The sequence below is a fragment of the Lactuca serriola genome, chromosome 2, assembly GCF_051521515.1.
Source record: "Lactuca serriola cultivar US96UC23 chromosome 2, Lser_US96UC23_V15, whole genome shotgun sequence".
In the NCBI taxonomy this organism is placed as follows: Eukaryota; Viridiplantae; Streptophyta; class Magnoliopsida; order Asterales; family Asteraceae; genus Lactuca; species Lactuca serriola.
The window spans coordinates 162,807,362-162,879,450 of NC_136409.1; positions in this window are offsets into that span (position 1 = coordinate 162,807,362).

The window sequence follows — 72,089 nt, forward strand, 5'->3', positions numbered from 1 at the left end:
AAATGTCCTGGTGACACTAAAATCATATATATATATATATATATATATATATATATATATATATATATATATATATATATATATATATAAGGTTTTTTTTGTTGGAAAATTGATTTTAACCAATCTATAAAAATGGATTTTTCCATTTTTTAAACAAGAAATTCGAACCCTAAACCATTATTAAAATAAAGAAATGGTAATATGTTTGTGTTTTTTTTCCTATGATACCTTCGTTTTTCCTTCGTTTTGGTATATCTCTCATCCTAAACAGATTTAATATGAATGAGAAATTAATCATTAAAGTGAGAGTGATGAAAAACTAATAAATGAGTTTAATGAGTTTTGGTTCATCCCACATGGGTGGGAGAACGGAAAAAAAAGTGAGTATATAAATATAAAGACTTCTAAGCTTTGTAAGACTTGACCTTGGTGCTAGAGTGTGTTAACCACCCATTTAGTTAATAGTCATGTTTAAACTTATATTGATGATACTATTAAAACACCATTTTTGTTACAATTTGAGTGTTTAATTCTGCAATTAAAGTGGTGGTTATGGTTTGTTATATAAATACAACTATCCCATCACAATTAAAGATAACTGAAAATATCTTCTTCTTCTCTTTTGTTATTGTCATTTTCTTGCTGTTGGTTTGTTGTTGTTAAAATACTATTAAAACACCATTTTAGTAACAATTTGAGTGTTTAATTCTGCCATTAAAGTGGTGGTTATGGTTTGCTATATAAATACAACTATCCCATCACAATTAAAGATAATTGAAAATATTTTTTTCCTCTCTTTTGTTATTTTCATTTTCTTGCTGTTGTGAAGATATCATCCAGACCTAATATAAGTTCGAGTGGTCTTGAAGAACCACTTCTAGCGTGGTAAACACAATGAAGATATCATCCGGACCTAATATAGGTTCGAGTGGTCTTGAAGAACCACTTCTAGCGTGGTAAACATAGGCATCAACGTTTTCTATTTTATGTATGATTTCGTACATTTTCGTAATATTATTCCTACATTTTTTTTAGATTAAACCTCAACTATTTTCTTTCTAAAAAAACCCTTACATGTTTCCATTTCTTTGATTTGGCCCTTACATTTCCATTGTTTTTTGGATTAAACATCATTTTTTATGAAAAACCTACATCTTTGTGTAAAACCGAAAGATTACTAATAAATCAATTAAAATAGCCAAATCAGAAAAACAAAAATATACAAATGTTTTTTAAGAAAAAAAGTTAAAATTTAAAGAATTACATATAGGAATCTTATTTCCATAATTAATTATGTAATTCATAATAACGGCTCACACCTTTGTGAGTCACACCTTTGTGAGTTCACTTTTGCTCCATTTTATAGTGTTATGACGTTGTATTTGTAAAATTATAATTTTTTTTGATATTTTCCAATTATTCTTGCATCAATGTAAAGTGTAAACCCACCATGCATCTTAACATGTTTTTTCTTTCATTCTTAGCAACAATGTGTAAGTTATGTCGTAGATAAGTAAATGAAGAAATAACAACAAAATCAGAATGCAAACATTCTTTTTATATCATATTTTAACAAATATTTATTATTATTAAACAAAGATTGAGTAAATATTCAATGTTTATCTCCAAAATAATGTGGTGAGAATTTATGATTTAAAGGTTGGAAATGTCCTTTTTGCAAGTATACTCTTCTAATTCCTTCTCTTTGGTTTACATAATAAAATTATATACGTGGTCATTCAAACGAATCAATGGGTAGTAAGTTTAAATCCACATTCGTATACTTATGTTTTTGTTCGCTATCTTCGTTTTTTTTTTATAAAACTTAAGCGAAGACTTTCTTGATTCTTGATTCTGAAATTGAATTATGAAATTAAATGTTACAAAAGTATCAAACTAATAACCATTATCAATACTTTGTTATCAAGACAATAACAACTTAACAATGTTCTCTAATTTCAAATCTGAATAAATTCTGAAATTGAATTGATATTAAACAAATGTTAAGAATGTTAATCAACTAATCAAGAATAGAATTCCGATTGATTACACCGATAAGTGGGCCATTTAATTACACCTTAATCAAATTAAATAATACAAATCAACGAATAATAAAATCATAATTCATACAAAGTTACAATTTACAAACATGTTGATCACTTGGCTGTTGTTACCGGAGTCTACTTGGCTCATTGGTTGTTGTCGCTGGAGTTTGGACGACTGGAGGGCGACGGTGACCGACGGTGGGTGGACAGGCGGCAGCCTGGCCGGACGACAAACGGAGCAGGGAAACAGTGGTGTCGCCTGCCGTCTGCGATGATTGATTTGGATTTTAGAATAGGAATTCAGGAAGATAAAAGTCTGACGTTACGTGCGAGTCCGACGTTACGTTTCTATTTCCTTTTTTTTTCACAAATAATTGGATTGGGTTGTTGATTAATGAAAGTGGATCAAGGTTTTGGGCTGTTAAATATAAAATATATGGATTGATTATAAATTTTCTTTTGTCAAAAGATAAAAGTAATTAGGTAGGTCCTTTGACCAAAATTAAGTGGTTTCTTATTTTTATTTGCTATTTTTTTTTCATATATCCTTGTTCTATAAACAAAAAGATAGGTTCTAAGACCCACCGTGTCATATATACCTATGCCCCCTCTCTTTCTATCTCTCAACAATTTATGAAAATCACTTATATAGATAAAATTCAAGTATACTTAACATCTTTACATAACAACTAATGTAAATATAAAAAAATGCCAAAATATTAGGTTTTTGTAAAACAAAATAATAAAGGATGAGGTTGCATGCCACACAGGAAATGTCGACAAGTAGTTAACTTGAAGACATGCTAAATTAAACAAACCAAAAATGTATAACACTTCGATTTTCTTGAAGAAAAACAAAGCTTTAAGTTTATAACAAAAAAGGATGTGATTTGTACATAACAAAATTTTTCCATACACAATCAGTTGTGCTTTAAAATATTGTATTGTACAACTCAATCAAGCATATAATATTGTGTGCGGATAAAAACTGTTGTATACAAATTAATTCAGATATTTCTTGTAATTAATCCTAATTATATATATATATATATATATATATATATATATATATATATATATATATATATATATATATATATATATTTGAAAAGAGGACCACCCAATGTTGAAGCTATTGGGATTCGAACATGACGTCATCTTATTTGTATAGTGTTTAAATCTCTGGTTATCCTCACTAAATCACCTTGATAGTGGTTTATTCTATTAGGAAAATACATGATATAAACATTATTTGGGGTTGAATTTCAAATATAGACACAAAAAATTGAATTTTCGGATATAGACATGGATTCCGCGGAGGTAGCTCCGCAAAATCCACTGTAGCTCCACGGAATGGCAAAATCGTAAATAAATGAGGAAATTAAAAAAAAACTCAAGATCCATTCCGCGGAGCTACAGTGGATTCCGCGGAATTACAGTGGATTCCGCGGAGCTCCGCGGAGGTAGCTCCGAGGAATGGATCTTCAGAAAAAAAAATCTCCTCGAATGATTCTTTTATGTAATGATCTCTAATAAAAGACCAATTTTTTTTTTTCCACCTGACACTAATTCTAAACATTGTCAAGAAAAATTGATACTATCATAATCTTTTCTTGAAAATAATTAGTTGGGGGAATGAATATAAACCCCGAATAATCGATTTGAAAAAAAAAAACTGAAGATCCATTCCTTGGAGCTACCTCTACGGAGCTCCGCGGAATCCACTGTAGCTCCACGGAATGGATCTTGAGTTTTTTTTTTTCTTTAATACACTATTTTATTTACGATTTTGTCATTCCACAGAGCTACAGTAGATTCCACGAAGCTCCGCAGAGCTACTCCGGAGAATGCATGTCTATACCCGGAAATGTCCATTTTCATGTCTAAATTTTTAAAACACATCCAATTTTTTTTTTACTATTGCCGATATTTTCCCTATTCTATTTGTTTTTAGACAAAAGAAAAGTTTGTTAATTTAGGGTTAAAACTTTAAAAGGAGGATAAAATACGATTGTTATTTTTTTATTTTTATTTTTGTCTTTTTAAAGGTTACTTTAGTTATAGTTATTCGTAAACTTTATTATTAAAGTTGATTATTTAACCCTATGTATAAAAGATAGATTTTAGCAGTAAAATCAATTGTTGGTGTAAACTAGCATAAAGGATATAAGTAATGGCTCAACACTTTGCTTAATAACATTCAAATGAACTAAAACTATGGTCACAACTAACAAGTAATTCCAATTGGAGAAAACTATTCAATTCGTTATTTTTTAAGAAGTTATAAATATCAAACTTCAAATTCAACAAATGGTTACAATTATCAATATATTAGGTTAATATCCGTGGAAATCACAACTAAGAAAGAAAAACATTATTTATAATTTCAATTGTAATGACTAAAAACATTTGAAAAAAATTATTAATTTAAAAAGAAAGAAGTTTTCTGTAAGTATATAATGATTAGTGAAAATTAATATATACATTGTTATGAATATCCGATCTACGTTCTATGTATATAGATATTTTATAAAATCATTATTTTGTACAACGCAAAATAAATTTAAATAGAATGAAAAGATAAAATAAGTTATATGATAAAAAAACATAATCTTTAATTATAAATTTATAAATCATCATGGTATATAATAATAGATGTATGTTGGCAAGTGTATGATTGTTAAGATTAATTTATATTTGAAATAGTTTGAAACAATCAATAAAATTTTTGGTGGTTAGTTGTTCTCCCATTTACAAAATTATTGTTTTAGTAGAAAATCACAAATACATTTATATTATGGTAAATAGTAAAATATAAGGCCCATAACAATAAAAATAACAAAATAGGTTTGTTATACTTGTTTGATCAATCAAGTAATACTTTCATTTAATAATTGAAAATGTATAATTCACCACATGATTTAAAACATTGCTTTCAAAAATAAAACTTGAAACTTATTATTTCAAAGTATCCAAAAAAAAGGCATAAAAATATTTTATTTGTATGATTAGCTATCTAAAAGCATCTTCGGTACAAGCTTTTTTTATAGCTTATTATGATAGATTTTCTTAATTGACCACTTAATACCATTAAACTATATATCTTTTTGTTTGTTTTTCTTAATATGAGTATTTTTTATAGCTTATTATGACAAAAAAAAAAATTAATTGACCGGTCAATATAATTTATATACATAAAGAATAGATATATTTATATTTATACGTTCGTATTTAGCATGATTTGTGTTTAACAATTGACTAATTAAACGAGGAGATTTTTTTAAAACATTTTAGATAGATGAGAATATTAGTTAAATTTATAAAAAAAAATATATTTAAATATGCTAAAACATTAGATGGTTATTTATTTGGAGGTCAATATTAACCAAATGATGAATTATCATTATTTTAAGTCACAATATATATATATATATATATATATATATATATATATATATATATATATATATATATATATATATATATATATATATATATATATATATATATAGACAACTATATATATTGAGTGGTCAAAATAAAAGAGCAAAAATAACTATGTATTCAAATAGTATTAAGTGCTTGTTAAATAAAAAATCGATAATAATAAGTTATAAAAAACTTCTAACAATTTTTTTTTCTAAGATTAATATATGATCATATTAATTTTATAGATATGAATATATAGTTTATATAAAAAATAATATGTAAAATAAAGATCATACGTATAATATTATCTATATTAAATAATATAAATGAATAAATAACAATAATATATAAAATAAAGGACCATATGTGTAAAATTTGTTAATATATAAATTATTGTTTATATTCAAACTAGATTATGACCCGCAACGTGGAGAATATAAATTAAGTAGACATCACATTAATAGATGGTCTTGTTTTAGGTGAAATTTTAATAAAAAATGTTAGTTAGATTCATTTTGAGTTTTTGAATCAAACTTATTAAATAAAAATATTGAATATTTATATTAGAGCAATTTGGTATTTTAATATAGTAAATTGATAACATAATTGTTGAATATAAAGATTCTATAATTAAATGTAATGGTGTTTGATTTTTATTTGGGGAAGATGATGTCAACAATTTGATCTAAGGGTAGAAAACATATGATTGAAATACAATCAAAGGTCCTGAATGCTTCATTGGTAAATTAAGGGTTCTCTTCTAATAATATTTAGATATGAATGAAACTCATATGCTTAAAATAGATTGATTAATTTTTTTAATGACCTCTCAACATAAATACTATAATAACATGTAATTAGAAGAAAGAGTAAATGCAAGAAATTTAGAGAATGAGAAGGAGAACAAAGTAAAGAAAGAACCTAGAAAAAAGAATTGAAGAAGAAAATTGTTAAACAAGAACACTGTAAATTGTAGGACTCAATCCAAAATCGTAAAAATAAAAACTTCAATGTAATCGTACATATAAGGTGTTTTTAAATAATCAAATCATTATCTTCTAATAAAATGTGTTTCTAAGATATCATCTTAGAGATTTCCGACTATTAATCTAGAAAAAAAAATCAGTTATATTAATTCAAATTTACAAATTAATTGACTTGCTTATTTTATGAGTTTTAAAATTCAAATCGTTATCTAAAATCGATTCATTTTATATGGGATATTCTGTGAAATAAATTATGAATGATAATGACTTTAATTTTGACTCTCAAATATTTTGAATATTTAATTGGATTAGATTAGATTTTATAGGTTAATACCCAAATTAATGATTTGCTTATTTAAAGAGTTATTAAAAAAAAGTGAATTTAAATTTTGAAGCAAATAGTTATAAATAAGGGAGTTAAATTAGAAACAATATTAATTATAGAAATTGATATCTTCTATATAAATAAAATGATATGTTTCAATTGATAACATAATTATTGATTTAAAGATTATATAATTAAATGTAACTGTGTTTGAATTCTATTTGAAAAAGATGATGTCATCAATTTGATCTAATGGTGGAAAATATATGATTGAAATACAATCAAGGGTCATGATTGTTTCATTAATGAATTAAAGGTTCTCCTTTAATAATATTTAGAGATACAAAAGAAAATCAAAACAAAAATAGCATATAACATGAGGGGATATAATTATAAAATATGTGATGATATTTTAAATGAACGGAAATAATGGCATGTGAAATGGATTTAAATTCAATGAATTAAGGTAAGTTGGTAATTTCATTTTAAGATAAGAAGCAATTTGGAGAAGCCATGCGACAAAATTGGTTAATTTATTAGAATATATATATATATATATATATATATATATATATATATATATATATATATATATATATATATATATATATATATATATATTTTCATAATATCTAATAATTTCCTATTTCTAAAAAGCAAAATATAACTTCCAAAAGTTCAAATAAATCATAATCACCGGTAGGGTGAGTGCAGGTCGTTCATCATGGGTTTGGTTTAAAATCTTGGGTTGGTATAAAGTTCTAATTAAACGAATTGGTTTTCAATAAGCAAATATGCTTTCGCAATATCTAAAATCCTAACTCATTCTATATTAACTTAGGTTAATTTTATATTTATGTTTTTTTATATAAAATATGATGAAAATAATGGTACCTTGTTAACATAAAGTTCTGATTAGTTACCTTCTTATGGTACTTAGAAAAATAATTTTATTGAAAAAACCCGTTACTTATTTATGATATTAACTAGTTTATAAATCGTGGGAACCACAGTTATAAAATTAATTAAACTTTTATAGTAAAAACTCAAAATTATTAATTAGTTATTTTAAATAAATTATTAATTTAAAAAGATATTTTTATTAGTTATGTGAAATTATAATCGTTGATTCAAATAAATATGCAAAATTAATTTTTAATATATATTAGACATTTTTTATTTGTGAATTAATGAAAATAATAATATAAAATTCAAATTTAAAATTTAAAATAGAGAATAAATACATTGACAAATAGCATCACATTAATGAGAAGGTCTAATAAATTTAAAATGGAGAACTAATAAATTGACAAGTGGCAAAACATTAATTAAGAGGTCTAATATGGTGACACATGACAAAAGACTACTCTTTTATTAATATAGGGAAATTAATCAATATATCTAAACAACATAGTTTCATAACAAAAGTTTTATTTTTTTTAATTTATTTTTTTTATTGGTTTTTCTGTTTTTTGCTTACCCTAATGAGTGGAGTCTCATATTGATATTTTTAGGCTAAAAGCCTAGCAAGTGGGTAAAAAGGATGATAATAAAAATGGACCTTTTTGTAGGCATGTTGCATGTTAAGGGGCTTTGTTTACTTATACGTGGAGCATCTTTAAATATCTATTGAGTATTGAGCCAACCTTTTTGGCTCTATTTTCTCCTTTTTAAAGTTCCAAATTTTATCTTCCAAATATTTATCTAAACATTGGTAACATACTTTCTTTTTACAACTTTTAATGCAACTATGCAAGATAAGCCTTAGCCCCTCACCCCAACCACAAGTGGGATCCTACCATAAGTACCCATCAAAGCATGTGCCATGGTGTTTGTCTTATCAAATATTATGGTGAGTATCCAAATTTCTTTAAGTAATTATCATGGTTGTCAATTTTAAATAACTATCGCCCACTTGCTTATGAATGTACGATCAAGTGGGACCAAAACAATTAATGTCTAAGTTAAAAGAATTAAACACTATGTCAGTTCATATTATGAGGAGAAAATGTGCACTTAAACACCATTGTTAGAGATCTAAAGACATACGAAAAGAAATCAATGGATGTTAAAGAATAAATAGTAAATCATTACAATATTTAGGATATACAATAATCCGAAAACATACCATGAGTTTCGAATTTGACATTCACGAGTTGGATGAGTCATTCTCTTGGTTTTATATATGATTTAAGGTGCTGTTTGTTTTTCTATAAAAACCTCTTCAAACCACTTATTGCTGCGCGGCGCAGCACACGCGCAACACTTTTCCTCTCGCAGTAGTTTGTTTTTTGGAAGACTTCAGACTACAAAACCTCTGCGCGTGTGTTGCGTGGCGCAGCACTTGACTTGCCTCTTCTAACCTCTTCAGCTTTCATTTTTTCTAAGTGTTTTTTTAAGAATTTTTGTATAACTTTTTTTTTTAAACTTTGATTTTCTTAAATTTTTATTTACGGATGTGACACATATTATTTTTATAATTTCCATGATTTTTTTAACATGATTTTTTTAATTTTTTTTACCGTTTTATTAATTTTTCAATTTTAGTTGCACTTTTTTAACGTGTGTAATTTTTTACGAACTTTGTAGACAATGTTTGCAATACTTTCTTAATTTTTTTATTATTTTCTTTTTTAATGTTTTTTAAAATTAGTTTTTTTTTCTAGAATAAAACTATTAGATTCTTTTACATTTTTTAAAGTTTTTTTAAGAAAAAAGTTTTATATTTTTGTTTTTTTACATGTTCTTTTTATTATTATTTCAATGTTTTAAAACTAGAATTATTAAATTTCGGTGTTGACAACTATTTTCAGTTTATAAAATTAGTTTATTTAAATTTCAGTTTACTGCAGCAGACTGTAGATGTTAAAAAACAAACATGCTTCTTATTATAGGCTGCAGCCGTTTGTTCCACCTCTTCTGCTACAGAGGATTGCAGAGGTGGTCCGCAGACTTAATGAATTTTCGCTTCGAAAAAACAAACAGTACCTTAGTAACGTTAATATTTTAAACTGAAACATGTTCATATGTTATAGTTTACTGTTTTAAACGGCAGATTCATTCATTTGTTCTAAAAATACTAATATCATATATTATGAAAACAATGTTAGATTATTGTTTTCATTATGTAATCATTTAGAAAATACATGTGGTTTAACGAGAATTTTACTTCAGTAAGGTATTATCATTAACAAACGAGTTTTTAATCAAATAGCACTTAACACAAAACAGTTCCAAAACGAAACATCGCATGACACTTTATTAACAATAATTGAGGTAAATTAGTCCATAAATCATTACGTAAAAGTTATCCATATGGGCCAGTGTTCACTTCTGGGTAAACATCTCATTTCACCAAATACTTTTGGCTTCTAGAATGGAAGGGTCAAACCATACCTACCAATTTGGTTCATACCTAGTTAGGCTACTATCAACTCTTACAAAAAAAAAATAATAATAAATAAAAATTAAGGGGATGATTTGATAATCATTCAATTCTTCCATTTAATTCTACTCTATACCATCACTCACACTCCATTCAACTCTTATTTCAATCCTAGTTATTATCTTCTTCAACTCTTATACTGCTTGCATTGTGAATGTTCTTCGTCCGATCACAACTATTAGATCAAATGGAAAGTCAAATTTCACAAATCACCAATTGTTAAGGAAAAAAACATAAATAGATAATTTTTTTTGAAAGAATAAATAGATAAATTCTTAGATGGCTTGATACATTAAACAATTTTTCCTTTTTGGTTTTCATACATTCAACCTGAATTAACTCTAATAAAAAACAACCTTATACATATACTCAAATTAAATGTTTAACTCATTAAGCTTGTTAAATAAAAAAACATTAATATTTTAATTTTTTATTATTATTTTTATTAACTAAATACTTAAAAACCATTATAATTTACAAGAATTAACAGTTCTAAACAAAATTTTCAACATATATGCACAGTAAAAAAGCATATTACTTTTATTTTTTTTTGAATAAAGCATCCGGTTATTATCAAAATATATAATTATCTTAATATTCCCAAAGATAAAAATATTCTTTTCAACAAAAAATGGAATACGATGTTTAAAGAATCATTAAAACAAACAAAAATACAAGCGAAATAGACTAGTTTAAGGAAATAAGAGAATCTTGTGTTGAAGCTTAAAGAAGAATGCCTAATTTTAAAAGCTTCCAGTATGCATTATACTTAAAAATACTTCACTTTTCACTTTTTCTAAAGTGTGTCCATAGCTTTGTCATTTATTGGAAATAAAATCTTATGAAAATGAATAACGAGATTGTGCACATGAAGTTAAAGTCGGTACTTGGATTGTGACCTTTTCAAATCATGACAATCTTTTAACCTACGTTCCATTCGAACTTGGCCTTATTTCGCTTTGCAATGAGATATTTATATGATACCTCTTCAACGTAAAACGTATCAAGTGATGATATAAAATAAAATATTATGAATATCTTCCATTTTAAACCTCAAATTTGATAGATGAAACCAATTGAAACTCGTTTCATGACTAACATTTACATTAATCTATACAACATGCTCTATAATTAAAATTGTTTTGATTTTGACACGACAAGAAAATAAATTGCCATGATTTGGTAATTTTATCAAAAGTATAGGACTTGTTTGGTTTACGAAGAAATGGACTTTTGTATGCTACAACTATATTTGATAATTTGATTACGACATACACCGGAAACAACGAGGGATTGTATTGTTTGATAATTTTATACATAAATTGTTGCATGTGTACATTGGAGAGGCGTAAAGTGTACACTTGACGATCTCACGTTACAGTTTTCCAAAGCTCATTATGTCAGAGGTAAAACACTTAAGACCAGTGATTAGGGAAACCCTTTTTTTATAATTTTTTTAATATATTTTTTATTTTTTTATTTTATTTTATTTATAAATTAACTGAGGCCTTGCCTTACTTATATGAATCCACTTCCCAAAATGGGTTCCTATTTTTCTATAACTACAAATATAATTTAGAGGTGAGAATAACACGGTTAGGTGCGGTTTTGGCTAAAACCGAACCGGAAAATGCAATTTTTGGTTTTTGAAGTTTAGAAACTGTGTCTTTTTTCTTACTTTGCGGTCAGGTTAAATAAAAACAAAGTGTAATTCATTGGCTTTCTTTTGACAATAATTGACTTTGAACAACAACTTTACTTTATTAATATAAATACTCACCGAACAAAATCTTTGGCCTATTTATATAAGGGATAATGACTTGAAAAGGTAACGCATTTTACCTTTTGGTCACTAAATTCATTTTTGTGTTTTAGTAACCTTTGAACCTGTTGAAATGTGTACACATACCGGTATGATTGATAATTGTGGGTTTTGCCGGTTTTCGGCAGTGTTTCCGGCCAAACATGAGCTTTTTTTGGTCATCTTCTTCGGTCAAACTCGATTTTCCGACGTTTCCAACGACATCTTTGTGAATACCTAAAATGGGTTTTGCTCAAAGACAAAGGTCTTTCATAACCTCCATTCATGACTACACCATCTCCCCCTCCTATCAGTATGCTTCCTTCCGATTTCTACAGGGATTGATTCGACGAAGTTGTTCTGGCCGGAGTTCTGAATAGTCGCCAAGATCCGATGGGAGCTCACCGTGAGGTTTTTGCATCTTGTCTGGGATTTCTACGGCGAGGTTGTCGGTGATGGTTTTCTTAGATTACAACAAAGATGCTCAAGCGGAAAATCACTTAACAGTTAAGACTGGACACATGCAACCTAATAGGATCTATGTCTTCACATTAAGGAAACATACTCCGAATAACAAAATCTATGATGAATCCTAGTAATTTCTAAAATTACAAAGTACAGTTACATACGTTAAATGTGTTGTGGCAAACAAGTTACTTGAATCCTTCCTTGTAGATTTGAGAAGCTATCACCAAAAGTTTAGTGCCTCTAATGGTTTGTACTCAAACCCTAGCAACAAGAACACAAGAGAAGAGAGTGGGATCAAATTTTCGGCTATCCTTTTGGTGTGTGGCATTGACGGAACTTAGGCACCCAATGAGTTCTATCTATACCTAATAGGATAACCCTTGAAATCCTAATCCCGAATAAAATAATACTATTTTAAATCTGGGTGGTTATCCAGATTCCTTATCTTTGAAAGGAATATTCCAGATTCCCTTTTTGCATCCTTAAAACCGTCCACCTTAGTGGAAGGTTCTTGAATTCCTTCTTGTTCAACTATCGGATAATTACAATCCAGTTTGTGCAGCTTTAATTAAATCTAATTAACCCATAATGTTATACTATTTAGCTACTGGTTTTATGGGCAACCCAAAAAGATTTTGCTTCTAATTACAAGTCATACCGATTTAGTTATGAACTTAGACACCTTAATCTAACAGTCACCCAATTGGATAAGTCTATAACTACAATTACAAGTATAACCTTGAACTGAATAGAAAAATGTGATTCCCAAGCCACTACCGAACGCTGATTCAAATCAACCGTTGGCCCTAAGATAAGTGATCAGCTATCCCTTCATTCTTCAAGATATCGTATGGACACTGTAACACCCGTAGATTCGGGCTAGTCAATTAACGTATAATAAGCGTTATAAATGAATTTTGTATAGAATATTATTTAGGATAAATAATCTTAACCAATGTTATATTATATGTGAAAAGGATTATGTACATATAAAGAACGCCTAAATTTGACTTCGTGAGAGAAAGTTATGATTTTTATAAGTTTCAGTGTAGTAGTATACAACTCAAAAGCCGAAGTTGAAAATGGTTGATTGTTAGGAAAAACAATCTAAACGAGAGTTGAAGACCTCATCAATAATTATCCGTCAATATAAAGATAGTCGAGAACAAATACCATATGAGAAAGTTATGAAATTTTAACGGACTTTAACAATCTAAGTCTGTTAAAAATATAACTTTAAAAATAAAGTCAAAATTAGCCGACATAATCTAAATGAAAGTTATAGATCTCGTCGATTGCTACATATGGATATAAACCTGTCGAAAATAGGTCTCGTATGAAGAATATATGATTTTTTGAAGAAACATAAATTCCTCATGTGCGCCCGCACGTACAGATAGCAAGTCCGACGCACACTGACACACCACTAGATGCTCGACATGTGTCACTACCCAGAAGCTGTCATGTCACCCGGTTCGACCAATTATGTGGCGTGCACTGACCATTTGCACGACGTGCACTGCTTTTCAACCCTATATATTTGTTTGATTCTCAGTTCATTTCTTCACACTTCCACCCCAATTCTCTTTGAAAACTCTTTCATATCTCCAGTCCTTTTACTCCTGAAGTTCCCAACTCTGTTAGTGAGGCCATATAGTATCAGATAGCTAATGAATAGAAGCTCCCGGATCAGAGTTATACCCGCATAATTCTTAGTTTTCATTAGAATACTTGGTAAGTTAAGCTAAACTAATTTTATTAAAGTGTAACTTTTAATTATAGTAATAGTCATTATTATTGTGACAACCGTCAACTTCTGGTCAAGTCAAAGTCAACAAGTCAAACCGGTTAACCTAACTAGTACTTGAATGTTAGGTCTTGCTCTATGTTTACTAATGTACAACTATTTATCTTGGTACAAAGTATCACTCGGAAGTTTCCAATGTTCAGAAAATCTAAACCCTAATTAGGGTGAGTAGCGTAACTACTCGATAAAACTCAATTTTGTATCCTTCGGGGACGTATAACACTCATAACATGGCGTAGTAGGGCCTACAAAACTAGCACTACGAGGCAAAACACTAACAAAGGCTGCAAACAAAGTCCATCTCAATCTCTCTCACACTATCTCTCTCTCTCTCTCTCTCTCTCTCTCTCTCTTTCTCTCTCCTAAATCTCTCACAACTTTTTCATAAACATCCGTGCCATCCCGACCCTTCAATTATTTGAAAATCACTCGAAACAGGAAGATAATACGAAAAACAGCACAATGGGTGCGAAACCCTCTCAAGAAATGAAACCCTCTCATGCGAAACCCTCCTGATACGAAACCCTCCTGGTGAGAACCTCCCTCTCACAAAGAACCCCACGCTCACATCAGAAGCCCTCGTTGTGAACCCTCCCTTTGCGTCCAACCCTCTCACCTTCACAGATTTGCTTCTCAAGTCTGATTTTTGACCAGTTTCGCATTTTGAGTCCGTTTTTGATGATTTTGATGTGGGATTTTCACCCAATTCACAATTTTGACATTTTAGAACCTCTAAACTCATATATTATCCACATCATGAAAATTTACTAATTATAAATCTTATTTTTGTTTAGGATAATATTAAGAGGACATAAAGGCACTCTTTGACTTTTCCCATAAAGTTAGGACACAAGCCACCTTTATATCTACTTTATGTCACTATTCACACTCTACCTAGTCAAATCATTGTCTTTTTTATGCTTCTCCCAACACTCCATCAGATTTCTTTAAACAAATTCATCCAAGAAACCTTCATTCATCTTCTCGAAGATTTCACTTTCTCTCACCAAAACAAACTTCCTCTCTCTCTCTCTCTCTCTCTCTCTCTCTCTCTCTCTCTTTCTCTCTTTCTCAGTCACGATTTTTGCAAGGGTTGTTCTTGAGTATTTCCTCCATTTTTGGTAAGTATCTTCTTTCAAATTCTACACAATCCTCACATCTTGATACAAATCGTAAATCATTTACACGAATATCTACATATTTGTTCATAGGATCTTCAAATCTTCAATCATCTTTCAAGTGTTCTTGGCTTGAAATCCTTCATCCTCAACCCTCCAATCTACAAGAAATTACTCAAAGTGATTTCATACCCCTACATTTTCATGTTTTCTTCAAGTTTTAGAGGGGGGGGGGGGAATACAAGTTAAAACACCATAACATAACCTAAATTCATACATCACTTTTCTCAGAAAAGTTGGGTTCTATTCACGGACTGTTTTGACCATCTTTAACTCAAATTTTTTCAAAACTGTACAAGAGGCAAGTAGTTCAGGTTTATACCTTTCTAAGGACTACTCGCATGCATTCATAAAATTTTTCTACAATTTATGGAAAATTTTACAAAACTGCCTATCATTTCAGAAATGATTTCGGACCAGTCTGTGAAGATGAACGTTTTCACAATAGTTAGAGACTACTAAAAATAACAATAAAAATTATGAACAAAGTAGACTCATTTTGTAAACTCTCAAAATTTACGGATTCAGATTTCGACTTTCTATGATATTTCTATAATTTTTCTAAGAACAAGAACTAACAAGTTAAAAATAGAAAAATGGTTAACAAGTTCATTTATACTTTGTAACATGTTGAACAAAGTGTGTAATATCATAGAGATACATAATGATTATTTTCCATACTATTTTACTTCCATGAAAAGAGTAATAATCATACATATATGGGTTTTCTTCTCTACAAAACATTAATGATAAACTATAATAGGTATAGTTTATGTCTCATTTACACTACAAACTTACTAAGAAAGGTTCATTACACTACCAAAAGGAGTTTTCATTTCACTTTACGTAAACCTGTTAATGAATAAATTTGTGAGACATTCTACTTCACGGTACTTTTAAAGTACTACATTAAAGTCTTGTAATTGTAACTAGAGTCTCTTGTAGGGAAAGCGTGATAGTTGTGTATAGATCTATATTGGGTCTGACAAACCCGCACCTAAGTTGCATGCAATAGCTAGACCGGCAGGTCTGGGGTGACAAATGTCATAACGATTCCAACACCTGAAGAACGTCGTTACAAGGTCGACTGGGTCATAACATGGTTATAATGACTCACATGGGGTATTAACAATACATATGGTTTACGGGGATTAAAAAGCACATAAAAGGGGTTTTATTATCATCATAAAACTACGTTACATTGTTTTCAAGTACAAAACAGCTTTCTTTTTGGAAATCATACATCCAAATGGCTTTTATATAGATTAAAATTACGTAATATTACTACTTTAGAGTACAATAACATTTATACATTTTGGTCTGAAGTGCATAAGACTACATTCCATTTTACTAAGAAAATATAGGCTTTTTGAAGGAACACACTCATCACATCTAAAGGGATCATTATTTCTAACTCTGTGATTACCTAGTGAATACGTTAGGGTTATATATAATGAGGATCTGATAGGTAGTGGAAGGTGTGGTTTCCGCCTTACTTCCTGTTCCTTGTTTGGTTCTGGGCTTAGGGCAGATCCACACATTCAACTGTCCATTCAATCTGGATTACACATAACTTGTATTCACTATGTGATCATAGAAGCAACTGGTATGGTCACATTTCTTATCATTACTTATTAAGAAAATATAGGATTTTATGAAGAAACACACGAACATTTGCAAGGAACAAAGAACTTATCTTCTAAAACAAAATGCTTATGATCTCACCAACTTAAATGTTGATATACTTTCAAAATCACTTGTATTCTCAGGAAACTAGTAGACAGAAACACGCTCAGGATTCAAGAAGACGGAGCATAGTAACTTCTAGTCTTAGTTTTTACTATATACCTTTGGAGTCATTCAAGCTATGTTTCGAATACAATGTAAACACTATGTTATCAATACAATGGTTGTTGTTGCTTTGATTACTATTATTTATTTGTTATGATACTGTACATGACGTCATCCACCCCCGAACGTTTCCGCCGTCTCGGTTTGGGGGGGTGTGACAATTATGAACTTATAATTAAGATTTATCAGTGATTCTAAGTCATTATACTGATTGATCTACTTATGCATATGATGTCTAGGTTGGATGTAGTGAGGTGCTTAAAGTGGGATTTCCAAATAGTATACTCTATATACCAAATGGACCCTACCTACGATATGATCTTAACTGGTTACTCCTTACTTGATAGATCTTGATGTAGAAATTGGGATTAGTGAGGAGTGTTGACTATCATTATTCGTAAGAAATTATAAACTAAGACTTAGTAATGTGAACCTAGGTCTCCTCAAGAGGAAAAGATAAAGCACCAAGGTGAAGTTCTGTCGAAATCGCCAGTCATTCACCTAAGTCAAGTGAATGCATTGTTACTTTCATCTTTACACATAAATATGAAGTATCTAGATAATTGAATGCTATATGTTCTTTTGAGAAAAGATGTTATGTGTTAAATGAAATGCTATAAAGATAAGTTTATATAATTTATACCCTATATGTATTTTTATGAATATTATACATTGGGTAATGATAAGACGCCATAGTATGATGAGAGTTATGATGTCATAGTATGATAAGATGCTATAGTATGATAAATGATGAAAATAACAATAGGAACTCACAAATTTAATAGTACTAGTGTACTAACGATGTAAAAATGGTATTAGCATGCCACTGATGTAGAAATGGTATTAATGTACCAACAATGTAGAAATAGTACTAGTGTACTAACAATGTAGGAATGATACTAGTTTACCAATGATGTAGTCACCTAACAGAGTATAGATGAAAACCACCTGACTATTTGATAACATTCCCGTGGAACACATACAAGTTTATAAACTGTAGGTGATGGAATTCGTGCCCATTTGATGTACTCTACTTCCTGCTGATATGCATAGTAGAGAAATCCTTGTAATAGTACCATCAGCATCAATGATTAAAACAATCCTTCAGACGAATCCTTAGGAATGAAAATAGAAAGAACCCTATTGACATGTATTTTGGATAAATCTATGTAACAATATTGTCTTTAACGATGACTACTTGTTTGATGATTAAACATATTAACTATATTATTGTTGGTTGAAAACCCTACGTACTCACTACGTTTCCCAACCTAACCGACTCAGCTTCTTTGTATCATAGGTAGCGGTACAAAGGTACATGCATGATGAGAGATTCAAGGAGATATAGATCGTTAATATATTGAGACATTATAAGTCTCTGTTTATGCTTATGTTTCTTGTATCAATTATGGTATCCCCAACCTTAATAAATCAATGGAAACATTTCCTTACAAATACTTTTACGGGACCAAGTTCTGTATTAATGAACAAACTTTGTATTAAATAAAAAGTTTTAGAATGACTGTAAAAATGGGTATGTCACAGACACAAGGCATGGAATCCAATCAATCTCATTGTCCAAAATTTTGTTTCCCGATTTCCCGATTTGTGATAACGTCATCAGAACGAATTAAGAACATCAATTTAGTCCCGAATGGGCCTAATACTATAATGTCAACACCAAATCACCGAGGGGCCCAAAGATATCGTTTTTCTCGTTAGGGAAAAAGGAACAAATTAACTTTTACTATATAACTATGACCTTACTTACCAAATTATACATGATCCTGCGTTTTATGACATCTTGTTATTGATGTGTTTTCGTAACACCAAAACACAACCGATTTGTCAATCAGAACTTATATATCTTTGTTTAAGAAATAGAAGATATTATCGTCTTAGAATTACTTGTGACTGAATCCATGAAGTAATGTCTAAGCGTGGGTTTATCCAATACTTAAAATCTCCATTTTCAAAGTACTCATGAATATTGTAACAATCCTATGTAATGTCTATTATCTATAAACAATCTACAATCAATTCATGAAAGTCTTAAGTCACTACTAACTTCCAAATGTATGGCCGACTGTGGAATTTTGAATAATCAAATTACTCTGGAAGTTAAACATGCAAAATGAAACACAAGAATAAATATTCAAAGAACACAATATGATACTCATAAATAATTTTCTATTGTTCATTCACCAAAATCAATTACATTTATTTTGTTACAAAGTTTAAAAACTATCAACTAACTACTAAAACTAATATCATCTCTCAGGCCAATGCTCGTAACATATTGGTAGAGCTTGACCCTGCTTAGAGCCTTTGTCAAAGGATCTGCAAGATTATCTTCTGATGACACTCGTTTTCACTAGGAGATGCCCTTCTTCAACCCTATGTCTGATGTAGTGGTACTTTTTGTCGATATGTTTAAATCTCCCATGATCCTTTGGTTCGTTAGTTAAAGCAACCACCCCTTCATTATCGCAGAATAGTTCTATTGGCTCTTGAATGATCGTGGCTACTCTAATATCTCCGATGAAGTTCTTTAACGAAGCTACTGTTGGATATAGTGTCTAAGTCCATAACTATATTTGGTATGTACTTGACCTGACCCGACATGGTCCATTTGGGTTGCACTTCACCCGAACAATTTATGGATAATCTTTTGAGAATAGTATAAGTTATGATTTATTAATATATTATAAGCTCTAATATATTAATATAAAATCATGTTATTTAATTAGTATTGATCTATAATTAATCTAGAATTAATTTAGAGATCAAAAGTATTACTAATTAAATATGGGCTCTTGTATTTATACAGTGTGGCTAATGCTTATTTGGAATGGGCTAGGCTTGCATGGAAAGTCCATGGATACTCCGTGGAGATTTAACCCATGGATCTCATGGAAATGAAAAGACATGGGTATTAGGGTTTACATGGATGTAACCCTAATCCACTACACTATATAAAGGAGGCTTTGGTTCTTGAAATCACACTAGTTGAAGTGAGTATACTAAGAGGGCCAATTTCAAGAAGAGTTACTATTCTCTCAAGGTTCCAAAGTTTGTGGTGATTTGTGATTTCCATTTGAGGCATCCACACTATTGGTGCTAGGCTCTAAAACTCCAAGCAATCAACTACAACTACAAGGTAAGTAATTATACTAGCTTTATTTGATTCAAGTTCCCCAGACCATGCTAGATAGGATAAGAACCTTGGAAAAATAATTATTTGCATGTATCTTAGTCAAACATAGATCTAAGGTTTCTAGGGTTGCATGTACACCATAGGAGTGTTAGAATGCTCAAAACCCATCAGTGATATCAGAGCCTAGGTTTGTTTGTATGATACTTGATGCAAATAGCTTAAAAATCGAATTTTTTGTTCACTGCCGTATGAACTTGCCGAGTCCATGGGGGGACTCGACGAGTCCATGAAGAAATGCATGCTACTCGTCGAGTCTGTTCATGCACTCGACGAGTAGAGGTTGTAGTGTCCAATTTTTCGAGTTTTGTTGCTAGAAATGGACTAGAAACATTACCCTAAACTGTTTTGGTGTTATAAAACTTGTTTTAGATGGTGTAATGTTTATGCTAATCCATTTACAATGGTTATTATAAAAAATTACAAGTTTTATGAGTAATTTATGATTCTTGAAATGTTGATATTCATGTTCTTGAACTTATGAATATTAGATGATCATAAGAATTGTTTATAACCTACTTGGTAGTTTAATTCATGGTCATTATGTGTTTTAATGGAGTCCATAACTTGTCCTCAAGTTATGGAAAACCAAAGGTCACACTTTAATAAAAACCATTAAAAGAACACAAGGGTTATAAAAATGAAGAGTCTTCATTTTTAATACTCAATTAAATTCATAAGTTATAAGAAATGAAAAGTTTTGAAAGTTTACAAAACTTGCCCTCAAGTTTTGGAACAAGTAAAGTCATGATTAAAACTTTAGTTCCAACCCTTATAATTTTAAAAGTTAAACTTCAACCCTTATACTTTATAATATTATAAGTTAATAATATATATATATATATATATATATATATATATATATATATATATATATATATGTATGTATGTATATATATATATATATATATATATATATATATATATATATATATGTATGTTTGTATGTATAAGATCAAGTCGTATTACTGCTAGTACGCCTCATTCACGAAGCCGGTCTATAAGGGGGGGGGGGGTATAAGGTTGTTGCCTATAAAAGGGCAACTTAATGGGTGTCCACTCTCACCCACCGCTTCCTTGATCAGTGGAGGGTCGTTAGCCGAACGGGTAGGACAAGGACTTATAAAGTCTCATTAAAAGTAAAATGATAATACTAAAGTAACTAAACCTTATTAAATTCCCAATCTTAGTTATTTTAGGAAAACGTGAATAAGGTGCTAACCCATGAAATTACACTTTACACTTTGTTTAAGTCGTTAGTGGAGCGTGTGTGGCTAACCGACACACTAACTTGAACTTAACAAGGTAGGTAAAGGGTGACTTAATGTTTATCATAGGGGTAATACATTAAGGGTACCAAGTAATTTGCATGGTTACTTAACACCTTGTTTTGTGATCCTCGGCATCCCAGTCACAAAACTTGAAGGGTACACTCGAGATTGAAACATGCCATTGAAGAAAGTTCAATGAATCTCAAAGAATCTAGGAGTTTCTAAACCAATTAAAACCTAATTAAATATTTCGTTTTTCATGGTGGAAATTGGTGAATCGTCATTCACCTACCTTCAAATATCTTATAGCTTAGATTACGGCATCCCTCTTCTAAGTTATAAAATATTGTGTTGGGTCCTAGCCTTAATATTACATTTGGGTGTTTTATTAAGGACTATCTCTACATCTAATCTAATCTATTCCCTCTTCTTTTCAGATGTCTTCCAATAACAATGCTTCTGGATCAAACCCTACTAGATCTTTCTCTCTCATGAATCTTTGTGGGAGAGTCATATTTGATGGGTCCAACTTTACAGATTGGATCAGAAACATCAGGATGGTCACTCGGTATGAGAACAAAGAATATGTTCTCAACAAGGAGCTGAAGGTACCCGAGCCAACTGCTACTCCTGAAGAGCTTGCGGAATATGAGGTACATGAAAGAGATGCTACAAAAGTGGCATGCATCATGATGGCCACCATGACATCCGAGCTCCAAAAGTCCTATGAGGACTATTATCCTTTTGAGATGCACCGGGACTTGATGGACCGCTACCATCAAAATGCTCGTCAAGAGCGATATGAAATAATCTCCTCCATGATAACAACCCGAATGAAGGATGGTGAACCCATCACGGGCCACATGCAGAAAATGCAAAGGTATGTGGACCGTTTACTGAAGATGAATGTGAACTTCCCTGAGGAGTTAGCAATAGACATCATTTTACACTCCTCGCCATCGTGTTATGATCAATTCTGCATGACATATCACATGAACAAGGAAGAAGTCACCCTCAGCAAACTTCAAGGACTCTTGAAGACCGCCGAAAGTGGTCTAAAGGGTAAGTCGGTTGTTACTACTCCTACTCCTACTCCAACTGCGGCCAATGTCATGGCAATTGGGCATGGCAAAGGGAAGAAGAGAAAGAACAAGGGTACCAAGGGTAAGATCCTTGAAGGCTCCTCTTCAAGCAAAACCAAGAAAGGTTTTGTCACTCCTTCTACTAACCCTAATTAGGCTGAATGCTTCTATTGCCATAAAAAGTCGCACTGGAAGCGAAACTGCCCAAAGTACCATCAAGATTTGAAGGATGGGAAAGTAAAACCCAACCATGGAGGTATATACACTATATTTTCTAATAACTCACCTCATTCTAAGTCTTGGGTCCTTGATACAGGTTGTGGTATTCACATATGTTGTGATTTGTAGAGACTAAGAAGAAGTGAGGATGTGGAGCAGGGAAAGATAAACTTGATCATGGGAAACAGGAAAGCTTCACCTGTCACCAAGATACGAGTTTATTCATTAGTGCTAAATAGTGGGTTTACATTAGATTTAAATGTTATTATTTTCCAGAAATGGCAAGAAATGTTATTTCCTTTCATGCATTGTATAAACAAGGTTTTACCTGTTATTTTGATAATAATAATGGTAGTATTGATGCTTTCTTTAATAATGTTCTTTATTTAAAGCATTACCTTGTGATGGAGTGTATGAAACTGTATTTGTTGTAGATAATCTAGGAAATAATGTATTGTGTATTGACTCTTCCACTAGCTTAGATAAAGCATCTTTATGGCATTGTCGTCTTGGACATGTAAGCAAGAAACGCATAGGCCAACTCCAAAAGGATGGAGTCTTGGAGTCATTTGACCTAAAGTCAGATGATAGTTGTGAATCTTGTTTGCTTGGTAAAATGACAAAGACACCTTTTATTGGCACTTGTGCTAGGGGCGATGGTTTGTTGGACCTCATACACACGGATGTTTGTGGACCCTTCAGAACCGCCACAAGAGATGCTAATCGCTTCTATGTGACTTTTACTGATGATTTTAGTAGATATGGATATGTCTACTTAATCAAGCATAAGTCAGAAACCTTTGAGAAATTCAAATAGTTTAAGCAAGAAGTGGAGAATCAATTGGGCAGGAACATTAAGATGCTTCGATCCGATCGTGGTGGTGAGTATCTTAGTACCGAGTTCCTTGACTATCTTAAGGAATGTGGGATTGTCTTACAATTGACACCTCCCAGGACACCACAGTTGAATGGTGTATCTGAGAGGCGCAATCGGACCTTGTTGGATATGGTTCATTCCATGATGAGTCGAGCTTCGCTACCAATCTCATTTTGGGGGTATGCCTTAAAGACTGTCGCCTATATCCTTAATCTAGTCCCTATAAAGAAGGTTGCCAAAACACCTCACGAGATGTGGGCTGGAAAAGTTCCCAATCTAGACCACATCTAGATTTGGGGTTGCGAGGCTTTCGTGAGATGCGAGACTCACGATAAGCTCGAACCCCGAAGCGAAAGGTGTATTTTCATCGGCTACCCACAGAAATCCTTTGGCTACATCTTCTACAGACCCAGTGATAATGTGGTCTTTATAGTAAGAAGATGAGTCTTTTGAGAGAGAGAATTCATGAGCCAAGGAGACAGTGAGAGGCAAATTGACCTTGAGGAAATTCAAGAGTCAAGTGGTGAAGGAACCTCAAACCCTAGATCTCAACTAGAAGAGGAAACTCCTGTTGAGCCGACTGAAGAATCTAAACCTCTGAGGCGTTCCACCAGAGTTAGGAATGCACCTGAGCATTATTATGGTTTCCATATTACTGTAGAAGGTGAAACACTTATCAGTGATGACACACTGGTAAATTTGGATGAGCCTAACAGCTACACGGAAGCCATGGCAGGCCCTGAGGCTGCTAAATGGAAAGAGGCTATGGATAGCGAGATACAGTCCATGTATGACAATCAGGTTTGGAACTTGGTTAACAATGTACCTGATCGTAAGATAGTTGGGTGCAAATGGATCTTCAAGAAGAGGACCGACATGGATGGTAATGTACACACTTATAAGGCACGACTGGTTGCAAAGGGTTATTCTCAAACTCCGGGAGTTGATTATGATGAGACCTTTTCACAAGTTGTCAAGATTAAGCCTATTAGGGTTCTGTTAGCCATTGTTGCATTTCATGACTATGAAATATGGCAAATGGATGTTAAAACCGCTTTCCTTAATGGAAAGTTGGCTGAAGATGTTTACATGGTTCTGCGAGAGGGTTTTGTCAGTACAGAGTACCCCAATAGAGTGTATAAGCTCGAGAAATCCATTTATGGATTGAAACAGGCACCTCGCAGATGGAATCTTTGCTTCGATGAGAAAGTCAAAGAATTTGGCTTTTCAAGGAGTGAAGATGATGTTGGATAAGGTGTCTAAGTCCATAACTTATTTGGTACATACTTGACCCGACCCGGCATGGTCCATTTGGGTTGCACTTCACCCAAACGATTTATGGATAATTTTATGAGAATTGTATACTTACGATTTATTAATATATTATAAGTTATAATATATTAACATGAAGTCATGTTATTTAATTAGTTTTAGTCTTAAATTAATTATGAATTAATTTAGAGATTAAAAGGAAGACTAATTAAATTGTGGGCTATTGTTTTATATGGTGTGGGCTAACACTCATTTGTTAATGGGCTAGGCTTATATGGAAGTCCATGGATGATCCATGGAGCTTTTAACCCATGGATCCTTGGAAAAGGAAAGGTCATGGGTTATTAGGGTTTCACCCTAACCATGCACACTATATAAGCATGCTTATGTTGCATGAAATAGCCACTAGTGTGGTTTTGTGTGTGTGGCCGATTTTCTATGTGTGAATACACTCTCTCAAAGTTTTCCAAGTGTTTGTGGTGATTTGTGATTCCATTTGAGGCATTCACACTATTGGTGCTTGGTTCTCAAACTCCATACAATCAACCATCATCAAAAGGTATGTATTTCTACTAGTACTTTTATGATTCATAATTCTTATGCTATGCTAGTTAGGAAGAAACCTTGGAAATTATTATTTGCATGTATTTTAGAAGAAAACATAGATCCAAGGTTTATTAGGGTTGCATGCACACTTAGGAAGTGTTAGATTGCTCAAAACCCAACAGTGGTATCAGAGCCTAGGCTTGTTTTCTTGAATACTTGATGCAAATTGCTGAAAAATATCGAAAAACTGCATTCTGCACAGAAGACTCGCCGAGTCCATTCATGGTACTCGCCGAGTCCATGTGTATATTCAACCAACTCTCCGATTCAGTTCATGCACTCGACGAGTTGGCAGGCCTGAGTGCAGATTTTTGAGTTTTGGTGTTGGAATTGGTCTAGAATCATTACCTTAAACTGTTTTGATCTTATAAAACCTGTTTTTGATGTGGTAATGATGAGGATGGACTAATTTCAAAGTTATAATCAAAATTTCAAGTTTATATGTGTTCATATGATTCTTGAAATTGTTGATTTGGATGTTCATGTTCATATGAGTTTTGTTAGATCATAGGAATTATTTGCAAATTGTTTATTAGTTAATTCTTGATCTTAATGTGTTTTAATGGAATTCATAATTTGTCCTCAAGTTATGGAATTCCAAAAGTTTTTTCTTTTAAATGTTTTTTAAGAAGTCATAAGTTACACTTTTGAAGAGTTTTCTAATAAATGCTTTTATGGCCTCCATAACTTGTCCTCAAGTTATGGATTTCCAAGAGACTCTTCATTAAAAGTATTAAACACTTAATTAAAACTCATAAGTTATGAATATCCAAAAGTTTATGAATTGTTCAAAACTTGCCCTCAAGTTTTGGAATTTGTAAAGTCTCACGCAAACTTTAATTCCATACCCTAGAAGTTTTAAAAGTTAAAATTCTACCCTTATACTATTATAAGATTAATGGTTAATTATTATATATATGTATAAGAACAAGTCGTTTTACCGTTAGTAGGCCTCATTCACGAAGCCGGTCTATAAGGTGGGTATAAGGTTGTTGCCTATAAAATGGCAACTTAATGGGTGTCCACTCTCACCCACCGCTTGCTTGACTGGTGGAGGGTCGTTAGCCGAACGGGTAGGACAATGACTTTAAATTCTCATTAAAAGTATAATGATTATTATAAAGTAACTAAATGTTTTATTTAATTCCCAATCTTAGTTACTTTAGGAAAAATGTGAATTTGGTGCTAGCCCATGGAATTCACACTTTGTACCTTACCAAGTCGTTGGTGGAGCGTGTGTGGTTAACTGGCACACTAACTTGGAATAGTAAGGATCACGAAGGGTGACTTAATGTTTGTCATAGATCAATGGAGCGTGTGTGGTTAACCGGCACATTGATTGGGTGATAATATTAAGGGTACCAAGTGAATTGGTATGGTTATTCACACCTTGTTTTGTGATCCTCGGCATCCCAGTCACAAAATTTGAGAGGGCACACTCGAGATTGAAACATGCCATTGAAAAGTTCAATGAATCTCAAAAGATCTAGGAATTTCAAATCCAATTAAAACCTAATAAATTATTTCGTTTCTCATGGTGGAAATTGGTGAATCGTCATTCGCCTACCTTCAAATATTTTATAGCTTGGATTACGGCATCCCTCTTCCAAATTATAAAATATTGTGTTGGGTCCTAGCCTTAATATTTCATATTGGGTGTTATATTAAGGACTTTGAATCAACTAACTTGATTTTCTCCCATTATAGATGTCTGGTTCAGACAACTATGATCTTCCCAAATCTCTTGAAGATGGTGTCCCTCAACAACATGCTTCACTTCCTCCACCTCCTCCAATTATTCTCCCTCACCCACAAGTTCTTGAAAAGTTTAAAGTCACTCAATCCCTATTGGCAAGCATAGTCTATGTGTGCTCACATCTTGGAGATAAAGTCACATATTGACAAGCCGGGAGAGTTGGGTGTCAAAGTCCCGTGAAAGTTGGATGTTCAATCACTTTCTTAGTAACATAGTGAGTCTCTTTGGGACTACTATGAGACGGACTATGACATGACCCTTAATGATGTTATCTATTTGCTTGGTGTTGTGGAATCAACAATGATTTGGAACACCAGCAAAGCAAATTTGATTAAAAGAAAAACTTCCCATGTCTTAAATGGACATTGATAATGGTAGCATTGGATATCTAGAAAAGGATTTCTCTTCCCAATGGAAAGGGATCGGCTATAGTCAACTCGGTTGACCAAATAGTAAAGAGAAAGGCAAATTCTGAGATAGTCTCATGTGCCATTACCAAAGGGTCCATGTGTTTTGTTGCCAAAGGAAGGGGCATTGGTTGCGAAGCTGCCCTATTCACCTGAAAGGTCATAAGGTTGATCAAGTCAAGAGGTTTGACTCTACTTCGGGTAAAGTCCACTGTCTAACTCTATTAAGTTCCTATTTGGAGATTCTTATTACATAATGTGAATGGGTCACATGCTGATGTTTTTAAGAATCAAAGAAAAGATAGGAAGCTTAAAGTAAGTATATGTTGATTCTGATTGCGAAGGTGGGTTTCGATCGCATGGTTCGGCAATCAGAATTTTGAGCTGTTGCTTAAGAGTTATAATATATTGCTTATGAATAGATAACAACAAGATTTTCATGTGGATTGTAAGGATAAGTTTTTCCGCAAAGTTTTAAAATAAAAGAAAAAAAGGGTTTTAATTTTATTTATTTTAAAAATATCCTTACAATGGCATTTGTGGAAAATTGTTGCTTATATGTTTCCAGTAATAGCAATATTGGAAAGTGGATTTGATTCCTTCATTTGTGGTAGTGTCTGAATTTACCGAATGAAGAAAGTTTTTCATCACCCAAGTTTCAATTGGACAGAAACTTGGAATCATACAAGTTGTATTGTATGATGAATGAGAATTTTCATCTTTGAAAATTAAGACTAATTCTTTGATCACATGTATATGTGAGTCAATTGAAGGACTAAGGAATTAGGTACACTGGGTGTGCGCTGGTCAAGGTCCACCACAAAGATTGATTTGTCATGATTTACTAAAGATTAGTAAATATGATTATACTTATAAGGTTAAGTATAATTCTGTAACATTGGAAAGGTTACAATGTATGACAAAACAAATGAGAAGAATCAAATTAGGCAGAAAGATAAAAGTTTCTCAAATCTGAAAGGATGGGAGAGTACTTTAGTATCGTATTTCATGATCATCTTAATAATTATGAAACCATATCATAAATTCATACTCTAAGGACGTCTTAGTGCATTGTTATGGCTAAGAAGAGAGGTCATGAATTGTTGCATTGGTTAAAATCAAGAAGATGAGTCATACTTCGTTCCAAAACAATTCTTAGAGTCATACTCCAAGATTGTAACCTGGAGTGACATAAAGTAAGGTTTAAAACACTTATCAAATGTAGTGTAAAATGTTTCTACCCTTGTACATTTGAGATTGGTAAGTTGTGATGTCTTGGATGAGACAAAGACCAACTAAGACCAATTGTGTGAAGTGTTAGTCTTGATAAGAATCCGCACTATCCCTTGAATATTTGTTTTGTCAAGGAATGGTTCTTGACTAGGGAAACTTATATGTCAAGGGGACAGTGGGAGCCTTAAAGATCCTGAAAGAGTTTCAAGATTTAATCAAGAGTAAAACCTGTAATTTATCACTAGCACACGACTTAAGGTTTGCAACCTATCGTGTTGACATAATTCTTATTTCTGTACCTACTTCAAATAAGTTGAATTTGCATGTGAGTTATCAGAGTTCAACTTGGAAGCATTGGTGGGCCTTGTGCTACCAAGGTGACAAGAAACTAAGATTGAACAAGTTTAATCCATGTAAGGCTGAATTTGTCACTAACCTTATCTTGTGATTATGGTTTTGACAAATTCACATGGATAGGAACTCATACACTATAAAATCTAAGTGTCATAAGGTTTCTCTCCGATTCATGAAAATGATGGTGAGGAAACGCTGACACTTAGTAGATTTTACGTAGATATCAATTGTGTTATTTGCATTTTCAAAAGTCGTTAGTGGAGCGTGTGTGGTTAACCGGCACACTAACATGGACTTGTGAGAAATGGAAAAGGTCTAAGAAATTGAGACTATGATTACGGCATCCCTTTTCATAGTTCTTGAAATTCCTTAGACACACATGTGAGCTATCTATGAAAGGGTGTATGAATCTAAATTTCAGAAGTCCAGCAGATTTCTGGAAATATGTCAGAGCTAGTGGGAGCATAAGTGTTTTACTAATAATCATCATGTTAGTGGGAGCATGATAATTATGATTAGTATTGCAAGCTAGTAATGTTAATTATAGAAAAACAAAACTTTCAATTCATGAAGTTGCAGGGGTTGAAAAAGTCGTTTTGCTATAATTAAGGGAGAGGAAATTATACTTCATTTCAATTCTAGAAGCTTAGATTGAGATTTTAATCATCTTTAGTCAAGGACATATATATGAATTTTATGTCTGAATGGTTCGACTTAAGGAAATTCTATATATATTGCGTTCTCAAAATTCAATTATGACTACGACATCCCTCTTCATAATTAAATTTTGAAAACATGGCAAATAAAAAATATTGTAGCAAAAGACTGGTCTAGTATCATGTCTTTATGTGAGACATCATGAATCGTGTCCCATATGCTTCAGATATAGGATCGATTTCATGTGCTATAATATTCATCCTTTCTAAATTTTCCAAATGCTCAGGGCATTTAGAAGGGAAAAGTCTAGAACTGGATATGACTAAAGTGATTAAGCAATTGTCGAGGACAATATGAGGTTCACCAAAGATTGTTTGCTCAGGGAAAGTTGGAAGTATGATATAAGTTGTCGGAAAGGACCATATTGACATGTTCTGAAAAGCAGTAACTCTTGTTCGGAAGTGATAGTCAAAATGGGACTATGGAAATGTCTCCATAGGTGGAAGTTATTCAATCTATGTAGGATTAGAAAACCTTAATGCAAGAAGGATGTTCAAAGCAATGTACTTTGAATATGAGACTTCGTTTCCATAGAGTTGATCTCTTTTGGAATACTCTGTAGTGACTGTTGACAAGTTTTGTGAATTTGTGAATAATCATTACAAGAGGAACATTGCATAAAAGTTTGAAATCTAACAGATTTTTTGGTAAATGATAGGAATCGGGGATTCTCACATTTACAATAAGGATTTGGGATTGTGAAATGAGTAGCATTGGAATCATGTTCAATTGATCTACATCACAATGTAAGGATCATAGACAAACATAGTGTGCATACTTGAAGTATGGCATAACTATTGTTTAGAAAAACAAAGTGTACATGCTAGGAGCATCGGACGATTGGTGTTTTTATTCAAGTCTTAAGTTGATTGTTTGAAACATTATACAATGAATGATGTGTAATCAATATGGTGATAAATAAAAGGTGGTTCTATTTATATTCAAAAGGGTTCTGAGACCATATTGGATTCGATTATTATTGTGTTTCACTTTGCATGTTTTGACTTCCAAAATAGCTAGGTTATTCTTTCCGAATGGCTAAGTTATTTAAACACTCCACAGTCGTTCATATGTTGGAAGTAGGTATGAATCAAGACTGTCATGAATCGAGTTTGTAGATGGCTGAATGGGTTTAGTCATAGCAATGGTTGCTACAACATTCATGAGTGCTCATAAGTTATGAGTAGTGGAATAAACCCACGCTCACTTGTATCACTTCATGGAATTTATCTCGAGTGATCGTGAGACGGTAATATCATATAAATCTTCAAACCTAGAGATATGAGTTGTTACCTATGAGTTGGTTGTGCATTGATTGCACGTAAACGCATCAGTAACTTGATGTTATAAAACGTGCCTTTGTGTACAATTCAAAAAGTAGTAGAATAAGCATATGAGTCGAAGTTTATCTGTTCCTTCTAGAAATAGAAGCGATATATGGGCCCCTCGATGATTTTGTTGTGACCTATGTACCGTCCGGTCAGAACTAAAATTGATTTGTTCGATTAAGTTCTTTGTCAAACAAATCGAAAATCGGGAAACAAACTGTTGGACAATAAGTACGACGTTGTTCCATGTATTTGTCCGGCTGATATCATGAGAACAGAGGATTATATGATCACTTATCTAAAATGGCGCTTCATAGTTCAACAGAGTTTTTGAGAGCTACGATTGCTGGTTGGTTCCTGAAGTAACATACGCAAATATAGTTATTAGACTTATCCAAGTGGGAGTCTGTTGGATAAGGTGTCTAAGTCCATAACTTATTTGGTACATACTTGACCCGACCCGACATGGTCCATTTGGGTTACACTTCACCCAAACGATTTATGGATAATTTTATCAGAATTGTATACTTACGATTTATTAATATATTATAAGTTATAATATATTAATATGAAGTCATGTTATTTAATTAGTTTTAGTCTTAAATTAATTATGAATTAATTTAGAGATTAAAAGGAAGACTAATTAAATTGTGGGCTATTGTTTTATATGGTGTGGGCTAACACTCATTTGTTAATGGGCTAGGCTTATATGGAAGTCCATGGATGATCCATGGAGCTTTTAACCCATGGATCCTTGGAAAAGGAAAGGTCATGGGTTATTAGGGTTTCACCCTAACCATGCACACTATATAAGCATGCTTATGTTGCATGAAATAGCCACTAGTGTGGTTTTGTGTGTGTGGCCGATTTTCTATGTGTGAATACACTCTCTCAAAGTTTTCCAAGTGTTTGTGGTGATTTGTGATTCCATTTGAGGCATTCACACTATTGGTGCTTGGCTCTCAAACTTCATACAATCAACCATCATCAAAAGGTATGTATTTCTACTAGTACTTTTATGATTCATAATTCTTATGCTATGCTAGTGGGAGTATAGTTAGCTTTTTGGTATTGTATGTGGATGACACTACTCATAGGAAATGACATCCCAACCCTGCAGGAAGTAAAGTCCTGGCTTGGGAAGTGTTTCGCTATGAATGACCTTGGAGAAGCTGTCTATATCCTAGGGATAAGGATTTTGAGAAACAAGAGTAAAAGACTAATTGGACTTAGTCAAAGCACCTATGTAGAAAAAGTGTTGAAAAGGTTAAACATGCATAACTCCAAGAAAGGTGAGTTACCTATCCAATGTAATGCCAGACTGAGTAAAACTCAGAGTCCAAGTACAGAGACTGAGATAGCTGAAATGAGTCGAGTACCATACGCTTCAGCTGTAGGCTCGATCATGTATTTGGTATGTACTTGACCCAAACCGACATGGTCCATTTGGGTTGCACTTCACCCGAATAATTTATGGACAATATTTTGAGAATAGTATAAGTTATGATTTATTAATATATTATAAGTTCTAATATATTAATATAAAATCATGTTATTTAATTAGTATTGATCTATAATTAATCTAGAATTAATTTAGAGATCAAAAGTATTACTAATTAAATATGGGCTCTTGTATTTATACAGTGTGGGCTAATGCTTATTTGGAATGGGCTAGGCTTGCATGGAAAGTCCATGGATACTCCATGGAGCTTTAACCCATGGATCTCATGGAAATGAAAAGACATGGGTATTAGGGTTTACATGGATGTAACCCTAATCCACCACACTATATAAAGGAGGCTTTGGTTCTTGAAATCACACTAGTTGAAGTGAGTATACTAAGAGGGCCGATTTCAAGAAGAGTTACTATTCTCTCAAGGTTCCAATGTTTGTGGTGATTTGTGATTTCCATTTGAGGCATCCCACTATTGGTGCTAGGCTCTAAAACTCCAAGCAATCAACTACAACTACAAGGTAAGTAATTATACTAGCTTTATTTGATTCAAGTTCCCCATGCCATGCTAGATAGGATAAGAACCTTGGAAAAATAATTATTTGCATGTATCTTAGTCAAACATAGATCCAAGGTTTCTAGGGTTGCATGTACACCATAGGAGTGTTAGAATGCTCAAAACCCATCAGCTACTTCCTTTGATGCCTCACTCGCTGGAATGTACTATGACTCACAAGAAGAGTTAGCTACTATTAACTGCTTGGAACTTTTCCAAGTCACTGCTCCAACATTCAACAGGAATACCAATCCAGATTGAGAACAAAAGTTATTACGATATGCTTGAAATTTGGCATCATTATAACCAGTCACTCTCAATGTATCATTACCGCCGAGAACTAGGAACATGTCTTTTGTTTTTCGTAAATACAGGAGTATATTCTTAACTACAGTCAAATGGGCTCTGCCAGGATTTCCCTGAAAGTGACTAACCATGCTCAAAGAATGAGCCACATCAGGGCGAGTACACGTCATAACATACGTGATCGATCCTATAGTCGAAGCATATGGAACTCGACTTATATCATCTATTTCTTTCTTAGTACTGGGAGTTTGAGTCTATAGTACAATGCATGGGTAAATCCCCTTTCTTGGAGTTCTCCATATTGAAACGCTTAAATATTTTTTTTGGTATGTACTCTGGCAAAGACTAATAAGGTGTCTTTTTCTATCCCTAAAAATTTTATCCTAAGAATATAGGTTGCTTCCCCTAGAACCTTCATAGCGAAACACTTCCCAAGCCAATACTTCACTTCTTGAAAATTTGGAATGTCGTTTCCTATAAGGAGTGCGTCATCAACATACAATACTAGGAAAGTTACTATACTCCCACTAGCTTTGACATACATACAAGACCCATCCTCACTCCTAGAGAATCCAAACTCTTTGACTTTTTCGTGGAAGCAAAGATTCTAGCTATGAGATGCTTGTTTCAATCCATAAATGGATTCTCAAGTTTTTACAATCTATCAGGATACTTGGCATAAATAAAACCTTTTGGTTGAATCATATAGACGCCTCCAGTTAACTTCCTATTTAGGAAATCGGTTTTAACATCCATTTTCCATACTTCATAATCATAAAAGGCAACAATGGCAAGTATTATCCTAATAGATTTTATCTTAGCTACTGGTGAGAAGGTGTCATCATAGTCAATCCCTGTGCTTTGAGTAAAGCCCTTCCCAACCAGCCTAGATTTGAAAATGTGTACCTTTCCATCCATGTCGATCTTCTTCTTGAAGATACATTTGCAACCTACAGTGTTTCGAACAGTTTCTTGACCAACCAAGTTCCACACTTCGTTATCATACATAGACTTGATTTCGTTATCCATAGCCTCTTTCCATTTGGCAGCTTCAGGGCCAACCATTTATTCCTTGTAGTTACCTGGTTCTTCCAAATTTACCAATGTTCTATCACTGATAAACGTGTACCCATCTGTAGTAGAATGGAAACCATAGAACTCACGTGGCATGATAACCCTACTGGACCGAAAAATAGGTAATGAATTCTCAATGGGATCAACAAGATTAGCCTCCTTTAGTTGAGAGCTAGTGTCTTCTAAGGTTCCTTCATTGGATGACTCTGGAATTTCTTCAAGATCAATTGCACTCCCACTGTCGTCTTTGAATATGATCTCTCTCATGAAAGAATCTTATTCGAGCTATAAATACTATGTTTTCAATAGGTATATAGATCAAGTGTCCAAAGGACTTTTGTGGGTAGCCAATGAAACTACATCTCTCGGCTCAAGGTTCGAGTTTGTCATGAGTCTCTCATCTCACGAGAGCTTCACAACCCCATACCTTGACATGTGTGAGCGAGGGTATTTTCCTTGTCCACATCTCATGAGGTTTTTTGGCAACCTTCTTAGTAGGAAATAGATTTAGGATATGAGCAGCTGTTTCTAAAGCATAACCCCAAAAAGAAATTGGAAGAGAAGTTCGACTCGTCATGGAACGAACCATATGAAGTAGCGTTTGATTACGTCTCTCAGCCACACCATTAAGTTGTGGTGTTATAGGAGGATTCAATTGTGAAACAATTCCACACTCCATGAGATAGTCATGAAACTCGATACTAAGATACTCTCCACCTCTATCCGGTCGAAGCATCTTTATCTTCCTATCCAATCGATTCTCGACCTCGTGCTCAAACTCTTTGAACCTTTCAAAAGTTTTTGATTTATGTTTGAATAAGTAGATATAACCATATCTTATATAATTATCCGCAAATGTCACGTAGTATCGAGTTGCATCCCTTCTAGCAGATCTGAAGGGCCCACATACATCAGTATGGATGAGGTCAAACAATCCTTCACCTTTTTCACATGATCCAGTGACAGGTGATTTTGTCATCTTGCCCAAAATTCAAGACTCGCATTTATCATATTACTTATGGTCAAATGATTCCAATACTCCATCCTTTTGGAGTTGGGCGATCTGTTTCTTGTTAATGTTCCCAAGACGACAATGCCACAAACAAGCTTTTTCTACACCATTAGACAAATCAATATGGAATACAATATTGCCTAAGTTATCAACACATGTCACAGTTTCATACACACCATTACAAGCTAAAGCTTTAAAGATAAAAAAACCATTTTTATAAACCATAATCGAACCATTTTCATTATCAAATAAATATCGAAAACCTTGTCTGAAAAATGCATTAAATGAAATAATGTTTCGTGTCATTTCTGACGAATAACAACAATTAATCAAATATATCCTAACACCACTACCTAGCACAAACCCGTATGTCCCAATCCCGGTAACAAGTGAAGAACGCCTATTCCTCATGACTAGGTTGAGCTTCCCATTCTCCTCTTCCTCACTTCCGCTTAGACCCTGCAAATTTGAGCAAATATGAAAACCACATCCCGTATCAAGGACCCTAGAATGAGAAAGTTGCGTGTTATTAATATGAATAGTGTATACACCTAAAGAGGAGCCAGATGGCTTGATCTTCCCCTCTTTCAACTCTTGAAGGTACTTTGGGCAGCTTCTTCTCCAATGACCTTTCTCGCCATAATGGAAGCCAATGGCTTCCTTTGGGTCACAAACAACTGGAACATCAAAGTTGGTCTTTGCCTTAGACCCATTGTTACATGATCTAGCATGGGCCTTGTCCTTCCAGTTTGATTGAGAAAAGGACTTCCTATTAATTCCTCTATTTTGTCTAATTTCCAGGACATGAGTACGTGTGCAGAAGGGACATGATTTTTCTTCATCCCTGATTCAACAGTCTGCAACAAATTGTGGAGTTGGGTCAATGTTGTCTATGTGTTGTTCAAATGATAAGTCAATATGAACTAATCATAACTAGGAGTCAAAGAGTTAAGGACCATGTCAGTGAACAAATCATTCTCAAATGAAATATTGAGCTTTCCTAACCGTTCCACATATATCTACATTCTTTGCGCGTGAGTGCAACCAAATTCTACTTCCTTCAACTTACACACCATAAGAGACTCGACCACTTCATGGCATCTTTGTCTAGCCTTCTTGTGAAACTTTTTAGCAAGGTCAAGACACATCTCATAGGGCCATTAGATCTTATAGAACTTCTGGATTTCTGGTGTAATGGTAGCAACCATGATGCAAGCCACTTTGGTGACGTCATCAGAATGCTTGTTGAAAGAAATTATTTCTTTCTGAGTAGTATTGGATTCATTAATTCCAACAAGAGGCTTTTCGATAACATGTTCTTTGTTCTCGTAACGAAGATTCATCTTCAGATTCCTCATCCAGTCCATGTAGTTTGGACCAATGAACTTCTCTTTTGATAGAATCGACAACTGAATGAAGTTTGAGTTTTGGGTGGAGGATTGAGCAGGAGCATCACCATTTCTAGACATTTATAATAAGAGAGAGATTGTTTTAGTTAGTTGATATACATCCTTAATATTTTAACCCAAATTAATATTCAAGGATAAGATCCAAGATACAATTCACAATTAAAAAGAGGGGTGCCATAATCTAATTGAAAATTTATCAAGGTAGATAAAATAATTTACAAATTTGAATCTGATATGAAATTCATAGATCGATTGAGATTCATTGAATCATATCAATGACATTTTTAATCTCAGATTATGCTCCTCAAATTGTGACTGGGATACGGAGGATCACAAACAAGATGTGAATAACCATGCAAACCCGCTCGACAACCTCGATGTCATTTATCATCTAAAATCAATCTGTCGGTAAACCACACATGCTCCATTAATAATGATAACTCAAAATTTGTACCACCATTCAACTTTATCATCCCAAATTAGTGTTTCGGTTAACTACACACACTCCACTAATGACAAATAAAGAATTATGTGCGTTTTCATGGATTAGCATACATTTCACATTTTCCTAAAGTGAATAGAGTGAGATTTTAAAAGAAGGTTTTAGTACTTGATATCATTACATTTTTAATGAGGTTATGTCATATCCAATCCATTTGGCTAATGACCCTCCACCACACAAAAGAGCGGTGGGTGAGAAAGAACACTCATTCAACGATTATTTTATAGGTTGTTTCCTTATACCCACTATCGCATGACTTTGTGAATGAGGTCTACAACTAATTCGACTGACTTTCATATACATATAGTAATTAATCTTTATATATATATATATATATATATATATATATATATATATATATATATATATATATATATATATATATATATATATATATATAGACACACACTCACATACATACATAGATACAAGGGTGTATTTTAAAACATTTCAAAATACGAGGTTTAAAAATTAATTATATGAATTAATCAGTTATTTAATTAAACATTTAAAATTAATTATTTAATCAATCAATTAATTAATTATTTAAACTATTTATGAATTTAATATTTATCTTTTAATTAATCATTTAATTAGATTCTTAAGGATAATATAAATTAATCTTATAATTAATCATTATCTTGTCCAAGGATATCTCTTAACAGTTAGAGTTTTATTTAATCATCTTATACAAGAAAAAATCAGATTTAGCATATATTATGGTAGATAATTACCAAATAACAAACATATAAATCAAATTAGGTAGAAAATACCGAAAATCTAGATTTGTACTGAGTTCACGTCGTGACAGATACACTATCACGTCGTGAACACAGATTTTGCGAAAATTTTTGTTTAGTTAAAAAATATGCGATTAATGTAAGACACACCAAGAGACTCTATTACCACTAATTGTTTTCTTAGATTACATCAAAGATGCTCAAGCGGAAAATTACTGAACAAATAGTATTGGGCACATGCAACCTAATAGGATCTATGCCTTCACATTCAGGCAACATACTTTTAATAACAAAATCTACGATGAACCCTAGTAATTTCAAAAATCACAAAGTAGATTTACATACCTTAAACTTGTTGTAGCGAATAAGTTACTTGAATCCTTCCTTGTAGACTGGAGAAGGTAGAACCGAAAGTGTAGTGCCTCTAATGGTTTGGACCCAAACCCTTACAACAAGAACACAAGAGGAGAGAGGAGAGTGGGATCAGATTTTTAACTATCCTTTTGGTGTATCGCATGGGCAAAATTTAGGCACTCAAGGGGTCATATTTATACCTAATAGGATATGCCTGGAAACCCTAATACCAAATAAAATAAAACTATTTCAAATCTGGGTGGTTATCTAGTTTCCTTATCTTAGAAGGAATATTTCAGATGCCCTTTTGGCATCTCCAAAACTGTCCACCCTGGGTAAGGTTATGAAATTCCTTCTGTCCACCCTGGGTAAGGTTATGAAATTCCTTCTTGTTCAACTATTGAATTGTTACAATCCAGTCATTGCACCTTTAACTAATTCTAATTAACCTAGCATTAAATCCATGTTATTTCTGATTAATTCTTAATTAATTATTATTATTTCAAACAAATATATTAATCATATAATATATTAACAAATTATTGATTAAAATTTATTACTAAATAAATAAATCAACCTCTCTCTCTCTCCAAATGTTATTATATTCAGTTATAGTTTTTAAGGACAACCCAAAAAGGATTTTGTTCTAGTTACAAGTCATACCAATTTAGTTATGAGCTTAGACACCTTAATCCAATAGTCGGTTCCTTATTCTTCTCTCAAAATCAATTCCAGGCTTCCTCTCTCTCCCCCTCCCCCCTTCGAGTTACAGGCTTGATGGATGATAGATGGAGAGGGGTGTGTGGGTTTGACGAGATTCATAGAGAAAACAAGATTTAATCATTTTCTTATTTTCAATTTGCATGTGTGATTATATTGGTAGTGAACTAGTGGTGGTTTTGGTGGGTTATGGTGGGGTAATTGGAGGTTGTTAACGGTGGTTTTAGGTGGGAATTACGGAGGTAAGGGTGGAGATTGGTGGCTGATTTGGGAGGTGTTGGCAGTGGTTTTAGGGAGGAAACAACGCCAGAAACCAGAAAAAACCACTATTACAAGTCATAATGGTATAATGTACACGTTTTAACAAGTTCAAGGGGTAATAAAGAGCAAAAAATAATTTAGTGATCAAATGTGACAAAAAGCTAAAATACGTTACCCTCTCAAGTCGTTATCCATTTATATAATTGGTCCATGAATGTATATTTAAAAGAGTAAACAAGATGGTAGATAAAAAATCAAACAAAAATGGCTCTCGGAGTCAGGTCCAAGTGTCAAGGTAGGTCATTAGATATGAGAAGTGAGTTTGTTTTCTAGTAGTTTACCATAAAAAAATCAACTTTTCAAAATTTTGTCCAACATTATAAATAAACACTACACTCATAACATTTCATACACACAATATCATTCGCTCTCTCACAAAAATTGACTGTTCACCAAACAAAATGTATTCACCTAACCAAAACAAAACCCAAAGAAGAAACAAAAAAAAAATTCAAACCTTCTATCACTAAACCTTCCATCTCCAAACTTTCAATCACCAAACCTTACATCACCAACTTGTTATCGAACTTCACTTGATCAACCTATTCATTCACCCGCTAGTTACTATTATCCTACTATGGCTCCACATATGTATCCATTCCATATATACTCTTCTCAAATTCCAATCTCAACCCATGTCGTTTTACCAAAACCAACCCCAAACTAATTTTCAATCCCAACCCATACCCTGTCCAAATTTCGATCTTGATCCGTTTGAGTCAATTCAAGAAACCAAATTCTTTTCCCAACCGCAACCCCAAACTAATTTTCAATCTGAACCATGCTGCCTAGTCGACAAGTCAACCTATTCTTCCAATGAATGAGCCATTCAAGAATCGAAGTTGACCCAAAAGGAAAAAGGAAAGAAAAAGGAAAGGAAAAATGACAAGGATGGGATGATAAAGAAAAGAAGGCTTTAGCGCAAGCATGACTAGATGTATCGGAGGATCCGACGATGTGGGACGACCAAGATTCGACAACCTTTAAATTTAGAGCTTTGAGAAGTTTTTGTGACCGAATTAATAAGGAATACCGCAACCCTCCACCTTCAACTTTGTAAAATTTCATTTTCACCCGTTCGTTTCTAAACTTTCGTGTCTATCTCATAGTATATATAAAATGTTTTCCCCTCATCTATTTTGTAAAATGCATTTTCCACACCTCTTTTTTTTAATGTTACTTTGATCCCTCGTCTTTGAACTTTGTAAAATATTAGTATTACCGCCTCCATTTTTTATATTGTCGTGTTTATCCCCCGTAATATATAATCTGATTTTCTTTATTTTCTTTATTAACTTTCATTCGTTAACTTACAAAAAACAACTAATTTTTTTTTTATGTGTGTGTTGGTATAAATTAAAGGTTGTCAAGGTTTGAATATATTTAAATTTGAGTTTGTCTACGTTTCGACTTAATTTTTTATGTGCTCGTGTTTATTTTAATATACGCTTCCTATGTATGAGTTAGGTCATATATAACACATGTTTTATTATTTGAAATTTCATTCGTTAATTAAAAAAAATTACTTACATATTATTTTTATGTACGCATCGATATAAATTTCAGTTTATTTACGTTTCAAAAAAAATTATGTATGTTTTCGTTGTTTTTTTTTTATCTAAATTGAAGTGGTGGCGCACTACTTTTTCTCAAACTTTAGTCCTTGCGTTTTGGTTGTTGTCATTTTTAGTCTTTACTTTTACCCCATTGTCATTTATGTATATTTAACTTTCAATATAGTTGTTACATTTTTGCTAAATATTTCGTTTATATTTAATACATGCAATCCATCATTCATCAAATAAATTATCGCCACCGAATACACGTTCAAACAAATTATCTTATATGTATGACAATACAAAAAGCTGGATATGCTATATTGGTTTAATCGATTCTCATTCTTAATGGACAATAAAAACCCATAAAAACTCGCGGCAAAATGCAGACTCAATTACTCATTTTTAATAATAATGAAGTGAAATTCTTTTTCGTTAATCAAAAGTAAAAAATCAACAACTCCAAATTTGATTATAATTTTTGTAAAGTTAGAGGGGTGATGGCGGTGGACAGGTCGTGATGGTTGTATATTGTATACTAGTTTATAACCCGTGATAACCACGGTTATAAAATTAATTAAAATTTCTTATTAAAAAATCAAAATTATTAATCAGTTATTTTAAATAAATTATTATTTAAGAGACATTTTTTAGTTATATAAAATTATAACCGTTGATTTAAATAAATAAGTGGAGTTATATTATTTTATAATTTATATTTATTTTATTTTATTTTTTTTATCTAATGTTATTAATTTAATATAATTAAAGGAAGAAATTTTAAAATTTGAAATTTAAAATGAATAATCAATTATTAATTTAATAAAATTAGAGTGAGAAATTTAAAATTTGAAATTTGAAATTTGAAATTAATAATTAATAGGTTGACAAGTGGCATGATAAATGGTATATAACATTAATGAGGGGTTCTAATTGCATGACACTTGTCAATATAAGATTAAAAGAATAGGGATGTGTGTAAATTAGGTTTGGTTTTAAGAAGGTGCGGGTGTGCGATGGTACATGATTGTGTTGTAAAGGGAACCCAAAAAAAGTTTATGTACTAGAAACGTAGGAATCGACGACGGAAATTTCCGTTGGAAATTTATGGCTAAAGGCCAATAACGATGAAATTAACAATGTATTAGCTTGTTTCAAAACACTTTGGAATCAGTCGCTTCTAGCATGGTTTTGATGCTAATTACCGTTGCTGACTATTTGTAAATTAACGGTTTTTCTATTTTTAATCCTAGTCACTCATATTATTAGTGACACATATTAGGTGTCAACTCCTGTAGTAATGAGATATCAATTGTATATATAAATAAAGAGTAAATTACATTAATAATCCATGTGATTTTGAATAATCTGTTGACTGTACATATCTATTTTTTTTTTTCACTCAGTCGTTCCCTATGAATTGGTTTTGTTGCATATTTACTCAATGCCACTTTTAAAAATACTATTTTGTATTGACTAATTTTTATATTATTTTTATTAATTTATTCAAAAAATATTATACCTTTTTTTCGTTTTTTTTCCATGTACCCAAAGACGAGAACTAACTTTCTTTTACCGGTGGTTGCTCTCATCCGTCGACACCACCACCACCACTGACCAGCCAACCTTTCTTACTCCTCATTTTTCTCACTTTTCGGAAACCACCGACCACCCATGCCTCTTCCTCCCGCTTTCTTTCTTTTTACTCGAAACCTACATCGCCCTCTCGTGTACCTTAGACCCATTTTCAAATTTGTTGGATAAAATCACCCAATAAATCTAAAACCAATCTAAATATGTGAAACCTCATTTGTCAACAAAATTTGAAAAACCTTGTAAAAGAAAAACTGGTAGCTTTTTCTAACAAGAGGAAAAAATAACGACAACACCCAACCTAAAAATACATAGTGAAAATAAGATTAACCAACAAACACAACCTCAAAAATAGAAACAAAATTTATTCATCATACTCATAAATGAAATACTTGAAACCACTTTAGATTAAACATAAAAACATCCTTCGAAATAAACTATTAAATCGAATTAATAATATCACTTCCACCGTTATTAAAATATCAAGTTGTACCTCACGTCAATTTTAAAGGATGATATAGATTACTGGAAATTTCTAACAAGAATACAGGAGTAACTAACAAACACAATAAATAGAAGGCAATATTTCTAATAAGAATGCAAAAGTAACCAACAAAGGCAACCTAAAAATTTAAAGCAAAACACAGCAAGTACACGAGTGTAAAATCTGTCACACCCCCAAACCAGAACGGCGGAATCGTTCGAGGACGGATGACTTCATGTAGTATTCTAACAGTTGAATACATAGTAAAGAAAGTAAAACAACCATCATACATATAATTTAAAAGTTATATTGTTGAATGATACTTGTTTCAAAACAAATTACAGTATGATGACAAAATGAGTTTTAAACTGACGCCTTAGCGTCACTTCTCCAAAAGCTGAAGTTTACCTGTATTACTGAATCACTGAGAAATAAAAGTAAATTTGAAAGAGTAGATCAGCGTTTAAGCTGGTGAGTTCATAAGTATTTAATGTCAATGTTTGTATAAATTTGAATGAAAATGTTTGTAGATGTTTGAAAACTCCTAGAAAATCTCATATTTCCTACTAGTATAAAAATAGTCTTCTACCAAGACCCGACTGTTTTTGAATGTTTGCTTCTAGAAATCCAATATTTTTCCATAAGTGTGTGGTAGTTTAAAAGTTCCAAAACTGTAAAGCAATAGTGTTTTTCATGCCTAGAATAGTAGATTTATGTATGTATAAAATCACTAAGGCATTTGATAACCCCGTAAATCAACGTGTTTTTAATACTCAATGTGAGTTTTATAACCATGCTATTGACCCAGACTGCCTGTAACAACGTTCTTCAGGCGTTGGAATGTTATGACGTTTGTCACCCCAGGCCTGTCGGTCTAACTGTAGCTAACAGTTTAGGTGCGGGATTGTCAATCCCGTATAGATCTATACACAAGTATCACGCTCTCCCTACAAGAGATTATAGTATATAATAATGACTTTAACTGCATACTTGAAAGTACGTGAAGTTGAATGTCTCACAAAACTTAGTATCAAATAGATTTACGTATGAAAAGTCCAATTATTCTTGTATATGAAAGTATTTCCTTGATATAGTACTTAAAGTATGTAAAATCTCATGAATATCTAGTAAACTATACCTATTATAGTTTTTCCAAATGTGTGATTTGTTTGTATGATAAACCCTAGTGTAGTGTCGACTTTGTATGTAAAATATAACATTTGTAATAACATTATTGAATATTTATACTCAAAATATAAAGAAAGTGTTTGATATTTATATAACAAAAGTATAGCAAAAGATTGATGTTTTTCACACGAGGATAACCATGTGTACTTGTATCCCCCCCCCCCCCCTTAAAAGTGTATAAAATCATTTACAAAACATTTGAAAACGTAGTTATAGGGGTATGAACTCACTTGGTAGTAGTGAAGAAGGCGAGACTAAATTCGAGCAGAACTTCGACTGGAGAAAGCTGAAGATCTCGGGAATCTCAGGAGCATCGAGACTTGCGTTGTGAGCTAGTGGTAATATTGGGGCTTCAAGGTAATCTTAGAGGGACTCGAGAGGTGTTCGGTGGAGGAAATGGTGAGAGAATAACAACCAAACCCGGAGCCCTGACCCCCCTTTTATAGTGCTGGGGGCAGTCACGAACGCAGGGAGTTCTCCTGAGTCGTCATGGCTTACGTACTCTTGATTCGACAAACGGATGGGACTGGTTCTGTGCCCCGAACGCAGTGCGTTCCTTTAGACCTGCCTCAGGTTTTGTGCCTCGATCTTGTAAAATGCATAACTTTCGCGTACGAGCTTCGTTTTTGATGTTCTTTATATGCACGCGAAGGTGAGAATATACTCTACAACTCTCGTTTAGACTTCATCGGCTAATTTTGACTTTATTTTTAATAATATATTTTTAACAGGCCGGGACTGGAAAAGTCCGTTAAAAATCCATAACTTCTTCATCCGATGTCCGTTTTTGTCTGTCTTTTTACCGTTGTACTACTATTGACGAGATCTTCAATTTTCGTTTAGGTTGTGTTGGCTAAAAATCGTTCAATCTCTATCTTGAGTTTTTAGCTGTCTACCACTATATCCGAAGCTTCGAAAAATCATAACTTCCTCATACGAAGTCAGATTTGGCGTTCTTTTTATGTATGTTCACGGTTTAATGATATCTACGACTTTCATTTAGATACTTAAGGTTGAAAATTATTTTATTAAAACTATGCGTTTTACGTTTAACCGTATTGACGGTTTTGCTGTGAATCTTAGGTTGGTCATAACTTCTTCGTTATAAATCGGATTTTAGTGTTCTTTATATTTCTGAAACCCTTGAAACGATATCTATCATTTATGGAATCCAGTAGAAACTTTTGAGCATTTTATTTTTGACGATAATTTCATTATTTCATAAGAGATTACAATTCTTGACTTTTTAGGTCATTACATTGATTCGAAATATCGGGTTGTCACAACATCCCAAAAAACGAGAAAAAAATTTAACTTTTTAAGACCTTCAAATCCACAAGTTTTACAAAAACAAAGTTTCCAAGAGTCACAAATCATATATCAGAGTATCCCAAAATCATAAATCATATAAACGTCCTGAATGATGTTCACGATCAGGCCTTCGCCTTGCCCCTGTCCTCTGAAGTACCTGAAACCATAAAATCAAATTGTAAGTGAAAGCTTAGTGAGTTTTCTCAAAAATACCACCACACAAACATATAACAACATGCATACTAAGTTCATAGCCATCAAATTGGATTACCCATGAGCCCATAGCATGAGTCTGGATTGCCCACAGCTCATGTATGGATTTCTTTCAAGCCCACATCATAAGTCTCGCTTGCCTTTCCGGCCATCAACTTATACCTGGCATGCTCCCGAGCCCACAACATAAGTCTGGCTTGCCTTTCTAGTCCTCAACTTATGTCTGGCTTTCTCTCAGGTTTGTTGGCTTCCGCACAAAACAATATTTCCTCAACCCAACCATACTATGTCGACATATGCAACAGATAAACATATAACCAGCAAACAAATAATCATGCAGATCTGATTGATCACTATAGCATAGAAACATCCTAATTACCAGGATACATAACCCAGTGGGCCGAAATTGATGCCTTCGACCCATAAGTACAGTGAGGAATAATCACCTCACAGTCTGAAAGATAGTTTAACTAATCACTGATCCAAATACTGTTTCTATAGGTCACCTATACAATAATTAGGGACCCAATTTCAATCTACTATTCAATTTACCCAAAATGACTTAAAGTCAAACTTCGTTAAAGCAACGGTCAATGGCCAAAAGTCAAATTTCCAATTCAGGCTGAGTACACCCTGCGTACTCCATTTCCACGCATGGCGTGGAGAGTGTCATCCCAAAATACGAGGCTTTAATCCAGTATGCGCTGCATACTCCTATGGTACGCCCCGCGTACTCAGTTAAATCCCAACATCCTCATTAAGTGCTTAAGTATGTGACATCCCCAATTTCATGGCCAGAAAAGACCGATTTGTTTATGCTTATTTAAAATTAGAGTATCTTTTTTGAGGAATAATATTGCAGAATTTGTTCCTAAAAACATGATAATTATATTATCAAAGCATTTTCGAAGAAATGTATTTTATTTATATTAAAATATTGGGATGTCATCGTCAATACAAAAACATAAGCATAACAAAATATTACAAGCCTTAAAGTAATTAAACTAGTGGCCTAATACTCCTCGAATTTCTTAGCAGATTTTATATCGTTATCTGTGATATAATAAACTGAGTGGGTCAGGTTGGGACACCTGGTGAGTATACAGGGTTTTCAACCCACAATAATATAATTAATATGTTTAATCATCAAACAATTAACCTAATTTCCTGTCACACCCCAAAACCGGAACGGTGGAAACGTTCTGGGGTGGAGGACGTCATGTCAAGTATCACAACATATGCAGTATAGTAATCAAAGTACAACAACCATTGCATTAATAGTAATAATTTTACATAGGTTACATTTAATAAAAACATCAAGAAAATACAGAGAATAACATAGGGTGCAGCTCGGTACAAGGTTGTCTTCACAAAAGCTCCCGGAGTGTACTTGTCTACTGACGACCTGAGAATACAAGTTATTTTGAAAGCGAGTATCATCATTTTTAAATGTTGGTGAGTTCATAAGTATTTAATGACATTGGTTATAAATACATGTTTTCCTTCAAAATAATCACATGAAAGGTAGTGGTTTAGAATTTACAGAGTATTAGAATCCTTTCCAGAAAATCCCATATTTTCTAATAAAAAGTAGTCTTCTACCAAGACCTAATTGTTTTATGTTTAAATCAAAGAGTATCTCTACTAAAACAGTCTTCTACCAAGACTCAATTGTTATGTTTAAGAAGTAATTTTCCCAAATGTACTATCATTATCAAAATATAGTTTATACTTCAAAAGATTATGTGAGAAAATCACAAGCAAAAGTAATAGTGAAAATAATATTTTATCTCAGCAGTAACACTGCTAGCTAAAAGTAAATAAAACATAGACTCCAGGAAGTATTAAGGGAACAATACGCCTAGCAAAGTCTAAAAGGATCAAATACAAACCCCAGGGTAGTGTTGAATGAACAATACGCCTCGGAGGGTCTAAAAGAGTAAAATACAGACTCCAGGATGGTATTGAATGAGCCAATACGCCTCGCAAAGTCTAAGAGAAAATCTTTAATCCTAATTAGGTTTATTTAAAGATTTAAAAACGTGGCCTAGTGTATAACTAAGAAGGTATATATATAAGGCTTAGTTTATATATAGAAAAATACCATGATTATGCCAATTACCTTAAAGCCATGAATTATAAGGTAACTCTAGAGATACTCGTAACGATACTGATTGACAATCGAATACTTTGACGACTTGCTGGCGTCAGAGTGAATGTGACATTTGTCATCCCTTGGCTTGGTCGGCCGGAACTGTAGCTAGCAGTCAAGATGTGGGAGTGTCTGTCCCGTGTAGATCGATACACACAATGCCCGCTCTCCCTCCAGGAGACTCTGGTTACCAACTTGACAACGACAAAATCCGCGTCATGAGGATGCATCTCGTATTTTAAATTTCTATAAACCGTTCTTTTTACTAGAGAGTACACGTTTTAGAGTATAGATATAACTAAGTTCTTCTTCATGAATGTTATAGTGGGTTTCTAAACTACACCCATTATAGTTTACTTGAGAGGTTATCTAAATGCCTTTTCTACCCAAAGGTGATGAATCTGCTGAGAGAACTTTTATGACCGTATATGTATACATTATATATAACTAATATTTAAACGACCTTCGGACGGATAACCATTACCCTAAAGCCACATCCAAACAAGGAAAAGGAATTAAGGCGAGTTAGCCTTCCTAAGTCCTTTAAACATTACTTATATAACTATACATATACAGGCATGCATTTAACAATACAAGAGTATAAAAGAAGTTTTGGTAAAACCTTTAGAAAACTTATAAATAAGAATTTATTAAACTAAAAAGGGATTTTTATACTTTAAACGAGATTTGAGAACAAGATTTGAAAACATTTAGCTGGATAAACAGTTTAACATGCAGAAAATCTATTTGCTAGTGAGTTATTAATCACATGTGATTGATATAATAACTTACTAGTTCAACTTGTATTACCCCCATGAAAGCATTTAAAATCATTTAAAAGGTTGATTAAGGGGTATGAACTCACCTGACGTGGGTGATTCGGATGAACGGGTGGTATAGGATGCTAAGTGTCAAGTGAGGACTTGACCACACACGCGAATCCTATTTAACATGTAATGATACATTTAAGTATCTAATTAGTCATTTAAAAACTAATTATGCAAGTAAAGACATCCTAATACATGAAAACACTTTACCACAAGTGCTAGGAGTACCAAGGGTTGCATATAAAGAGAGTATGGCCTCACATTGGAGTTTACTCCTCAAATGGTGGCCCTTAGGGGTGTTTACGGTTTCAAGACCATTTCCCCCATGAGTTTACGGCCGTAAACTCATGGTAATGGTGTCATTGAGTGCTCAAAGGTCTTAAACTACTCAAAGAATTATGCTAGACTCGAATCAAGGGCTTAGGAAGTGATAGGGGCTCAAAATGACCCTTCTTTGGAGTTTATGGTTTTTGAACCACTCCTCGGGGAGTTTACGGCAGTAAACACATGAGTTTATGGCCGTAAACTCATGTTTGCCCCTTCCTTTCGTGTTTTGGTGTATCTAGGTTAAGCATGCAAAGTCCTAGTCACATATACAAGCCATATAAGGTGTTAAGGGCATCAAAACACCCTTTGGAAGGTGTTTACGGTTTTGGTAGATTCCCAAACCGTAAACTCATGTTCTTGGGGGGGGGGGGGGGGTTGGTGTTTTCAAGTGCTAAACTCATCAAGGAAAGGATCTATGCTAGTTGTCAAGGCTTAGGAGGAACTAGGTATGACAACCCGAAAATTTCTATCTTATATTCTTCATTTCTTATCAAAGTTAAACTCGTTTTTTACTATTTTCTAGCACTGTTTGGAGTCAAATAGAGTGTTTAAAGCCTAGTATAAGCAGGGTAGGAGTCGTGGGATAAGTATTGTGGGTGTATCGCCTTGAAATTGAGCCAATCACACCAACACAAGGTGTGTGCGGCCGCACACAAGGGTGTGCGGCCACACACCCATCCCAACCGCACACACTCCCCCTATATATTCAAGACTTAGGCATTTTTGAACACATTCTACACTTCTTCAAAGCTAGGACCCGAAATCCTCTCAAGTATCATCCAAATCTCCTTGAGGATCTTCATAAAAGGTAGCATCTTTAACCAAGAACACTAGGTGTACGGCCGCACACACCATGTATGGCCGCACACCCAGCCGCACACGCCATGTAGAGCCGCACACCTGGCCGCACACACACATATAGTGTGTATTTTGGCCCTACACTCCTTTGTGAAGCCATATACCCCCTTCATACAATCATATATGGTTGTAACACTTCAATATAAGTGTTTACTAGTCCCTAAGGTGGTCCCAATTCAATAGTTAGTTGTTTTAAACACTAATTGGATTCATATATGTGATATTATATGTTAACTAGGATCATAGAGTGTGTTCAAGACTTCACTTGACACCTAGCCATCCTACCTCTTCAGTTCATCCGTGCCACTCACAACAGGTGAGTTCATACCCCTTAATCAACCTTTTAAATGTTTTTAAATACTTTATGGGGGGGGGGGGGATACAAGTAGAATCATGCTACTTATTATATCAATCACATGTGATTAATAAGCAGCATTCTAATGATTGGCTACTCATTAGCCGTTTTACCAAACAATTTCCTTCAAATGATTTTCATAAACATTTTAAATGTTTAAAGCTCCTTATTAAACTGTTCATTTTACACTGTATGTTTCATTTCAAACTCATTTACAATTGTGTTTCAATCAAATGTTTCTTTATACTTAAACTGTTTTATCAAACCCATGCTTTCAACCCGTTTTATAGATTGACATCAAGTCGATCTTTTCTTATATAATAATTAAGTTCAAAGGTTTACAAAACTTATTTTATGCCTTATATTATCAATTGCATGCCTATATATGTATAGTTATATAAGAAATGTTTAAAAGACTTAGGAAGGCTATCCACCCTATTTCCTTTTCGCGCTTGAGATGTGGTCTGGTGGGACATCGGGTATCCGTCCGAAGGTTGTTTAAATATTAGTTATATATCATATGTACATATATAGTCATAAAGGTCCTTCCAGTTCATCCAATGCCCTTGGGTAGCAAGGGTGTACATCCATGTTCATACGTACCAGTTATATTACTGGTAAGCTACCATATGGATAGTTTAGGAAGATACTAATACGTTTACTAGAACAATGAATCACACAAAGAGTCAGTTCATACATGAGTCATAATACTTAGTGATGAGAAACAAACATAATACATAGTGATGAGAAACAAACATAATACTTAGTGATGAGAAACAAACATAATACATAGTGATGAGAAACAAACATAATACATAGTGATGAGAAACAAACATAATACTTAGTGATGAGAAACAAACATAATACTTAGTGATGAAAACAAACATAATACATAGTGATGAGAAACAAACATAATACTTAGTGATGAGAAACAAACATAATACATAGTGATGAGAAACAAACATAATACTTAATGATGAGAAACAAACATAATACTTAGTGATGAGAAACAAACATAATACATAGTGATGAGAAACAAACATACAGGCTAGACAGAGGAAGAACACACAATACAGCTAGCACATACATTACATTAGTTAGGTGAGCCATTAAACGGGTCATGGCACTACCTGCCATGACCGTTTTTTGTGTTCAGAATCTCCTTAATTGGGGAGCGTATGAGTTTGCGTATAGATCTATACTGGATTGACTATCCTACACCTTGCTGCTCGCTACAGTGGGACTTGCAAGTCTACGGGTGCCAAATGTCATGTCTTACGGCGTCTTACATCGTCGTTTTACTATATTCGGTAGGAGGATATAGGTCGATCACATGTTACTTTAAATTACATTAGATTTAAGGTAGTTAGTACGGTTGTAGTTAAATACTACACTATAGTACTGTTTCATTTTCCCGTTACATTCACTTCGTGAACATTCACACGACGCACGGTAATGTAGAAACTATATTTTTGGTTAATGATAGTCAGATTTGGGAAAATACACACTCTTACAAGAGACCCACACACAGAAACTAGATTCCTTGGTAGAAGGATACGATTAGTAGGAAACATAGGGCTTCCTAGGATCATTCAAAACATTTCCATACTTACAGTTCATATACATACAAATACTTACATACAAATTAAGACACTAAAATACTTATGATCTCACCAGCTTTAAAGCTGATACTCTCTTTCAAAATAACTTGTATCCTCAGGTCAACCATAGACAAGTACCGATGCAAGGTTCAGAGAAGATGGTGCTCGTTCAAGACTCATCTTTCATTTTGATTTATACTTTAGTGTTTATTATATATTGACAGAACACACTTGTATTAAAATTATATTATTAATGCAATGGATGATGTTGTTGCTTGTTTACTACTTTTCATTGTTGTGATACTGTACATGACGTCCTCCTCCCCAGAACGTTTCCGCTGTTCATGGTTTTGGGGTGTGACACCAGGGCACACTTTGGCACCCATTTTAGGGTTTACGGTCCAAGAACACCTTGGACCATGAACACCTTGTTCTTGGTGTTTCTTGGGTGATTTCTTGATACATGGAAGTATAACAAGCCTTAATATAATCTAGGATATAAGTACTTACGTATGCGAAGGTTGGGACGAAAACTTGAAGATCCTTGGGAGAGAAATCGGGTTTTCTCTAGCTTGAAATGGAAGAAATGAAGGAAAATGGCTAAGTGCCATATATATAGCCATTAGGGTTTACGGTCCAAACTCCCTTGTTTGGCCGTAAACACGTAGTCAAGGTGTTAAATGGTTATTTTCTATATAACACTCCTAACGGACACTTCCATTTAATTGTTCGTTTGACGAAAAATTAAAATAAAATACTCAAACAGACTTAAAACCGGCCAAAACTGTTTTGAGATGAATTTGGCTAATTTTTGATGTGCTTGATTGCGGAGTTTATACGAATGAAAATTTTGGGTTGTCACATTTCCCATCCCCATTATCTTCTTTATTCTTAAGGACCCACCCAAAGGATCATCTATGCTGACAATACTAATTCAGGGATTCTTCAATGATACTTGTCAGTAGGTTTTTTCTTCTATATTTATTCCTAAGGATTTATCCTATGGATCACCTTCTCTATTTATAGTATTATTTTAGGGAGTCCACGCACCATACATGTCAATGGGTTTTAGAGTACATTTGATGAACACATGGTTCACAAACACCTACAGGCTGTGAGCCTGCTAGCGTTCCAATGGACTGTCTAGAAAAGTTTGTGGTTGGCCTCTATACTCTTCTAGATGACATCATCTTTAAAGTCAAGGCATCTCATCATCTACTTCATCTTTCATCTCTCAACATCTACATCGTCTTTCATCTAGCCATCTTTACCCAATATATTTATAGGTATAAAAATACATATATAGTTTAAATCGAGTAAAACATGAATAAATCGTTCATTTAGCATAGATATCAGGAATACACATAATATGAACATATATCATGTAATTATCTTAAATACTTCATATCTATGCGTAATATGGAAGTAACTAGGCACTCAATTGCTAAATTGATGACTCGAAACTCGGACATCGCTTCACTTCTAGCAACTGTCTTTTCCTTTGACGTAACCTTGTATCATTATTACTAATTCTTAGTCTAATATATCTTGCGACTAATTATTAGTCTAGATTCATCATTAATTCAAATTCTACTTATTTATAGCTGATAAGGGACAATCGTGTAAGATCATATCGTAGGTAGGGACCGTTTGGTATACAGAGTATACTGCTTGGAAATTCCACTTTAAATACCTTACTGAATCTAGCCTTGTCATCATCCATATAAGTAGATCAATCAGTATACACTACTAGAAAAACATCCTTTTATGACGCGCAATCAATGACACGTGCTGATAAAGGACACACATTTGTGCATGCTCTAAAAATTGATGTCAGTTTTCAAAAATATGAAGCATATAGGGCACGCATTTATGTGTGCCCTACAATTAGTGTCCAACAAAAAAAATTAAAAGCACGGAGGGCACCTACTATAAAAAAGTGCGTCTTGTAGAACTATCGTTTTATAATTTTTTTTCATCAACTCGCGTTCTTCAATTTTTTAATTGCCAAGGGGGGAATCAAAATACCAATAAATTGAAAACCCCGCCTGATACCCTCCTCCTTCTTCTTTGTATGTTGTGAAATCCTCTTCGATCAAACAAAACCCTAAAATCCTCTTCGATCAAACGAAACCCTAAAACCCTGCATGATACCCACCTCCACTACCTCCAACCCACACCGAATCTTCAGGCCTCGCACGAAGACGATGTACATGCGGTGGGGATTGTCATTCAATGAGGTGAGTGAATCAGGAGTGAGAGGTCGTCGTTGTTAATGGCTGGTTTCCAATTGCAATTGACTTGACAAACGAGTTTTTTGTTGAAGAAATGAAAGAACGGTCCTCCATTAGGGTTCAAGAATCTCGGTAATACCTGCTACCTCAACGCCGTTCTCCAGTGCTTAACCTATACTCCTTAATAGAGGGAAAAAGGAAATCCCCAAAAAAATTAGAAAACCCCGCTCTTTTCTCCTCCACCTTTGTTTCCCTCTTTCATCTCACTCACAATGCCGCTAATTGAGGATTATGCGACTCCTCAATTTCCTCATTCGCTCCTCGCCGTTTCCATTTGCCGCCATCCCTTGCCGTCTCCTTCCTTCTCCGGTCATGTCCTCACCAAATCGACAAAAGAATGAGTGCTTTGAACCGCACCTCACAGAATTAGGTCATGTCCTCTCGCTCACAAATTCGACGATTGAGGATTTTGCGACTCCTCAATCGCCTCCTTCTCTCCTCACCTTTTCCGTCTGTAAACCTCCCTCAACGTCTCCTTCCATTTCTGACATTCTACTTTTCCCCTGTACATTCTACTTCTCCCCTGTACATTTCCGTTACTTTGATAATAATTTGATTTGGTCCATCACCCTGTACAAAGTCATGGCCAAATACAATCATAAGAAGGTATGTACCCTGTCTTGTCTTTCACATTGATCTTCGATTCAAGATATATTCACCTATTTTTAAATGTTTGTAGTTGGTATTCTCTTCATCCGCAACTGTTTATGGAACTACCGAAGAAAATTCCATGTGTTGAGGACTTTGAAGAAAAGGTAACAGATAAATTATTGAAGAAAAGGTAACAAATAAATTACAAATATTTCTACTATTTTTTCTTTTTCTATTATCAGTTTAGTTAAGCAAAGGGTAAAATTTATTCAACAAACACTAGCTAAGTAACATTCAGGTATTTCAAGATTTGTTACTTCTTTTTGAACATATGCAAATGCTTCTTGATGAATAATAATAAATATCACACCTCATGAATTTAGGGGACAAATCTCTCTACTGAGGATCTACGGGATCTATTTACATTTCATGAGAATGCAAGCCCAAAAAGACGCAGTCCTAGCAAGAGCCCCAACAGGAGCAGAAGCAGGAGCAAGAGTTTATCCCGGTATATTTTTTTATCCCCCCTCTCTCTCTCTTTCATATATAGGGTATGACATTAGTTTTGTGGTAGTTTCTTCTCTATTGGAACAACTTGTTCTTGTTTTCATGTATCACTTGGTACTTAATTGTTAATTAGTTACTGAGCAATTTAGACCCCACATCTGTGCTAATTTAGACCTCATATCTGTTAGATGTAAAGTTTTATATTTTTACTATTTTCAAATTTTTTTATTTATCGTTAATTAGTTACTGATCAACTAATATTTATATTAAGCACTTGTGTTATGTATTTTTGACTATTTTCAAATCTTTTTACTTATTGTTAAATAGTTATTGAGTAACTGATATTTATATTTGCTGCTCCAGGAGAGCAAACTGAATCAGGTAAGTGTTTTGACAGATGAAAACTATGGTTGGTAAGATCTTCTGAAATCTGGTTAGGCACTGTCTAGTAATGGCATGGAGATCGACACTCATTTTGGAATTCATCCATTCTACATTGAAAAAGGTTGACCATTCATTAAATGTGGTTTTGATATATGTTGACCTTTAATGGATATTAAGATACTTCCATTTAATGAGAGGTATTTTTATGTGCCTTAGGTGACAATCATTTAGAAACTAAAGGATTTGACTTTCTGGCACCAACCACCCGTACAAATTCCTGGTATTTTTTTTCTTCTTTCTAATGATGTGTTTTATACTTTGGGACACTATTTACTGTGTTTACAACTACATGATGTTCTTACTTGTCTGTATCTTATTATGCATTGTAGTTCTGGTGGAAGGAAGTCTAGGTGTTGGAAAGACAAGTTTAGCCCTTGCTCTTGGAAAATTCTCTGGACATTCTGTTGTTCGGATTAACTTATCAGAACAGGTGAAGCGTGCAACATGAAATATTATCAAATTTTCATTCAGATGCAGAGAACATGCTAAAGTATGCAGTTGAGGCTGTTGCAGCCAGATTTAGAGACTCTAAAACTACATACATGCTAGAAACAGTCGACGAATCCATGACCGAAGCATTACAGCTTGTAATTATTCAGAACAAGGATTATGATCTTGAGGATACCTCTCAAAAATCTAATACAAAGTCTTTATTGTGCTCATACTTTTGTTTTGAAGACAGAAAACACAAATCTCCTTGAGTGGAGGTAATTTCATATCAAATAAAGTTATTTGCTTTCACATATTGCATTGCAATAAGCTGGTTCTTTCAATTTAGTTTATTGATTTTCATCTTTATGATAGTTTCTTTTCTTAGAATGCAGATAAAATCAAAGTAAGCTTATTTCTTGCTACATCAGGACCCTCTGTAAAATCTCCTGCCCCTTGTGCTGAATATATTCCAGGTATTGATTGGACCATTTATGGATTTATGCGTGTCATCCTTACATACATAGAGGACATGCAAATCTTCTCTGTATTCTTCATATAGTGGCGTAATGCAAATCTTCTAGAACGAGATGGGTTTATACTATGTCAGTTCTTATCTGTGTTTACATGTTTTTAATTCAACTTGTATTCGTTAGCTCATCTAAATCCATGTGTTACAGGTCAGATTGTTTTAAACACAACTTTGCCAAAGAAACACCATAGAAACTCCAGCGTCTTGAGCATCACACCCATAGCAGTTTCTGCATCTGTCAACACTTAATTTTCTGTTAAAGGATTCAACATTTTATAGTCAACCTCAAGGTATCTTTCATGGTTAAATAAATGTATTAATGAAAAAATAAGGGAAAGTTTGGTAAGCAAGTAATTTAATGGAAACATTTGTGTTGTAGGATGCTGTGTATACTAGAAGGGAGTTACCTTGTTCAAAGAAGCTGTTCAGACTAGTTAAATACAACAGATGCATTGATAAGGCTGTTCAGGTAAGAAAGTAATTTAATGGAAAATTTTTGTTATGTTCCAAGAAAAAAGTAGCTACCCCTAGGGCCAACAAGTTAATATATTATTGCATTAGCATCATCAATTGTTCTAATTTTATATTAAATGCAGCAAAAGCTTATTCATTGTGTTTGTTTACAATCTACAAACAGTGCAAAACTGATTGAGATAGATTAGAAACGGCATAATATTACTGCATCAAGTTACATTAGGTATATTAGGAACAACAAGGGTGACTTTATTAGCAATATATATGTTTTCTTTAGTGGCTTTTAATGCTTCTGTTTCTTGACTCCATGTTTCTGGTTTCACATATTTTTTTTCTGAATGTGTATTGTGGATGAGTGTCCAAGATAGGTGTGATGCATGTATTCCCCTGGTTCACTGTAGATTTTGGACTGGGGTCCTTGTAAGTACATTTGGATACCCCACAATGCATCTTATAGCAGAGGGTAAGCCGTCATTTTACAAGCCCATTAAAGATGTTATTGTTAGGAAAATGGTCTTAAAGATAAAATAATAAAGGATATTGAACATTAGAATATACGTGGAAAACTCAAAACCCAGTGAAAAAAAATCCAATATATGACAAATTATTAGTCACATCTACTTTGTTGTGTCGTTTTAAAGTTTGTTTATTTGATCCCTTTTAGGGAGAAAGGAGGTTTCTTCTTTGAATGGTTTAGAGTGAAGGATAATGGTAATAACAAGGAGAAACTACATTCTGAAGGTGAGTTTATTTCCTAATATATCTTATCACTTACATGCACAGTTGGCTACCCTACCCTGATGACTTGCTAACCAAGTGTTTTACATACATTCTTAACATATCATTTGGATTTGACTCTAGAGGAAGTAGGACCATGTGAGGATAATGCTCCTGCTGATCCGACATGCTGATCCTAAAGGTGTCAAACTTGTAATCATGTTTGCCATTCCTTTCCAGTAAGAAACAAAGTTGTATGATTATTTGTTATTTTTATAGGAATGTATAACCCATGTTAGCAATGTATTATTTTTGTTTAACATTTCAATGATTCTTTGTATGACATTATAATTTGTGCAATTTATTTTATTTTTTGAGTATGAAATTTTATTTTATATTATGCGGTGGATTGTATTTTTTGTATAAGGTATTTTATTTCTATTATGAGAAATTAAATGCAAATTTAATTTAAAAATTAATAAATATATAATTTTTTTTAAAACATTTAAATTTACGATACGCAAAAATGTGTGTCATCTTCATTTATGACATGACCTTTCTTGACAGGGGCTTTCTTGATACGCATTGCGTGTCATTAACAAGCGCGTCGTAAGGCTACGACACGCGAATGCCTGTCGTCTTCCTTTATGACAGGGTCTTCCTTGATACGCATTGCGTGTCGTAATTGCGCGTCGTAAATGAGCATCGTCTATAGACAACGCGCAAAAGCGCGTCGTCTGAGCCTTTTACGACGCGCAATGAGCGTCGTAAAAGGCTGTTTTTCTAGTAGTGGTAACAACTTGGAATCATTGATAAAATCTTATTTACAAGTTCATAATAACGATAATGAACTTAAACATGAGTTATACTTGAAGCACGGTAAACATAACTCAACTTACAGGTTGTTTAGCGAGAAACCAGAATTTACACAGGCAGAACTTGAAAACCGAAAGCTCTATTTCTCGGGGCTTTTTGGCACTCCATAGCTTTGCTACTAACCCTTTGGAAGTACTAGAACAAGGTCTAGGGACCTTGGGGGGGGGGGGGGGGGTTTGGAAGATATTGGATGAAGATGTGTGAAGAAAAGAGTGAAATTCATCTTCTATTTATAGGCTTCCCAGGGAGCAGTACGTTGAGCGTACTGGGGGCCACATGTCATCACTTGATGGTAAGTTGTGGGGAGAAAGGTGTGTGCCAGATCACGACACTTGTCGCTCCCCCGTTAATCCAAAATTTAATTATCTTGTAGAATTCATAACTTTCACATATGAGCTCCATTTTCGATGTTTTTTATATCTACGTGTAGCTATCGATGAGATCTACAACTTTTGTTTAGACTCCGTCGGCTAATTTTGATTTATTTTTAAAGTTATATTTTAACAGGCTTAGACAGTTAAAGTCCGTTAAAAATTCATAACTTTGTCATCCGATATTTGTTTTCGACTGTCTTTATATCGTTTAACTCCTATTAACGAGATATTCAATTTCTTTTTAAATTGTTTCAGCTAAAAATTGACCGATCTAAAATTGGATATGTAAGCTATATATTGTTATGTTGAAACTTCGAAAAATCATCACTTCCTATACCAAAGTCAGATTTAGATGTTCTATATATGCAAGCTCTAGATTTACCGAATACTATGACTTTTTTATATCACTTATGCGAAAAAGTAATTTATCAAAAATTCACTTTCTATGATTCATAGAGTCGTGTTGGTTTAATCGTGAAACTTCGAAGAAGCATAACTTCTTCATACGAAGTCGGATTTCAGTGTTCTTGATATGTAAAGAATCCTTGTTGTATATACTATAACTTTTGTATGTATCCTAAATAATGTTATATCAAAAAGTCATTTTTCACATTTATTATCTCTAAATTGACTAGCCCAAATCTGCGGGTGTTACAAATTCCTTTCATCCAAATCACAAATATAACCCTAAATAACCTCCTTAATCATAAAGTTTCCAACTTTTTGGCTTTGCATGACTAGAAAGTGTCCAAATCTAAATACCCTAACATATCATATGATTCTAAGACCCATTACTCATGCATGGATGAAAGGAAAGGATCAAGATCACATTTTTATGACTCCATGCACTTCAAAACATCTGAAAATGTTATTTATAAGGTCTGGTGTAGCTCATACTCTACTAGACCAAAATTATGGGACCAAAATGCACAAAAACTTAAGAACTAACAAGATCTAGTGAGATATTCATCAAGTTCAGAACTTTATACCTTCTGGAGGTTACTTGAGATGTGAAAATCCTAAATCTACAATGCTTGAAGCTTTCCAAGTGCACTCCAATGATATTCTTCCTTCAAAGATCAACACAAAACACTCAAATAGCTCAAAAACTCTCAAATGAATATTAGGGTTTGCACGTTGTCGTTTGGAATGATGGAGGTGGAAGGTGGAAGGTGGAAGGGATTTATGAGGGTTAAGGTGTTTAAATTGGGCTCAAAAACCTGGATTTAGGGTTTGTATTTCAACTGAGTACGACCTACATACTCTATATATATGCCCTGCATACTCAAGAACATGCGCGGCATCTTAAGGACTTACGCCCAACGTATGACCTAAGTACACCCGGCGTAAGGACCAATTTTGTAATAATTTTAATACTTGGGTTATAAATGAAATTACATGACTTGGACAGGTGTTACAGTTCTCCCCCACTTGAATCAGACTTCGTCATTGACGTCCAATGTTGTGAATAACTATGGTTAGTGCTCCCACTTTTCTTCCTCAGGTTCCCAAGTCGACTCGGAACCCTTCCGATGCTGCCACTGAACCTTGACCAATGGCACCACTTTGTTGCGCAAGGCCTTCGTCTTCCTATCCAAAATTGCTACTAGTCTCTCAACATAGTTCAAGTGCTCATCAACCTCTATATATTTTGAAGGAACCACCACTGAATCATCAGCTACACACTTCCATAGCTGAGAAACATGAAAGGTGTTGTGAATTTGACTAAGCTCCTCAGGAAGATCCAATTGATAGGCTACCTTGCCTACCCTAGCCCCTACTTGAAACGGCCCAATAAATCAGGGCACCAACTTGCCCTTCTTCCTGAAGCATATTAAACCCTTCCAAGCTGATACCTTCAGTAAAACCATATCGCTGACCTGGAATTCCAACTCGGATCGACGTATGTCTGCATAACTCTTCTGCTAACTCTGAGTTGCCCATAACCTTTGTATGATCAGCTGGATAAGCTTTGTCGTCTGAAGGACCCCCTCAGTCTTCCCCATAACCTTGTGACTGACCTCTCCCCAACAAATAGGTGTACGACACTTCCTCCCATAGAGAAGCTCGAAAGTCGATGCACCAATACTAGCATGATAGTTGTTATTATACAAAAACTTAGCCATGGGAAGGTACGAAAACCCAGCCAGGGGAAGGTAGGAGTACCAACTCCCACCAAAATATATGACATAAGATCTCAACATGTCCTCTAGTGTCTGGATGGTCCGCTCGATTTGGCTGTCACTCTGCGAATGATATATGACGCTGAAATGCAATATCACACCTAGTTCCTCGTGGAACCTCTGCAAAAATTGTGAATTGAATCGAACATCTCGATCAGATATTGTAATGTCCGTGTCTCTAGGCTGGGCATTAATAATGATGTAATAGTCTAGGCCAACCTTTGTAACTCGTTTTGAAATAATAAGAATGAATTATTTGAGTATTATGTGTTTTATACTTAATTATTATGATTTAATAAGTTAAGGATAAAAATAAGCGTTGAAATTAAATGTTAGATAAACCCGATATCTATGAAGAAAGTTTTAGCGGTTGAAACAAGGATTCCGGAGATATAAAGAATACCGAAATCTGAGTTATAACAAAGAAGTTATGACATGTCGAAGTTTCGTGACAGTACCGGCATGACATTGTATGACGTAAAAAGTGAATTTACGATAAAGTGCTTTTTAGCCTTAGCGATCTAAATGAAAGTTGTAGTATACGTTAAACCGAGAGCGTGCATAAAAAAATGTCCAAATCTGACTTTGTATGAGGAAGTTATGAATTTTCTAAGATTTGGTATAGCAGTATGCAACCCGAAACTCAAATTTTAAATCGAGCGATTTTTAGCCAACACAACCTAAACGGGAATCGAAGATCTTGTTGATAGTAGTTCAACAGTAAAAAGATAGACAAAAACGGATGTCGGATGAAGAAGTTATGAAATTTTAACGGACTTTTCCTGTCCCGGCATGTTAAAATATAACTTTAAAAATAAAGTCAAAATTAGCTGACGGAGTCTAGATGAAATTTGTAGAGTATAATCTCACCTACGCGTGAATATAAAGAACGCCAAAACGGAGCTCGTATGCAAAAGTTACAAATTGTTGAAGTTTGAAAAATCGGAGTACGCCCAGCGAACTCGTGTACACGGTTCGAAATTGGCCACGTCGCCTACTCCTCCGCATGGTGCACACGTGTTCGTAACCTTGACACGCCCGAGATGATCCCTTTGTACGCCCAACGTAATGGTTGGTGAGGCAGTATACACCGCATACTCTAAAATTATGCCCATCGTAATTAGGTGCTTCAGATACTATAAATAAGGTGCGAGGCTGCCCGATTTATGGTTGCAAATTTGACACTTTTTCACCTTCTACTTTCTTTTTACCTACACTAAATACACCCAAGCCTAGAATGCCATCCTAGCATCGTAAGCAAACCCCGGAGAGCCCGAAGATCTCGAGAAAACAGTTTTTCGAGTCAAAACTCTGCCTGCGCAGACCCTGGTTTTTGAGAAAACATCCCGATTTCATCGAAAAAGATTGTTTTAAGGGACGAAGTGATGTCTAATTATCGTCAAATCTAGTGAGTGTGTAGTCACTTTCATCTTACACATAGATATGAAGTATTTTCTATGAAATACATGTTATGTCTATAAATATTGTTTGTTTATTTGAGATGGATGTTGAATGAAGTTTATATACATGTTTAGAATGATTTAAATTGTATATGTATTTTTATCTGCAAATATGTTGGGTAAAACATGGGTAAATGAAATAGTTGATGTGTGATAAAATGATGAGAGACCTCGATATTGTTGTTTCAGTCATCTAGCAGAGTATAGATGACGACCACAGATCTTTCTAGATAGTCCAATGGAACACTAACAGGCCCACAATCTGTAGGTGTTTGTGAACGATGTGTTCACCAGTGTACTCCATCCCCCACATGGTTGCCTTACGGACATATAAGGCTAAGAAATCCCCTTAGCAGTAAAGTTCATCCCGATGATGATCCTTAGGCTAGGTCCCTTATGATAGGTGTTTAGGGACGTAAAGTGAGGATAACGGAAACGGGTAATCAGAGTTATTGTTGGTTGATGAAGTTAACAAATTTATTGTTGGTTGGTGAAAATTAATAAATTTATTTATTGTGGGTCGAAAACCCTATATTAGGGATGTCAACGGGGGAAAACAGGAGCGAAAATAGGTGCCCCCGCCCCCGCCCCCACCCCCTCCCCTGAAATCAGCTGTTGCCCCCGCCCCCGGTTCCCCCGTTTACACAACCCCTCGTCCCGCCCCTGGTTACCTCTATCGCCCCTACTCCCCTGGTTTCCCCGGTTCCCCGACTTAAAATTGGATTTATTCTCTTACTAATATGATAAGTTCCTCTCATACTAATTGTCCCCAAATAACTTTATTAAAAAATAATAACTAAAGCAGTAAAGCTATCTATTTATTTAGGCTTATTATTCTTTAGTTGTTATCATTTGGTAATCATTTATCAATGATTAAACATTCTTACTAGAGGTTGCAAACATCAAGCATTCTACAAAATTTGATCAAGCATTCTTACTTGTAGTTAATTAATTGATAGCAGCAAGTAGCAATATAAATGATTAAACATTCTTACTAGAGGTTGCAAACATCAAGCATTCTACAAAATTTGATCATGCATTCTTACTTATAGTTAATTAACTGATAGCAACAAGCAGCAATATAAATGAATTCTATATAAATTGAGTTCTGATAGCAGCATTCTACAAAAAATTTTACAAGGAAACATGTACTTAATTCATTGATAAGATACACTGTATGAAATTAAGAAACCCGGAAGAGCTTAATTACAACAGCAGAAATCAGTGAGAGTGAGAAACAGAAATCGATGAGAGTGAGAAGCAGAAATCGGTGAGAGTGAGAACCGAGCAGCATAAACTAATAGCAGCAACAAGTGGTACATTGCCGTCAAATGTGGAAGACTTCGGCGGCGGTGACGGAAGAAAGCTGAAGTCGCAGGTTTGCCCGTGGGAGTTGGAGATTGGAGAAGTCGCTGCAGCAGTCGCCACTCGCCAGGTGAAGACTCGGAGTATAGGTCATCGGATCCTACCACCTACGGGAATGAGAAGGAAGCTGAAGTCCTAGACTCCTCGAAGCTAGAAAGTCGCCATTCCTATTTCCCCATTCGTATAATGATATTCTGAAGTGAATACTGAAGACAGACGGAAGTATTAATGCCTCGAGGGAAGAAAGTGTGATTGAGAGAAGCCCTAGTTTTCCATTTGTAATTTCCATTATATATATATATATATATATATATATATATATATATATATATATATATATATATATATATATATATATATATATATATATATATATATATATATATATATATAAACGGGGCCCTCGCAGGAGTACGGGACGGAAATACTCACTCCCGCCCTCGGTCCCGCTCCCGAATTTTTTTAAAAATTAGTCCCGTACTGTATCGGGGTCCCACGGGGGGTTTTTGACATCCCTATCCTATATGCTCACCAGGCTCCCAAGCCTGACCCACTCAGCTTTTCATATTACAGGTAGTGGACCCAGAGCATAGTTGGATGTGGATAAGGGATTTTTAGATTATAGGTCTGTAGATGTAAATAACTGTTGTAAGGCTTATAATGTATTGTTTATGATTTTGGTCTGTATCGATGTGGACATCCCGAGTTTTGTAATGAAATGAAAAATACATTTCTTTAAGAAATGCTTTGATAAATTTTTATCATATTTTGTTTTGGGGACAAATTCCGCAACACTTTTTGAAAGATTACTTTGATTTTATTTTAAAAACATAAACTAAATCCGTCTTTTCTGGCCGAGAAATTAGGGATGTCATAGATATAATGGAGACTGGGATACCATGTCAAGCGACAATCTCATGCACATACACATCCGCCAATTTTTCGACCGAGGAACTCTCCTATATAGCTGATAACTGGACACTCTTGGTTAGACGATCCACAATGACCCATATCATATCAAATCCTTTAGCCATCCGAGGTAACTTGGTGATAAAATCTATAGTGATCTATTCCTATTACCTCAAGGGAACCCTAAGAATGAGATCTACTGGTTTGATACGACTCTAGGAGCTGTGAGTTGCTACTCTTGGTGTTTCTGAGGTTCTAGCTTCATAATGTTGTCTCCTTTAGGGTTTAGAATCCCCCATGCATGAGATTGTGTCCATTTGGTGAAAGTATAATGCTATATCTTGAAGTTGGGTTATTTTGGGGCATACAAAGTCACTAAGTCAGTGACTTTATGGTTCTAGACACTTATTAGGACTCAGATCCACGGTTTAGACTTCTGGACTTAAGCATTAAGAGCTTAATGAAGAGTTTGGCTTAATGGATGAGTACGTTGGGCGTACAATTCTGTACGCGCAGCAGACAAGCCAAATAACGTGTACGCTTAGTGTGACATCCCCAAAATCACGGCCAGAAAAGACCGGTTTGTTTATGCTTTGTTTAAAAATCAGAGTTACATTTTAAATGAAAGTGTTGCGGAATTTTTCCCAAAACAAAAATATGATAAAGATTTATCAAAAGCATTTCCATAGAAATGTATTTCATTAAAAGACTCGGGATGTCATGTTCGTACAGATCAAAAGCATAAACAGTACAATATAAGCCTTACTACATTATTTCATATCTACAGGCCTATATCCGTAATCCCTCGTCCAAAACATCACACCTATGCTCATGCGCCACTACCTGTAATACATAAAACTGAGTGGGTCAGGCTTGGGAGCCTGGTGAGCACATAGGGTTTTCAACCCACAATAAATAAGTTTATTAATTTCATCGATCAACAATAACCCGATTACCCGTTCCCGTATCCTCACTTTACGTCCCTAAACACCTATCATAAGGGACCAAGGCTAAGGATCATCATCGGGACGGACACTACTGCTAAGGGGATTCCTCAGCAATAAATGTCCTAAAGGCAACCATGTGGGGGATGGAGTACACCGGTGAACATATCGTTCACAAACACCTACAGGTTGCGAGCCTGCTAGTGTTCCACTGGACTGTCTAGAAGAGTCCGTGGTCATCATCCATACTCCGCTAGATGACAGAATCAACAACATCAACATCGAGGCCTCTCATCATTTTATCACACATCACCTATTGCATCTACCCATGTTTTACCCCAACATTTTCGTAGATATAAAATACATATACAGTTTAAATTATTGAAAACATGTATAACAACGTTCATCTAGCATAGATAGCAAGTATTCAGATAATATGCACACATAGCACGTAATTTATATAAAATACTTCATATCTATGTGTAAGTTGAAAGTAACTATGCACTCACTTGTTAAGGTGATGATTCCAAAATCGGGCAGCGCTTGCTTCTAACGATTCTATTTTCCTTCGACGAAACCTAGCATTATTATCGCTAAATTTTAGTCTAATATTTACTGTGACCAACTATTAGTCTTAGTATTATTATTATTATATAAGCGTTAAACAATATTTTCCAACCACTATGTACAGACAGGGGCCAGACATAAAACACCGGAGGGCAGGACCATTTTGGCATATAGCACTTCTGAAATCCAACAACCCTATGCGGCCCTTTAAACCAGATTCCCCGTACTGCGAGTAGTTAAAAAAATATTATAACGACACTTATATAAGTTATAATAATAGCTCAAATATTTATTATAAGTTCATAATAACAATACTAATTTTAAATATAAGCTATATTAAAATAAGGTAAGCATAACTTACTTACAAGGGGGTTTTAGCTAGGAGTCGGGCTCTGCAGGGGCAGAACTTCGTCGCTGAATCTTTCTAAGAAAGATTCGTGCAGCGCTTCAGCGCTCACCTTACTATACTAAGATACAGAAAGAGAAGTCGAATCACGAGGGACCGGAATGCTTGGGGATAAGGAGAGAAAGACTCTTGAATCAAGAGAATGGTGCAAGAAATATGAGAGCCCAAGGCTCTTATTTATACTAATTGAATTTTCAAAAACTACCCTCCATAATTACTTAATGACCTTTTAGTTATATAAACAACTAAACACCCCTCTAGGTCATATCAAGAACGTCGTAGAGGTCACTAGGTCATATCAAGCATGGTTATATGAACTCAGAACAGTATAAACTAACCTTTTGTTTACGAGATTCATTTTCTTCATTAGTTTTATTTTCATTAATAGAACTATTATATACTACAACTGGAGGATTCCAGGGATGTCAACTCATGGTTTTAGTTTAATTAATAAAACTACTATACATACTGGTACTATCCAGGTTTTTCAAACAATAATATTTTATACATACTGGTGATAGCCAGGGTTTTCATTCAAAACAATATTATATAATACATCAGGTGGTAAACAGGCATACGAACTAATACATTATGGAACACCGTAACGAACACACATGTTAGAAAATATTGGATTTTCTTGGAAACATACAAACATTTTCACTGATTCATTAACATGTTTTCATTACAAAAACATGCTTATGAACTCACCAACTTAATGTTGATACTCTTTTCAAAACCGATTGTATTCTCAGGAAATCAGTAGACAGGTACTCCCGTAGCTTTTGAGAAGACGGAACATATAGAGTCATATCTTTTTATATTTTGCTATACTTTTGGTGTACACAAATATATATCAAACAGATGTAAATATTTTACTTAGCTAATGTAATGGTTGTGTTTACTTTTATTACTATGATGCAATTGTTGTGATACTATACATGACGCCCTCTACCCTCGAACGTTTGCGCCGTTTCGGTTTGGGGGTGTGACAAAAACTCATATATATATATATATATATATATATATATATATATATATATATATATATATATATATATATAGATAGATAGATAGATATCTAAGCCATCAATGAAAAAGTTCATAGCTTTTTACCTCAAACAAGCTGGAAATGAACTAGAGACTCAGGATCCGCAAGCTATTCCTTGATCCATAACCTTGAACCAAACTCCGTCTTCTTGAATATGAACCAAAAACACCAAGATGCACACAATGAGCTCAAAAACAACACCATGGAGGCTAAGGGACAATTTCTAGGGTTTTGAGGTAAAGAGGCCATCCCTAAAGACTTAGATTACTTATATAGGGTACAACGTCTGAATTTACGGTTTTCATTCATACCTCGTACACCCCGCATACTCCTCGTACGCCCAACGTACGAGGCCTCACACTCCCGATCGTTCCTTTTCAGTACACTAAGCGTACGCCACATTACGCCTCGCGTACCTCTATTCGCACCAGTACGCCCCGTGTACTCCCTAGGTAAGCCCCGCGTATTAGGGTTTCCTCTTGAACCCTAAAGCACTCCGAAGGCCATAACTTCTTCGCCATACATCCAATTCCGACGATCCCTATATCCATGAAAAGGTAACAAGAAGCTCTGTGCTTTAATCAAATCATACATGCCTTACAATTTCCCGAACAAACATCCAATTTCCATAAAAGCCCGAGCTGACATACTACCAAAATACCCTTTGGCTCCAAAACACAAACCGAATACCCGGATCATCCAAATTACATCATCCACCTCGAAATGAGTCCAAATCTCAATTCTTCAAGGGTCCTAAGTCTGTTAATACCCACTCCTTGATCACCACCCCGAAATGGGAAACGATTCGAAATAAGGTGTTACAGTCTAACCCTTCATCTTCTCATGATTAATATTTTTTTTTACAAATATTTGATTAGTCATTACGATTTTTATTATCAAAAATGTTTTTCTTTCTCAACGGTCGTTTCCACGGTTTAAACCTAGTGTGTGTGTATATATATATATATATATATATATATATATATATATATATATATATATATATATATATATATATATATATTCTTGAATCTTTAAGTTTATCAGATTGATCGTTTAACCCTTCATCTTCTCATGATTAATAAAGTTTTTTACAAATTTTTGATTAACTATTAAAATTTGTATTATCAAAAATGTTTTTCTTTCTCATCGGTCATTTCCACGGTTTAAACTTAGTATATATATATATATATATATATATATATATATATATATATATATATATATTTATTTATTGGTCTAGTTATATTATAATTGAGGTTATTTAAATAATTTAGCTCAAAACAAATAATATATGAGAAAAAAAAGAAACAAATCTATTCATTTATAGTTTATATTAAGGTTGTCAAAATCGCATTTTTGATCGTAAGATCGTACAATCCAACAATGTTATGTATAAAAAATGAGTCTGATCGTATACAAATCGTATTTAGTCTATAATTGCATATAAGATCGTAGGATCGGGATCCGATCTGATCCTACATTCCCTAGAATTTTTTTGTTTTTTATTTATTATTTTTTTCCCTATTTTTGGCAAATGAAAAAAAGGAATTTAAAGTCGTATGCCTTTTACCCTTTAGCAGTTTACCATTTATCAATTTGTGTTGTGAGTTGTGACTAATGTTTTGAAGTTTTTATATATTTTGAACGGAAAAATGAATTTTGAAATATTTTTTATATTTTAAAATTATAAGTTAAAATTATGTTTTTTATAGGATCTTAGGATGCAGATCCCAATCGTACAACTCGAAAACCTACAAACGATCATCTATAGGATCTCGATCTTGACACTCTTGGTTTATATCAATTTTTTAAAAATATTTAATAAAAATTTAAAAGTTCTCGTTATCATTCTTTTTTTTTTTTTTTTTTTCGAACTTGAATTCTGCTAAGCTATTAATAATTTGTTGGGATTGTTATTTAGGGTATATAAAAGCTTAGATCAAAATTTTCAAAATGGTTTTGAAGTGAATATAGTTTTGGTGCGTTTCGGAGCATTTAAAAACTTCTAGCTTCTAGCGTTTAACAAAACGCTTCGTTTTCATCAGAAAGTCTTGTTTTGCACTACAAACTTCTAGCGTTTAGATTATAAAAAATGCTCTAAGGTGTTGTTTGGCTTAGCTTTTCAAACCCCAAAAGTCCTTTTTGGAAAAGTTACAAAAAATCAGGATTTCCTGACTTTTCCAAAAAGTTCCTTTTCCTTATGTAAAAACTTCAAAAGTAGCTTCTAAAACTAGTTTGCCAAACATCTTTTGTTTTTTTTTGTTTTTTTTTTTTTCCAAAAAGGACTTTTGGCTTTGAAAAGCTAAGCCAAACACCCCCTAAATCCAAATGTTACTTCATATAGCGTTTAACAAAACGCTACAAGCTACAAGCTACCCGCTAACAGCTAATTTTGCCGACCACGTTCTAAATTTCGAAATATGTTTGTATAAAGAATTAAGAAACATACATGTTAATAGTGAATCCTGAACCTGTAATTATGGACGCAATTATATGATGAAACTAAAATCAAAGATGATTATTTAAATTTATTTTTGTGATGATCGATTGTTCTAAACTAATACCTAACATATTCCGTTGATTTCCAACATCTTACGCTATTAATTCTTGTTCATCTAAATTCTTAATGTGAAGTCTTATTTCAACAGCACATCACAACGAGAGTGCGATGTATGACTTTGAGTTCGTGTATGGCCTTTCATTGGAGTGGCGTGGCAAAACCCAAAACAAATTGTTGTATGGCTATTCATAACATTAATTGGTTGATTTTGTATCAATTTATTGTTTTTGTTTAATTTTTAATTTAAAAAATAATGATAAATTGTATCATCTAAAGAGTTTACTTCTATCAACCCAAATGCACAAATAAGAGATTAATGATTAATCACAGAACACTAACGATATTTAGGATGTGATATGGTTTGAACTTTGAATCATATACCTCTGATATTGAATTCCACATATCAATTACTAGGCTACCATCGTATAGAATGTTTTTTTTAATATATAGATTTATATAAAAGGCTTTATGTATTATTAATATGTATATTATATTATAATTGAATTTATTCAAATAATTTAGTTCCAATAAAAATATATGAGAAAAAAAATGCAAATATATACCTTAATAGGTTTTATTTCATTTTATTTTATATTTTTTATGATTATATTTTTTTATGATTTAACAAAAAATTAAAGAATTTTCACAAATACATATTATTTTCACATGCCACTTATGATAAATAGTTGGGTAATGTGGTAAACAACACTTTCACATTCCATAACAACTATTTCTTAAAGTATCGAGTATGGGCAACTAGTCATAATATTAAATTGGTATCACTTCATATGTCCCATAAGTAATGATGTTATAACAACAAGTG